We start from the raw sequence: 72089 nt of genomic DNA on the forward strand, positions 1-72089 counted from the left end.
TTTCAGAATAAATAAAAACAAATTAGACTGGAGAAGAAGCCTTTTTTGGTACTATTTTACAAAATATTATTGTGATGAAGTTAAAAGTGATGAGTTATACAAGCCCTTGTTGAGATACCAATGTGAACATGTACCTTGCAGAAACTGCAAAGGTGACACATTCTGGAAATTGTTTTACTTTATTGATTCAGCCTGATCATTCAAAACTTTAAACATTCAAAGGCAGTCAACAGTTTTGGAAGACAGCATTCCTATGGAAGATATTGCCTGCAGATTTGTTGCTGGGTCTGTACACTCTGCAGCAGCCACATCTTGGGGGTAATTGCGCAGAAGGCAGTGATGCAGAGCTCATGTTAGGAAATGGTCAAACTCACCTTGGGCAGAATTTCATCTGGAGCTAGGGGAATTACATCAGAAAGGGATTAGGCACAACTGAGCCCAAATATAGAACCAGGGCAGCTAATTTATTGTACTACTAATTCTTACTGAATAGGATGTATGTAAAAAAGTTTAAACGTATGCTGCATAAATACCGATGGGAAACAAGCACAGAATTGCTCATGCTGTTTTTCTTTTTTCCGTTTTGATGATTTTTCTCCTTAGTATATTCAGAACCACAGTGTTCCTGAAGCTGATTATGATGCCTCCCCTCAGAATGGGGAGTTTTAAGAGCATTTCACTCTATTTTACTTGTTTTGACAAATTGAATCAGTTCTTTAAAGAATGAGGTCCCTTGAAAAAGATGCATAATATTTGGTGTGGTAGTACTTCAAGGCAGGGGGGAAAAGCTACAGGAACACTATTTACCTTCTGATACCTGAAAACAAACACCTCGTCAATTAAAACTGAGGGTATTTGTGTTTCAAGGGTATTCTAAAGAAGTAACGTAACAATAACACAATTTAGGAATGTTCAGAGGGGATAACAGCTTTATGTGTTTCTGGTGTGCTCTATGCTTTGGGTATAAACACTCAAAAAACATCCAAGCTTTCCCAAGGGAGAAAATATTAGAAATTAAAGTTTCAAAAATGCTTTTTCATTGTGCAGATTGCAGTTCTATACACAAAGGTACGATTTTCATAAATAAGGAAAGAATGAATGATCAAGTTGTTAAGTCTGGGAAACATATTTTGTAAACTAGTGAGCACATAAACGGTTGTATTAAAGTCTTTGCCAATCAGATTGTCAAACTGAAATCTCTACAGTCAAAACTTGAGTTCTATATTGACAGCATTTTTACAAGTTGGCAAATATGGGATTCATCCAAAGCCTGCTGAAATCAGTGAGCATTTTCATGGGCTTGAATAAGGACTTTAACACAATATGCTTCATAATGCAAATGACACAGCATTCTCAACACCTATCTCTGCAAAACTGCTTGAAGCTTTATAATCAAAATGGTTTATTTTCAGCTTAGAAAGCATGTTAAAAATTCAAAGTTTCATGGAGACTCCAAATGCATATCTTTCAACACAGTATTCTTCAAAACAGTCTATATTTCATTTATCTACATGAAAAAAACCCAGCTAATAAGTAGACCAGAGAACCAGAAGTCAGGAAATCCAGGCTGGGTTCAATCCTGTATGTCATTTTGTGCAAAATACTCTGTTCTTCTGTGATGAAAATAATTTCAAAATGCCATAGGCATGCTCTCTTCCAACACTTGAAGTGCAAAGGTCTTTCTGCTAACAATATCTGCAAAAAACATACACCAAACTGAACAACTGAGCTTCTTTCTTTAATTATCTGCAATCCAGAACAGAGTTTTGCAGAAGAAATGGCCTAGAAAGAATTCATAAGCATCCATTGGCTGGTACAGTTTCTGCAAACACCCACTAAAAAATGTTTACAGATCTCTCTATATGCTATAGAAGTGGAAATTTTAGGATGCCTTAAATTGGGCTTGTTCACACAGAACTACTATACATTGTGTGGGGTGCGAACTGGAATATTGAAAAGTAGCAATAAGAATTGGTGATAAGGTCTCTCACAAAAGAAAATGTTTTCAAATAAACTGACACCAGGAAATAAAACCTCACTCTTGATGTGAGGGCAGCTGAGTCTGGGACCCAGAGGTCCCCTGCCTGCTCCACTTAGTGGATATCAAGATCAAAGCCTGAATCTGCACCAGTCCTCCCAGAGAAAATAATCCCTTTGATGGTTCAGAGGCCAGGCAAGGCCTTGTTGGAAGGTTTATGATGTTATATATATAACAGCTCAATACAGCCCAAAGAATATAGTGTTGATATTATAATAAACCAGGTCATTTTCTAAGTTCAATAATAAAAAATAAGTTAGTGCTGTGTAATAACTGAACAATTTACCATGATGGTTTTCACAGTATTCTCTGTATTTTCAGCCAGTAAGGTCTTTCTGGCTTGTTATTTTTGCACATTGCTCAGGAAAATTTCATACTGAGAGATGAAGAATGATGGTACTTCAGTTACGAGACTTACCACACTTTGCAGAATGCTTTCCCATTCTCAGCCTCTTCTGTCCTCCTCTTAGGTCATGCCTGCCTTGTAAGCAGGAGAGAGGGTTTCAGGCACGTATCCTGAGCATGATTAATATTTTGGTTTAGCCACCAAACCAAAACATTTTCAGAAAACAAAGATCAAGATCAAATCCAGATAAGAGTGCAGTGAGGGCTATTTTATTTTCCTGAGGTGAGGAAGCAGAGTGCCCTGCTTCACACTGAATCAGAAACAAAACTTGTATTCCACTTGGAGATGTTTAACAAGAGCAACCACAGAAGTTAAAAGCTAGAGCTCTTACAGCATTCACGATGGTGGGAGAACACAGGTCTGTCTGACTGACTCAGTGTGCTCACTTTAAGTAGGAGATGGCCAGGCTCCCTCTGCGTGATGCAAATCACCGATTTAGGAGCTCATGGGGTACAGGTGACCCAAGTTCAAATCCTGCCCCCAGAAGACTTGAATGCCAATTCACCCCATTGCCAGTAAATGCTCTGACTATCTGCCTGTTGAATGGAAAGGATGGAAAGGCATGACACCTCCCTCACTTCGTAAATTGAATAGTTCTCCCTACAAAACTCACAAGCTGAAATTAGCCATTAAATGTTACCAGCAGTTTTGGACCAAACGAAATGTCAGGTAGGTTCTGAAGGCACAAGGGAGGTTTGTGATAGGTTTGAACAGCTGTAAGTACACAAAACCCTGTAGCTGTATTTTATGGACTCTCTATCAAATGTAATTTCTGATGTATACTCATCTTGCTGCAAAAATCAGACACATTTGCTATAAAACTGAGTCATTAGTGAAATAAGCACGTACACTACTGGCTAGATGCAATACTGAAGGTAGGGAGTAGTTACAAACTAGAACATTGCCCTAGAGTTACTCCTTGTTTTTTCATCCCCTTCAGCCAAAGCCATCCTGTGTTCTGCTTGTGGCCAGTCTGGGAACCCCACCAATAAACCCACCAAAACAAATCCCAACCCCCCCACCCTTCAAGACACAAAAATAAACAAACCTGTTTTCATTATATGCAAGTTGCCAATGTGTGGTTCAGAATTTTCTGTGGTTCTCTCTTCACAACCTGCCCGCGCTAAAAAAGTAGTTGAGGGAGACTGGAAAGGCTGTTACTCAGTTTTACAAGATATAATGGACATATAATGCCCAGCATGTTAAGAAATGAGAGATATCTTTATTTAGCTGTTATGTGTCTGTTAAATTCCCCTAAGTTACCCCATGTCTTGAGAAAATAGGAAATAAAACCTGAGGTCTAGCAAAAAAAAAAAAAAAAAAAAAAAAAAAATTGTCACCAATAGCCTAAGGGATGATTTCCTAATCTAGGGAAACTCAAAGTGAAGGCTTCCATTTCTTTATAATTCTACAATTACATATCTGTTTTATTATGAATGACAGCAGATCTTGAACATAGTGAAAGGCTGCATCAATATGCAAAGAATGCAGATTGTTGCTATAAGGAATGACAGGAGAAATTAGCCAGGGATTGGTTGTGCTGCATGAAAGTAGTAATTTCTTCTTCACGGTACACCTACAAGTATGGAAATGCCAGCTGAATGCATGATTAAACACAGCATCCGTGCTGATGTCATATATAATTACCAAGTTCTACTAATAAAGTCAGCAACAAATAAATTCAGAAGAAATTGAAGGACAAGAGATAAACTGAGAATACCCTTGCACCATAAAATATAAAAGCCTTGATACATCAGTTTGTGCCCCAGAGACAAGGAAGGGAAACTCAGGAAATTAATTCTGTCTTTTGAACAGCTAACGATATGAAAAATGACACAAGCAATTACACCTTCAGATTCACAACTGCAGTGTACCCTTTGCGAACAGTTACAAATGAAAAACACACACAACACAGGGACAGGAAATCAAGCAAAGAGCTCAAAAAATTCCAACACTATCACTTTAATATAAAAACTTACTCCTACTGCATCTCTTGCTTTTTTGTTATATGCCTGTAGCAGCTTACACAAAAAAACAGGGAATGAGGAACACAAGAAGCAGCTCTCAGCATAGCTGAATCGATGCTGCCTGAACAGCTTCGATTATAGGATGATGCTTAACTCTTAAAATCAAGCATCGGAAAATAAACCTGGGTCTTCTAAGTAAATTTCATTGAGATGTTAGTTCTGTACCTGTAAGTTCTTGGCCAATATCATAGACTATTGAAGAAACTGAGTTCCCTTTTTGAAAGGAAGAATTAATGGGTATTGAATATTTCAGTGTAAGAAATGTATTTTAAAAACATCTGTAAGCAACTGAAACCCATCACCAGTAGAAACTGGGCAAGCATGGGCTAATGATCATCAATAGGATGAAAGCAAACATCCCCTAGGTAATTCAAACACAGCTTAGTTGTAATACCCCAGGAGATTTCAGCCTCTATCTGGCAACTAACAGAACAAAGTAAGAAATTATTAACTTGGAATCCTTTTCACAGATTTAGAGTAACCTCCAGTAGCACAGCTACTGGAAAGAGAGTTTTCACCTTCCAGAATGTGCCATTTGAGATAATAGCTTAATGTGTTTCATTCCATACACAGAAATACAATACTGAATAGATTCTGAATCCTAAAACAAAATGCAATGAGGTTTTGTATGCAACAGGAACAAACGTATGCTATTACTTCAAAAGCTTCAGTTTGAATGAATACCAAGTGCTTTCGATGCTTGGGAAAGTTTTTCTTTCACTGTAAAAATTGCCACAAAAGTCAGAATTCTGAAAGAAAGGTGATGCAGAGTATTTTTTTTTGACTTCAGTACAATTAGACAATGCAGTAAGTGCTATACAGCAGTGCACATGGGAAAATATTACAGTTTACTCAAGTTTTAGCTTTCTCTAACATGGTGATTGAATTAAAGATAATTTAAGTTCTTAAACTCTCTAAGATATTAATCATCAGAAAAATTAAACCTCATCAGTTAAGGGAATAAAATTAGATTTCTGCAACTCAAAAGCAATTCTATAGAACTACTGTATAAGAAAGTAGATTTTTCTCTTCCACTACTAACGAAATTTTTCCTGTGCTCATCTCTGTTTTACATAGGTCACATTTATCTGCCATGATTAATTAATTTTTCTACTAATCAAGTGAAATGTTTAAGAATGAATATGATGCATTTAGTATCGCAGAACATGTCTTGTCAGGGAATTTTAAAATCTGAGCAGGATACTCCTCCAACTTGGAATCCAGAAAGATGTGGGAAAAGATCCCTCTGGAAAGTAGGTGAGTGCGATGACAAACTGAAGTGCTTTCTCTGCTTGTGGTGGCATATGTTACTGGCCCATCTACCCATTCCTTCCTACTAATCAAGGCCAACTATTAAACCCCCTCTAGCAGTATACATACTGCCACCACAGTCTTTGAAAATAAGGTATGTGAGGTTACATAAAATCACTAGAAGACAACCAAAACCAAGACTCAAATGTTTGAGTTTAAACCACAGTTTTCAAAATGACTGTGCTTTGTCTACTTTATATCCAACTGGATTGATTTTCCAGGAGACAAAACACAGTTCCTGCCCTCCACATTATCGCTACTGACACATAATGAATGGCAAAATAAATTAATATTCTAGCTCTCTGCTACAGCAAAGCAATTGAATGTACATTCAGTAAACTCTCATTGACAAGATGGTTTGAATGACTTACACATAGTTACAAGTAGTTCTGTTCTGATAATGCCTACAGAGACTAGTGGAGGCTGGATTCTTACTATCCATACTGTGGTAGCAGCCAGAGATGCTAGTGTAAAGATACAAAAGGACTGCGAGCACAGTTGCATTTCTCCTGGTTAATATGACAACATGCTGTAGAGTTAAAGCACCATATAAATGAGAAGCCTGTAAATTAATCCTGACCATCATACATCTACATAATCTAGGCCAGCTCTCATGCAAAGAAAATACTGCATCAAAAAATAAAAGTCTTCATCACTCACTACAAATATCAAATCATAAAAATTTACATCAAAAAGAAAAATGGTAAATGAAACCTTGCTGTGGTAGAACATTAAACTCCTGAAACAGGCAATAAACCCACTAACGTCTATATCCTATTCTCACACATGTAGGTATTATTTAACATTAGTACTGCAGAAAGGTCCAGAACTGAACTTATGTTAGGTGCTGTCCAACTTGCATGAACTTCTCCCACATTTGCAGAGTTTAATGAGCAACTACTCTACCAGATCCTCAGAAATAAAAATCTCTCCATCTTCCTTGACCTCAGAGTTCTTTCCTAAACATAGTTTGTAGAATAAGTTATTTTTGAATCAAATAGCCATTCTACAGTTATGTACGCACTAACTATATCAAGCTATAATAACCCTTGCCATACCTGTTCCCCTGTTATATTTTACATAAAGCCATTGGAGTTTAAAGACTTCAATAAGAATTGAATTAACAGTTTGAAAGGTGCAGATCTCTAGGGGCCCATTTTTGATCATTAATTTAACAAAATCCACCTGACTCTGAATTAGAGCATTTCTAACACAAGTGAAACAGCAGTGGCAGTCCAAGCTGTCTTGTTATTATTTCCCTAACACTATGAATCTTTAAAAGTGCAAGAAACTTCCACAACTCATAGAGCAGCACAGATCCTGAAGAAAAAACCATAACCACAAGACAAATGGAATGGAAAATTACTTGACCCAAACAAAAAAGAAATTTTGTTGGAAGAGAACTAGGTGCTCTAGAAGGAAAACCATGTGCTCTTACAGTCTGATAGTCAGGACATGAAAACAGAGGCTTTGAGGGATCTTTAAGATATTTCCTTTTTTTCAGGGAGGAATTCTGAAAGAATATTAAATACCACAGCCATGAAAAATAACAACAGATACAGCATTTGCTTTTGGAGCAAGTCAACCAGTACCACCACCAACTACAACTACAGGGAAGGAACCTCACCACTTTGGGCCAAAAAAAATGAAAGGAAATACTGTATTTGAATTTTAAGCCCCAGCAGCAGCCATCTGATCTCTAGCTGGAACAGGGCAAGGCAAGTTAGGTTTTCTAACCTCTTTCTAAATATCAGTCTTGAGGCTATTGACTGTTCAAAGATCAGTAATAATCAATCAATCTCCTCTCTTTGGCGCTTTGGCCCAATATTGATCCCAATAACACATTAGGGAACTCTTCATGGAAAAAGACGACATTTTCAAAAGCCAATGCTAACAGAAGAAACTGTGCTTCTCACCTCCATATCCATTTGATAGAAGTCAATTTGTATTTGCAGATTTTGTGAATCAGAAATTATTTGGGATACGCATTTATAAGACATGACTTTCTTCTTCATTATTTGTACTTACAATACCTACTGTTAGGAGGAGTCTCTAATTAAGTGGCTTCAATCCTCATCTTTGCTGCCATCTGTAGGTAACTTGAGTAGTACAAAGGAGACAAGAAGCAAGTTTGAATCTGGTGATATTAGTCCTGTGATCAGCACTTGTGTCCGTGAGAAACCATGACGTTCTTATTACCTGCACTTCATGATTTTAACACTAAAATTAGTCAGAAAAAGATAAAACATCAATAGCTTGGCTTTCTCTCTCCTTGTACTTTAAAGTGATCTTGCAACTGAGGAAATAAAAAAATAAGGAAAATTAAGCTCAAATCATAGAATAGTTTGGGTTGGAAGGGACCTTTAAAGGTCATCCAGTCCAACCCCCCTGCAGTGAGCAGGGACATCTTCAGCTACATCAGGCTGCTTAGAGCCCTGTCCAATCTGATCTTGAATGTTTCTAGGGATGGGGCTTCTTTGAACAATTCCAGGGAGGGGGCATCCACAACTTCTTTGGGTAATCTGTTCCAGTGTTTCATCCCTCATTGTAAGAAATTTCTTCCTTACATATAGTCTAAATTCTTCTAGTTTAAAACCATTACCCCTTGTCTCCTATCAGAGACAAAAAAAAACCCCTGTCCCCACCTTTCCTGTAGGCCCCCTTGAAGTCTGGAAGGCAGCGATAAGGTCTCCCCGGAGCCTTCTCTTCTCCAGGTTGAACCACCCCAACTCTCAGCCTGTTCTCACAGGGGAGGTGCTCCAGCCCCTGATCATTTTCGTGACCCTCCTCTGGACCTGCTCAAGCATGTCCATGTCTGTGTTATGCTGGGGGCAGAGTAGAGTAGAGGGGCAGAATCACCTCCCTCGACCTGCTGGCCACATGTCTTCCAATGCAGCCCAGGATACGGTTGGCCTTCTGGGCTGTGAGTGCACATTTCTCCTCATGTCCAGCTTTTCATCCACCATTACCCCCAAGTTCTTCTCGGCAGGGCTGCTCTCAATCCCAGCCTGTATTGGTATCAGGGATTGCCCCCACCCAGGTGCACTTGGCCTTGTTGAATCTCATGAGGTTCACACAGGCTCACCTTTCCAGCTTGTCCAGGTCCCTCTGGATGGCCTCCCTTCCCTCAGGTGTGTCATCTGCCAACTTGCTGAGGGTGCACTTGATCCCACTGTCTACGTCATTGATGAAGATACTAAACAGCACTGGTCCCACTTGTCACCAATCTCCATCTGGACATCAAGCCATTGACCACTACCCCTCTGGATACGACCATCCGACCAACTCCTCATCCACCAAACAGTCCAACCACCAAATCTGTTTCTCTCTAATTAAGAGAGAAAGGCCTTATGTCAAAGGCCTTATGGAAGTCCAGATAGATGACATCTGTAGCTCTTCCCTTGTCCACTGGTGTAGTCACTCCATCATAAAAGGCCATCAGGTTGGTCAGGCAGAACTTGCCCTTGGTGAAGCCATGCCAGCTGTCTCAAATCACCTCTTTGTCCTCCATGTGCTTTAGCATAGCTTCTAGGAGGATCTGTTCCAGGATCTTCCCAGGCACAGAGGTGAGGCTGACAGGTCAGTAGTTCCCAGGGTCCTCCTTTCTTCCCTTTTTAAAAACAGGTGCAGTGTTTCCCTTTTTCCAGTCACCAAGGACTTCACCTGACTGCCATGACTTTTCAAATATCATGGACAGTAGCTTGGCAACGACATCAGCCAAGTTGAGGATCCATGTTATTTTACAGCATTATTACATCATAGTATGCACCGGAACACCTGTAATTTTGACTATAAATATGGAATATACTTCTGGGTGTATGTCTGGTAGCTGAAACTCAGTTTCTTTTTCAGAGCGCCATGCAATGTTTTAGCAAAACTGTTACTGTAAAGAAAATTTTTCAAAAGAAAACCAAAGCAGATAGTGGGTTAATATGATCAACCTATGATCAATTTTGGAAATCTGAGATTAAAAAAGTGAGGCCAGAAACTAAAATATTTGGTTTAATGATTGCACAATTTTAATACATAAAAATAGATACCTAGTAATGAACAAGTTTATACAAACCAGATTTCTTTTGTACGGTACAAAACAACGATGGAGATAAAAAAGATTTGCTGGATTATAGCGCAAGACAAAAGAACAACAAAACATCATTGAGGAAAAGTTTTAAAACAATGAGAGGCTTATCTCATAAATACAGTGCAATGCTTTCATTTAACAAATACAAAATTTACTATTTAATTTATCAACATCAGGAAATATATAAAATGTCATTGAATGACAATCTTATTTAAAAACTGATGCAAATACAATAGCCTTTTTAGAATTCTGAGGTAATATTACACAGTAAATCAAAAAAGCTTCAATAAATAAAACTAAACCCAAGGCAAAGTGCAATTCAGTGAAAATAAGAAGATATAGCTTTTATTTTAACAATAATAGATAAATAGTTATTAAAAATGGGCTTAAGCCATAAAAAAATATTTTGGCTAATTTGCCGTGTTCTCAGATAAACTGTATAGCTATTTGTTCATAAGCCAACCTTCCATGAATCCAATTCTACAGAGAGGGGAAATAGGGGAGGTGTTTGTTTCCAGATTTCTTACCTACATCCACATTCAGCTGTTAAGAAACTTACCATTGCTTGAAGCTATCTAATTCACTCAGTGAAAGGTTTTATTTATTTCTTAACATCTGAAATCCTGTAAATTAAAATTGATTTTAAAATATCCATTTGGGAGAAACAATGTAAAATGCTTAAGTTTGAAGTGCTGCTTTTAACACTCTCCATGCTAACCTAGTTTTGTTCCAGGCTGAAGCCAATGGAAATTTTATTACTGGTTTCAAGGACAGCACAATGAATACAGTGACAAATATTTTTAAATGTCCTACTACTTATGTCTGGTTTAATAAAACAAAGTCACCAGTACCTTCTCGAGGAAATAGAATAAAATAAAATTTACACTTAGCTATTGAAGAAAATCCACAACAGCTTTGAAACTACAGATCAGGCAGATTAATTTGTTCACCATGTGCAAGTCTGTTGTTTGTATGTAAATAATACAGAGAGGGAAACAAGAATAATGTGATATTCTACTCTTATTGCAAATAAGTAATTAAGTACAGACACTACAAGATATTTAAGCATCCATGCCCCAGCAGAAGTCAATGGGGAAAGCTGACAAATTAGATGCCAAAGTGTCTTGAATGATCTGGGCCTCATTCAGCTGAAAGCAAAAAGAACACTCAGTAGCTATTCATATTAAAAAATACTATACTGCATGCTGAAAAATTCTTTCCATTTAATGAGTAAAACCCAGAGTTATAATTACATCTGCATTTTAGAGCCACTTTCCCAGCTCCTAATTTACTAACTCAGAGCAGGCATACCAAGAATTCTTTTAATGTAGTTTGTGCAGTGAAAGCCACAAAACATTGTCTTTAAATGCTGGCCTTCAAGTTAATGAAAGCTTCAACATTCTTCTGAAATGTTATTGTATTCACTTTTGTCACAGCTTACCTAAGACTTTCAACAAAGTTGCTGGAAAAAATGATAGCATGATACACTATATCAGTTTTCTATGTGTTGTGGATTTAATTCTATTCCTGAAACATTTTACCATACATGGAATTTATTTTAAATATGTAGTTTTGTTTGCTATAATGCTACAGTAGATCTGGTTAGTTTGCTGTCAAAGAATGAACATACAAGTTGCTTAATACCTGTAGTTTGAACTTTAATCCCCTCAAGCTAAAAAAGTACCCTTTAACACTCTTGTACAGTCAAGTGTAAAAGCTGAATATAGAACATCTAAAACCTCTTATTCATAAAAAATATTTTTTAGCAGTAAATGGCACTATCAAAACCTATCTGTTCACAGGCAGTTATTTACATGCTTCTTAGCCTGTTTCATTGAGAAGGAAAATCAGAATATTAAAACTGCATACATTTTATAAAGACTAAAATTCCTATCTGCCTTTGCGAAAATATGGCTACATGCTGTACGTTGTACTTTTTTCTACTATTCATATTAATTGAAAACATTCTACCACTGGGATTAGCTAATATAGAAATATTGTGTATATTATCTCCCAGTGGGATACCTGCAATGTAAAGGAATTATGATTAATGATAAAGTGCTATTAATGAAAAACAGAAACAAACTATAACTTAGAAATTGTCTTAGTCAGGTTTCATTTATCAAATAGACTAGCTTTTTGTACGAAGAAAGCTATTTTCTGTGACAAAGCAAGCAGTAAATGTATTGCCATTCAGAAAACAACATATACTTCATATTTAATTTAAAAAAAAAAAATCTAAGTTGGGAAAGACTAGCACAGTATGAAAAGACATAACAACAAAAAGCTTAAAGGCACAATTAGAAGAGAGTGAATGCTACATAAAAATGCTGTTGTTGAAGTACTTAATTTTATTCTAGACCAAAACCCTCTGCATTTGAAATTCCAATGATCAACTTTTGCTTCAGTTCCTTCTTGTTCTTGTAAGGAGGGAGACAAAGCTGGTTGAAGCAGGTATGGGCCACAGGTAACCTAAAATAATTAAAAAAAACCCCCAACAATAACAACAAAACACATTTAATAATAATACAATAGAAGCAGAACCTGCCAGCTACCTACACATTTCCAGTTAAACATTACTTAAAGAAGAAACCCTGCAAAAGGAATATTTATCCTGATGTTGTTGGTTCAAGTTCTGTTGAACACGAATAACACCACTGTTGGTCATAAGCACCTCAGGTGAATTTGTTTGCCTGCAACTCCCTCTCTACCTTTCTTTTTTTAAGTTGGAAACATCTTTCAAGTTTTGGAAACTCCAGGTACCACACGACTGACCTTAGTTTTTCTCTACATACAAAATCTAGGTATAATCAGAATCCACAATAGGAAGGAAGGTGGGTCCTGCAGTAGGCATAGACACACCTAGAGGAACCACAGTTACTGTAAGGACACACAACTCAAAGTTCAGCTGGTAAAATACATCCTTACAGACAGATGCGTCAGTGCAGGGCAGTGAGGAGCCAACTGAAGTCCTGGATAAACAACAGTTCACAAATTTTGGTCTTAGCCATACCAACACTTGCAAGTTTCTTCTAAGAGCTGAGTTTGAATATATATTGCAGATACCTCTTAGGACTGCCTGACTGAAACACTGGAAACTCTGCTCCTCACTAAAACGGATTAGTTTGATGAGGACTGTTCTTCAGTAGCAGAAGCATTTGTTTTGCCATCAGTACGAGATGCTACTAACATAGTGCCTCACAGCCACAGGCAGTAAGAAGCTAGGGGATCTTCTTGCCCTTTATATCCTCAAGCGACATGCAGGACAGCACTGAGGATATAGACTTGCCCTACAACTGACTACCTGGGGGGAGAGAGGAGAAAGACAATAACCTGAAGCTCAACCTGACTTTTGGAATTAACTCCACACTGAAAAATTTCTAAAACTTGGACATTTAAAAGTTAAATTTTAGTATGTGACTCGAAAGCTCTCTAGTTCTGTTTTCATTGAAGCCCTTAGTCTTTTAAACAGCAGTAGCTTGACCTTCACTCATTAGCAAGTATTCTTGAAAGGGGGTGCAATCCCCCCAGATCTGGAAACTCAAGCTAGTTCCCCCTCCCTGCCCTTTAAACAAGCAAGCAAAGATCTGTTAATCAGACTGGAATCATGTGCTTCAGAACTTGGAAAATTAGGAAACTGGATATTCATCTAGCAATTCTTATTGCTATTATATTCTTTGATCCTGTTGCGCGAGCAATGCAATGCCAACATGTCTGCGTTCATTCCTGCAGAGGCAGTCTGACTGCAACAATCATCTTGCAAAACACAGATCTACATAATTTTAAAATGCACGCTATTTCAAAGCACATTTCCCCATTTTTAAGGAAAAGAACAATTTACAGGAAAATGAACTTAAACAGACTCAACATCAACTGATTTTTCTTCATTTTTCATCCTCATGTTCCTTAACACGTTACTGGAACCAGTTATTAGCTCACTGAATAAAGCAACAGAAGTACCACAGTAATAAGACAAACCAAATTTAAAAACAAAACCAAATTTTATTTTCTTCATGCATTTAATTCAAGCTCTCCACAGAAAACTCCACAAAATCTTAACTTCAAAAATCTAGTTCCATTTAAGTATTTTGATTACCCTAAATGTCTGAGAAATCTAGGTCAAGCCAGCAATGATTACTTAGTAGTGAGCTCCAGAGCAGTAAGCTTTTCTATACAGATTTCCAAATTATTTAAACTGACTTTCTCCAATCTTGAGAAGGAAAATACTAGCTGGAAAGTATGTAGAATTTCTCAAGTAAATTCAATACAAAATAAAGCACTACCAGAAACATAAGACCTTGGCATGAACAATTTAACCTTCACAATGAAATTACAAGGCTGCTTTGTTCCTGTTTCACAGAATCATAACACAGTTTCACTTGGAAGAGACCTCCAAGATCATCGAGTCCAACCTTTGTCCTAGCTCTATCAACACCACTAAACCACATCCCTAAGTACAACATCTACCCGTCTCTTAAACACCTCCCGGGGATGGTGACTCCATCACCTCCCTGGGCAGGCTGTTCCAATGCCTGACAACCCTTTCAGTAAAGAAATTCTTCCTAATATCCAGCCTGAACCTCTCCTGCTGCAGCTTAAGGCCATTTCCCCTTGTTCTATCGCTTGTTACTAGGGAGAACAGACCGATCCCCATTTCTTCTGAGCAACCTGTCTCAGCCATACACTTACTCACCAGAGACCCTAAAGGAATGCTGCATCTTCTCAGCCATACATGTTACAATTCTCATTTAGACTATCAAGAAAGAATGCAAGTATTTTCTGCAACTGCAGGGCCTGCTATACGTAATGACAAACACAGACTCAACGAATTCGGAAAAATTCATGGCGATTCACAATATATTTTCACTAGCTCAGCTGTCATGTTAGGAACAATTAAACAAACAATTTATTTGAATTGAAAACACGTAAGGATTTTCTATAAATAAAGAATCCCTGTCCTCAAATGTAAACATTGACTGGAGAATCAATTTTGTATTAGATGGTCACCTGTAAAATTTATGCAATTAACAAACGGGTATAATAAAATTTGAAGACAAACTAAAGGAGTCCATGCAGTTTTTTCCTTATACATTAGTTTGCTCTTCTTTAAAGATTGAAGAGCGATGAGGACTCCTAGGAAATAATTTTAAAGAAATTCTTAAAATCCAGAAAACTACTTACCAATTAGTGGATGTTTCACTCTTTGAAATCTTGAAATTCAAGTCAGCCATTCCTCCCACAGGTACTCTATCACTTCCTGTAGCAAAATGTAGCAGCTTCTTTTGAAGTTCAAGAGAAAATCCAAGTACTACATCCCAAAAGTATCTATGTTCAGGGCAGAGGGAAAATGGTGTAAGATGCAATATCATGACAAAACAATATGAGGATAATAATGGAACTGCCAAGCACTACATGATGAATGCCACTTACTGAGAATTTATTTAATGTAATATATAGCGTATCAGTAGCATCCTAATATGCAAGGTTAAATAAATTCCTAAGGACTTGACAAGTACAATGTTTTATGAATTTTGGAATGACGTTTCGTCAAATGATGCCCAAACCCACTTTTCTATAAAAATATAAATGCGTTCTACTCACCAATATAAACAACTTTAGTATAAAACAAAATTGGAAGAGAAAAAGCATTTTTAGAAAATTGGATAATAAAAACTCAGATTTCACTATGCAGGCTTTGAAGCTACTCTTTTAAAACTATCTCCATTTCAATCCCATCATAACATTTTAAAGGTATTCAGCAACATATTATGCCCTTAAGGATCTAACTCTTTCTAAGTAGAGATAATTTAATAGTGTCTTTGTCTTATTTGGAAACTTCAGTCATTCTCAGATTATCGTTGAAGAGATTATTCCCAACAGTCTACCATTCTATGATGTTTTTAAACTCACTAATTAGAATGAAAAAGATTCAGCCTACCGTATAGTAGGATCAGTTTTTTGGTAGCCCTCATATTGGGTACTTCGCTGTAAAGCGGACATATCCAGTTCAGGACTGCCACAGACAAGAATTTCAACTTCTTCTGGACGAAGCAGCTGCCAGAAATTAAAGATAAAATATTTTTTTTTTTTTTTTTAAAGATGAGAAATGATGCTACTAGATTCAGATTTTTATTTTGATATTATAGAAAAACTAACAGAATATCACTCAATATAAATCTATAACTTAGATATATCCTGTTTTATAGAAAAATTAATTCCTCATTACTTTGAAGAATCTCTTACTACTGTATACAGTAGAAAGCAACTTACTGGATTACAATATTTTAGCGTTTTTCTTTGTTCCTCACTTTCCATTTATTACACTGACTTGCTTGCCATCTGATTAGACTACAAATAGGTCAGGAAGAAAATTAAGTTTGTACGTATGGAATTCAGAGGGAGGGTCTTGATCTCAATTTTGGTTACAACTTCCATTTCATTTACACTGAAAAGTCCCAGTGTAGGTTGATTAATTACAGTGACTGACAGAACTTGACTCTCAGTTGTACACACCACTGTGCAAAGCAAATACACATAACAATAAAGCATGTTTAACAACTGCTAAACTTACACTTGCAGAACCTACTTATTAATTTACTACAACATTGTTAAATTGCATGGAAGTATGTCATGGCATTTCAATGGATTTTCTTTCTCCTTCCAGAACCATCCCTGCAGTTAGTCACATCTCACTTCGCTGCAAGTGTGTCATACTTGGCTAATTTCACAGGAATGCAGAAAATCTCATGCAAATTGTAATTGCCTCTTCTTTCTCCTCTTACTGCACAAGGGATGATGTAAATTACAAAAGGCACTCCAACAGCCAAACAGGACTGAATATGGAAGAATGTTTAATCTCAACCTCATTGAGTGTTGTTCCTGCAAAATGTAGTAGGATTTTTCAGAGGAGTCACTCAAGAGCACACAGACACAGTCGCTCTACTGCTCCTAACTGTAGGGAATACAGAGAATCTTCGTAAACATTCACACAAGAGCACATGAAGTGTTTGTGAATGCATACTGATAAACCTAACTTGTGGAGCTTTATTTCACAGAATGGTAGGGGTTGGAAGGGACTTCTGGAGATCATCTAGTCCAACCCCCCTGCGAAAGTAGGTTCACCTACAGCAGGTTACACAGGACTGCATCCAGGTGAGTTTAGAATATCTCCAGGGAAGGAGACTCCACAACCTCTCTGGGCAGCCTGTTCCAGTGCTCTGTCACCCTTAATGTAAAGAAGTTTTTCCTCATGCTGAGGCAGAACTTCAATGGAACACTAGAGAACAGTTGATTACCTGCTTAATTTCTTCTGCTTATGTTGGATTAATCAACCATATTGATTAATCAAGATTCATCATGAATCCTAAAATCATCCAGCATAATTTGTTTAATTTAGAGAAGTCAAGAAGTCATTGTCACATATATTTGAAACAGAAGTGAAGAGTTAGGTTTCATTTTATTCTTACCAGTAATGCATATGAAGCACAGACACTATGAAATCCGTAATAGAAAGCTGCAAATTGTTTGTAGATTGATTTGTTGAGAAGAAAATCAACATAAAGCTGCACATATTCTAAAAAAGAAAAATGTTTTATTTTGTAACATCATAATAATTTTAAATAATAGTTTGTTGTACTCTCTCAAATTGTACTGAATTAAGAAAAATGAATGCATTTCATTTTAGATACTATTAAATAAGTAGACATACCAGAAAGGACTACAGTAATTTTATTTTCACACTTTGTTAAAGAAAACCTAGATTTATAAGAAGGAAAAAAAGGACAAGCTTAAATCTGCCAAATACGTGTAGTTAATATGTATTAAAAGTACCTTTCCTATTCTGATTTGTGACTGGAATTTTATCTCCATTTGGCTTTAAGTTGTAAGATTTTATAACACCAAATTCTTCCTGAAAAACCTAGGGAAAAAAGAAGTCAAGGTCAGTATTGGAAAATACATTCATATGGTCACAAATTACAAAGCTTGTTTTTATTATTTCATGTATTTCCCCTGTCTCTCTCTTTAGCACATGCTGTAATTCTGAGGGTTGTGGGGTTTTTAAAAGTTAAGTATTACAATTTGCAACAAATTGGTCAAGAAATTGGTATTCAAAGTAGAAAAACTGACCCTGTTACACAGTGGCATACCAAACTTGATCTGCAGGCTCTGGAGCCACAGCGTTTTTCATACAAAAAGAACAATTTAGGACCATCAAATACAATTAAGAGTGTATTTGCTCCACTGTAGCTCACCCAGGAACTCAGAAGTACCTGCTTTACAAAAATTCTCATATGGTCTGATAACAACATAATTTAAAGCTGAGTAAAAAGTCAATACGAGTCCAATACACATCCGTAAACCAGTGTGAAATTTTACCAACTAGTAAGTGTTCTAAACCAACGAATAAATGGAAAAGGCTTTCTTGATGGAAGTAGCAGTTAAACATACAGGTCAGGCAAAACTATTTTAACTTGAGCTATTGTTCAAGTGAGATTTCCTGGACAAAGTGTATAAAATAACCAGAGTAAGCTTTGACTAGCATCAGGGTTAGACAGAAAAGGGATTGTTTTGCAGCCAGATGAATTCCACAAACCAGGTCATCGATTGCAAGGTGATACTGTCAGAGCAAGCAAAGAGCTGGAAATGCAGCAGCAGTTGGCCATGTGACCCTGGCAGTCAGTACTGAGATCCACCTACACTGCCAGGGGACAACAGCTTAAAGCCCTGTAATGGAGCCAGCCTCTGTATGCCCCGAAGACACAGGACTAGACCGGTCTTGAAGCAAGTTTTAATGCCCATGCAGTTATATTGCAAACAACCAGCAATCACACAGTAGCAGGCCACTCCATTGCAGAAACATTTGTAAAAATTACTGAATGAGTTTGAGAATGACTTATAATTGTGTATTTAATGACCTGAAAGGTTGAGTAAAAATCCTCTTCGACATTGCCTTCATGGGATAGAAGTTCACTTAGTCCATGCGCCAGTTCCTACAATACGAATAAAAACTCTTTAGTAAATCTACAATACTCAGTGATGCACTTTGCAAGGACAAGCCAGAACCATTACTTTGTTCAGAAAGGATCTGTACTGAAAAAGCTGTATATTCAAAATGTGTACACAAAGAAAAACTCACTGCTTAATTGTATGTGTGTTTACATATATTTATTTATTTTCCAGTATGAACTGTTACATTTTTCTTTTTACTAAGGAAAACATGTCTAGAATGCTCAGATTATGGTATTCTAACTTCATGTAGATTAACAAAAATTCTGCTATGCTAGAAAATATGGAGAATTTCTGTTTTCACAGGAAAAAATAGACTTTAACAGCCTGTGGTGAAAAAATGCTGTTTTCAAATAGCTTATAATTCAAACATTAAATATAAACAAAACAGGTTTTAAATCAGTAATTTAGCCTCTTAAAAAACCGTAATACTTACAGGCATAATCTGAAACAGGTCATCTAATGTGACATCACAGATGCCTACAAGTGTGTTATGATCGCAGGGAACAATGGGGGGACTCAATAATTTCTTGTAACAGCAAGGTGGGAAACGAATATCCAAGGTGATGCTATTATATACAGCAAGTCCCATAAGCTATACATGTCAAATGTTAAGGGCAAACCCCACACGTCCTTATTATAGTTAGTATTTTAAGTAACTTGGAAAAAATATTTTAAGATTTTACTCAGCATACTCTAATACATGCTAAACAAACAGAAGAAATGGAAATTATGACTGACAATTTTAAATGCAGTTTTATATTACAATTAAGTTGTAGTTAAAATGGTCAAATGATGCACATTGACTGAACATTTGAGAATTTTCATCATAATATTCTATACAAGCATTTCTAGAATAAATTGTTCCAAAGTACTGTTATAAAAAAAGTCTTTAAAGAGAACCGTAGATATAGATCTTTTATCAAAAAATTCTAGAGAGCGCTCAATACAGCAATTTTTCTTTTAAATAAATCTAGAACCATAAAGACAAACCTGCACTGGCACTACAGCCCATCAGCTAGCACATTTAAGTGCATCTTGTGAAACAAATCTGAAATTATACCGAAAATTAGAAGAATTCAGTTCACGATTCAGCTTCTCACTAGAACAGAATTGTTCAGTTGGAAGAGATCTACAATGATCATCTGGTCCAACTGCAAATAATTGCATCTTAGTAGAGTTATAAGCATACGTTATTATTAATCATTTGTCTGAGGACTTCATAAATGAGCCCAACAGAAAATCTGGGAAATAAACTTATTCTCAAAATAGCATATGGCTTCCATTCAGTAAAAAAAACAACCCACAAAACAGTCACATATTGATCAACAGGGACTTAAGCGAAATTTTTGCGCATGCAGGCTCATTTCTGTTTACTGAAGTTCAGAGGTGTAAGTACATAAAAAATAATTACAACTTATACACAAAAAAAGTTGCATGTTTAATCTTAACTCTAGTATTTTTTGACTGTGAAGTGTACCATGCTCCCACATACCACCATTTTCTTCCTATTTTTATTTCAGATGCTTGAATGACATCCTTTTCATACATTTAAAATGGAACATACTTGTATATACATCTGAATGAGCCTTCATCAATCACGCCTGTACCAACTCATTGAACAGCTGATTGTTTAGCACCGTCTAGCAGACATAAAAGGATACAGCTCCAACCAATCGGAACTCTGAATAGTTATCGCACTTAAAGCTGCTGAACCAATGGCAGTGCGAGTCCTTGTGGTAGGTGAACATGCCTGCAGAACAGAGACGGTGGCCTTTACAAAACCTGAGCTTCAATAAAAGTCATACAAAACCTCATCTTTCTCACACACGCACCCTTGAAAATGCTCCTAGGAGTGCCCGTATCCTCATGCTTGTTCTCAGCACCATCTTCCCACCCACAGCAGGAGCCTGCAGGTGCTTGGGCAAGGACCACCAGGGGCAGGGCCAAGCCTGAAGCAGGCCCAAGCCCACCATCCCTGTTGGGTGCCGGTGCAACATGTTCTTCAGTGCCTCCAGTTGTAGATATTCTGCACTGTCTCTGTGCAACACTTCTTCACTGCACTTCATCATCTGTACAGCCAACAATGTTAATTGTCTAACCAAAAATTTTCTTGCTGCGATGTAAACCCATTTCTTCCTCCCCTCCTGGGTCAATAGCAGATGATGATTTTTAAAAATGCTGGCATGAATCCCATGATACAAATATCTTAAGTTTTACTTTCTTACAATATAAAGCTGCAAAAGGTTTATCTTATACATAAACTAGCACCAAAGGGGTATGTTTCATATTCTCTGTCAACAAATTACACCAGAGAAGTTAAAAAAAAACCAACCAAACCATGAATACCCTAAAAAAGGTATGACAATCTAGGTAAAAGGTAAAAAAAGGTAAATGACAACCTAGATCCTACTGCAATCATGACTATAGACTAGCCTGACTGTTATTTGCATCAGATATGGATCATTCTGTTTTAAAGCATGATAGAAAGTAAAAAGCTACATAATGAAACCACGTATCAACTTCACGATGACTAGGAAGCACTGCTCAGAGACAGAAGACACACTGTTGTTCAGTGTGCATTAACAATTAAATTAACTTCAGCAATGTAGAAGTAAATTAGGTAAAATGTGATGACTGGTTTCAATTTGTTGGTGTTGAATGGGCCGACAGTTTATTATTTCCACAGTCAATGTACAAACCAAAGCACTAAAGGTCAACTTGTATGCAGTAGCTCACTGCATCTATGTTTGAAGATGAAGTTGGGGAAAAATAATATTTAAATTAAAAAAATTGAAGACATTTGGACTTAAAAAAAAAGGAATAAAAATCCAACTGTTGTCTCAGGGACATCTAGTTCTTATGAAAAATTCATAGGTAAAACTCTGCCTTCACATTTTTTCTCCCTCTCCTCTCCCGAACAATCTAACTTTATCTTTTGAACTTTAGCTCAAAAACAGGCTCATCAGAGAAGATTTGGACAGTGCCTTTACCAGAAGCAACAGAACTGTTGCAGGTAAGGCAGAGCAAGGTTTACAAACTGAAAGATGGCAGTGATGGATGGTGGGAAAAAAATAGGTCTCAAATCCCATTTATTTATTGTCCACACTGAGATGAAGAAAGCATCATGAAACACATAGGAGGGCAGACAACTGAGTTAATTGGGAGTTCTTTAATTTCAGGGGTTAAATCTGCAGGATCAGCTAACCTGGGAAGGGTAATAACAGTGAACATTTTCTATGTTTTTCCCCCCAACTGTCCGACAGACATTATTTGCAACTTAAATATCAAAGAGTATACAGTCCCTTTCCAAGGGACAAGAACATTTCTGAACTCGTCTTACACAGGCTCCTTTTTACTAGAAAAAGGACTATAGGCAAATAACGATCTCAGCAGATTTGAGGCCAAACTCTGGACGTTTAGAAGGAGTCCGATAAACAACAGAGGACTGTGCATTCAAGGGACATGAATACTTCCAGGCAAAGACAGACAAGCTCTTGCATTCTACAAATGACTATCAGGTGTTATGATGAAGTCCCTGGAAATCAATATTTCTAATTTAAAAGCCAGCCGAACACTTTAACCCATTATATCATCAGTAATCCATGCACAGCTGAGGAAAGCTGAGTCATTTGAGAAATATTAAAGTGGGGAAAAAAACCCCACCCAGATCCATCTACAGCAATATACACCAAGTAGATTGAATGCTCATTCACATCTTCCAATCTCCTATTTACAAAAAAAAAAAAAAAAAAAAATCTTCCTTTTATTTATTTTTTTTTTTGCCCTTGCACCTGCAAACGTTATTATGGGCTCACAGGTCCTGGTAACAGCAGAGGCAGGCTATTTCAGTCAGTCTCACACCTGCCTGTACTGTCTCTGCATCTGACTGAAAGACCTTTCTCTCCTGAGAGCATCTCGGACCACTTTAAAAATACTGTCCACATAGATACCCCAAACAGATTACATGATGACAAAGACTCAGGTAAGAACTAACCTCTACCTATACTAATCACAGAAATAGTGCTGGAACTTGCAGACACTATCAGTGCAAATGGAAACCACTAATACATGGGAGACCAGAGTCAGCAGTTTGCTACAACTGAGCCCAGTAACAGCCTCCAACTATAGCTACTTACAAAAACCAGGAAAACTCCTCAAACTAGCAATATGAAGATAGCTGAGGGCAGTGTAAAACCAGAAGATGCAGCATGACAAGAAAGAGTCAAGGATGGAGGTGACAAACAAATACATTTGGCCTTATTTCCACTTGCATATTTGCTAAACCATGTACTTCAGAGGCAGCTATATGGCTCTTCCTATTCTGGAAGAGGAATATCATATACCAATTGCAACCAAACAACATATTAAGCTAAATGGAAGAAACTTGTTCTTAAATTCACATATATACTTGTGTGAATTCTAGAAAATTTCCAAGAGCAGACAGAAGTCGGTGTTTCCATGGCTTGCATAGCTTTTCCTTATTCTTCTTAGCTTGTTAGTAGGTCTAGCAATTCACTAACACTCACAGATTATGAGTTTTCTACTCAGAAGAGAAATGGAAAAAACCCTTTCAAAGGCCCAATGCCATTTCAGTTATAACAGATTTAAAGTATCCGTGTCCTACTCCATAAAATAGTTGATGGCCTTCTCCCATCTGGCTAGAGGTAAATGATGATCTTGTCTCTGGACAGAGACGGAAACATTATAACAACACAGATAGATCAGAGGAAGAACTTCAAGGAAAATCTACTGCTAGTCTTGAATCCCCCTGTTTCCTTTCCAATATGCTCACTAGCCTAGGGAGACTAACAAACCATAAACATTGAGACTCTGGTTTCTGAAACAAGGTTTAGCGTGACTAAACTCGTAAAAAGCTGAATCCTAATTTTAATTCTAAACCTTTCCACTGATCAGAGATCTGTTCACCCTCTAATTTTGCCATACTACTGAAGCAAAATCTCAGTTTTTCAGCAATGCTTGAACATGTACGTCAAAAGCCAAGATCTTCAGAGCTCTTCAAGCACTTCCTACTCTCTTCCACCTTCCTCTATGCCAAAACTTTTTCGCTTCTATATACAATTCTAACTTGCCCCCTTTCGTTTTTACATCAATTAGTGACTGGTCTGCCTAATAGTGGATTAATGAAGAATTCTTATCCATCACTGTTTTGATAATTTAAAATGAACAAATTTTCATGTTGTACTTAAGAACATGTATGAGGACTCACCATAATCTGGGTGAAAAATTTGGCGAATCAGAAGAAGAAACCATTCTTTTGTCAGGCCACCCATATCAAGACCAGCTTCCCCTACAAACGTGACTTTCAACTTCTTTTTCAGATCTGCCCTCTTCCTTGCTAGCTATTGCAAAATAGGTAGGGAAGAAGAAAAAAGGAGATTTAACATATTATTACCATCTCTAGGCACAGAGAACACATCTCTGTCTCTAGCGCTTTTGCTTTGTTCAAATTAGTAATTGCATCACCTCCTACTAATAGGTCAAAACTATATTAAAACAATGATTGAATTGCAGAAGTGAGACAATCATGACTGCTTGATATCATCAATTACCTTGCACATGGTGCCACTCTCTAGGCTTGAAAAGAAGTTAGGTGGTATGCAAACAGACTTTTAATAAGCTACTAGATACAATGAATTAAGTCTGTCTGGAATATTTTGGACCTATATAATTTTTTAACTACACAGAAGACATTCTGCCATGAAGAAATGATAGATTAATAAAATAATTAGACAACCTTTAGAGATTCTTCGAAATGAGGAGGTAGCTAAAGCTTTTGGTACTTGGACACCATTCTGTTCAGCATAAGATACCTGCCAGCAACTATCAGCCTCTTTGTAAAACTTTAGACAATGGTAAAAAGCTTTTTTCATTCCTTTGTCCTAAGAGAGAGCATTTGATCCAGGTATGCAAAAGACCTGCAAAGAATTATGATTACGACCTTTCACAATTAGCAGTGATCTTTCAGATCAAGTCCCTACACAATTGTTCCTTAAATCATCAATTACTGGTTGGCTCCAGAGAAAGTGTTTAAAGCAGTCAGGAAGACGTGCGTGCTAAAGTAATTTCTACGTTGTTAGCTGCTCAAGTAAATTCCTGTTGCACAAGTTTTACATTTATAGATACTTACATTATTTGACATAAACTCTTTATTAGCTATTTTCCTTTGCAAATTATTTGTATTTCAAATTAAAAAAAAAAAAAAGAAAAAAAAAAGACATCTTTCTCCCATCTTCCATGCCCTGCACTTTTGAGAATATGGGTAATACATTCTTACTCATCCCTGAGATGGGCAGAAGAAAACATCGGAATTAAATAGGAGGATATTTTGGCTATCAGAACTCTTGAAGTTGCTCTTAGTTATCTCACTATGTTAAAAAAACCCTACAATGCCTGACAGAAAGCAGTACTACTCGCATTTCTTCTATCTTAGGAGAGAAGGCCAAAACAGACAGGCTTTAATCTAGGAAAAAAAAAAAGAGTTTAAACTTATGTTTTCTGAACATGAGTAATCTCAATTTCTTTGGGCTTGTTTTCACCACTTGGACTTATTTTTCAATACCATCAGGATGATTTTAGTGTTGACAAAGGGTAGGGAACTAGATTTAATTAAATAATGTTAATGAGCAAGTTTCAGTGGATACTGAAGAATTGCCTACTTTAATGGACATCTGTCATCTGTTTCACTTCTAAAAAAGCAAAAGTTACATTCAAGAATACGAGTAGTTAAAAGAGAGATAAAAACTTAAGAAAGCCTAAAATAATTTGTATAGGATAGAGGAGTTGGTGAAGAAAAATATTCCAAGAATTTGAACAGAACAAACTCATTAGTGATTAGTCACTTACTATTCATGCTGCTATCATGGAACCAAGTCCTATATAATCTGATAATTACACACTGTGTTCTTAAAATAAAAATTGCAAACACAAATACATATCACGTGACATACAAACACATATGTTTATTATGGGCTTAGCTATGGAGCAGCATGAGGATGGAAAATAAAGTTCAGAATGTCTAACCCAATCTGTTCTGCAGCACTGCTACTGTGACAGTAATTCAGTTATTTTTATTTAGTATTATACAGTTATATTCCCAGTCTCTTAGTGCAGAAAGATTTAAATATGACTTATCAAACTGAAATCTAGGTGCAGTAGCTATTCTGCAGCAACACACCATTAAATTACATTTTTTGTTACCTCATCAAGTGAGTCACTAACAAGGTGCATCCTCCTCACTTTCACATTCAGGAACAACATATTCATGTCTGGTTTCTGTCTGCGAGAGACTTTATCAACAAGGCTTTGCTATTTGAATAAAAAAGAAACATCGTACATACAGTATCTTCGTTTAAAAAAAACAAAGCGCCACACTTGTTAAATGTAAAAAGTCCTTAGTATCTTGAATTAAAGACATTACCCTAATATGACAGATGCTTCAATAACTTCTAAGAGATGGAGAGCAATTTCTTTTCTACTGCAGATAGCATTTACACCGTACTTGAACTAACTTACCAGGAAGTTTAACAAGGTGGCGGCAATTGTGCAGCAACCTTTTAAACTCCCCAAATAGTTAAAAACATACCCATAGGATTCTGGAGACTGGTTTGTGCTTTACTCAGCTATTCTACAAGACATCCAGCAAGCCAGGAACGGACAGGTGCTGCCACATTGAGCGCCAAGGAAATCAGTATCACCTAGCACCTGAAGAAAATTACCGCTGAAGGAGGCAGTCCATGCCTCTTTCAAAACAGAAGAGGTCACCCAGAAGCAGTACCTCTTCTGTTACTTATGAGCATACAGTTGCATCTTGGTCTTCCATGCCAGTATGTCTTCACAGAATAAAATAGGAAACAGTCCAAAATTCTCATGGAATTTTGCTTCCTTAATTATCTTTTTAATTTAACATACTAGCACATTATGCTGGTTTCTCAAAAAAGAGAAAAAAAATTTACAGTAATGCTTGCTCCACAGCACTGATATTTATAAGCACATTAAAATAAAAAATATTGAGAGAATCCAGCATGGACCTTTGTAGACTAGGAATAGTAAAATGGCTCAAGTTCTTTTTCAGGGTAGTCCAAAATACTAGAAGTTGTGATGAAAGGCTGTATGCAATATCAGTCTAACAAAACCTTATAAAATACCATTGGAGACACGAACATTTATTACTAAATGACTTACCCGTGCAATACTTATCATCTGTTGTTCCGAGTCCCTTTGAATAATAACTTTTTTTGCCACTATAGAAATAATAAATGGGTATTGACAGAAAGAAAACCTAACAAGAGAAAATAAGATTAAAATATTTCCTTTTTAGCATCTAGCATATTATTTTCTTTTTAAGAATACAGGAGTGAATCATTGCATTATCATTCACTGATAGTAATTTGCAAATAGCTGCTGTTTTTTTGTTATAGATACTCAATTCAGTAGAACAAACTTATTTGCAAATACTACTAGAAATTGTAATTAGTAATAATACTTATCTTCAATAAAGCTCTTTTTTAATGTTTAACATTATCAATAGGCCTAATAAAGTCATCTTCTGCTTTAAATACTAAATTTTAATTGCTACAATGAATTAAAGAAAACTATAATATCTTCTTATTAAATACAAGAAAACCAGCTGTCTCAGTGCAGCCTTCTTAGGTATTCTGGTTTGGCTTATTTGCTGCAGAACTGATTTTCAAAGCAACTGATTTTCTGGAGGTCCTTCAGATTTAACCTGGGGTTACAAGTGTTTAAGACTTATAAAATATCAGATCACAGCCACATTCCACTGCAATCAAATAATAAAAATAATTTTGAAAAACTTCAGAAATCATCAGGGTAAAAGATTTTTTTTTTTTTTTAACTGGTTATTTGGTAAGGTTTTTTGTTGATTTAGTTCATGCATCACCTAGCAGAAGTTCATACTGAAATACCCAGAGCTCCAGACTATGTGTGCACATGTGTGTCCTGAATCTTGCCTGTGAGAAGCTCTGGAATCTAGTATCTTTAGGAGAGAAAGGAAAATGAGGAAAAATATTCTCACTCAGTCTCCTGGAAATCCTAATCCAAAATGTTTTACCAAAGAGTGTTGACTTAAGGGAATTATGTATTTCAAAATATTTCATATGGAATGTGAACCAGGACTTGCTCCTACTTGGCCTTCTTAGCTCTAAGCATAGAGTCTTGATTGCAATTCTTTGTTGTTGGTTTGGGGTTTTTGGTTTTGTGTTGGTTGGTTTGTTTGTTTGAAGTAGAACAACACAGAGTCAAAAAATGTAAAATTGGAAAAAAGTGTGGTTGTAACAAAGTAAAAGAATTACATTTACTTCAGCTACTCCAGAAGTTATGTATCAAGCAAACTTTGTTTTGATATAGATTGAATTCCCAGTGTCTCAGCTAACTGAAAACTGGAGCAGGTGGAAATCTCAAGCCCTTTTATAAGTTTGGATGCGAGTGCCAAAACAGCCAGATGGTGCCAATGGAAAAAAAAAATAATTTTGAAGCTCAGCAGTATTCAGATTCCAATGCTTTGACTGAGACTATGCAAAGCCTACTGCACATTGATCGCTATCAAGTGTCATGGGTTTTGGTGTTTGTTTTTTGTTTGTTTGTTCATTTGTTAACTTCCCAAGCAGAATATCAGACAGAAACCTAGCCTAAAATGCCTGCTTTGGTGGAGCAAATTATGCCCTCCAAGTTTTCCTTAACTGCTGCTTAAAGGCAAGGAAAATTGCACATGCAATAAACAAAAAGCTACATTTGGATGGCTGATGTCTTAAGTTAGCTTACTGAAAAGTCTTGAAATATGGGAAAAATTTAATTGATTTTGTGATTCAAATTGTAAAGACTGAGTGAAAAATACAGCTGTACAAAATAACATTTTTATTAAGAAAATATTACTAAGATTTTAAACTTTAGCAGAAAGACAAAATGCCTGTTTCTGTAGATGTTTCTAAATCATACTGGTATCCACCCCACACAAGAAGAGAAATACCCTTGCAAGCTTTGAGTCTGTAAAGATTTAACTTGTGTGTTTATTTTCACGTAACAGAAATAGAAGAATTGATTTCTCTGAAACAAATATAAATGGAGACACATATCTACAGGTAATAAGGTACATTTTCATCGTTCATGTGTTGTATACACACAACACCACTTTCTATGAAAGTACTGGAAGTTAAAATATGTTTGTAGTAAGACACAATTAGAAGTCTATGCCAATAAATAATAAACTCTTATTATCATCTGTATTTTACATCTTTTACCCAGTTTCCAAAGACAGAACGAGATATATTACAGTCAATCTCGCATCCAGGCAGTAGCAAGTATAGCAAGTAGTAGCTATACTATATGTTTTCAATAAAATACAATATTTAATATGCTATATATACACAAAAAGGGTACATATACCATACACATACACAGGGTAGATATGGTGCTTTGAAATAATACTTAACAAGAAACAATGAGTTATTTCTCTTACCTGTGAGAATTTCCATAACATTGCCAGTTATGATATTCTTCCATAAGATCAATGTGATCAAGTGTAGAATTATAGAAATCCATATATGAAATAATAGGAGGACTGATCAGACTATTTGCAGCATCTACAAAGACAACCCAAAAGTCTTAAAATACTGCCTAATACTGCCTGGATTTGGCACATCTGTTTTCTAGGCATCCTGAGCACCAGTGACCTCAAACTTTAAGCCAAATCAGCTGCTAATAGCTTTGTCTCAGTCTTAGCTAGAGAATTACAACTATAACATAACACCACATGATACCATATTAATTGCTGTAGAAAACAGTAAGTCCCTAGTTCAGTCCATTTATGATAAAAGAACCCCTAGTTCAGCACATTTGCCCATGTATAAGAGAACCTCCATTTGACTCTAGCCCACTTAATAACATACACTAAGTTAAGGTTTCACAGATAAAGAATCCTATGTTCTGCTGAAATCAATGAAAAAGCAGTTTGATAGATGGATTTCTTAAACACCTTCATTTCATTTCAAACACAGCTATGGATACAACATCTACACACTTTTCAGTTACAATTATCTGTTTGAGTTTGATTCCTGTTTGCAAAAGGGATGGAAAGGGAGGGGCGCAAAACATATTATGCAAAGATACGCCTGTTTCTTTAGGTAAGTGCTATACCATCTAGACTCATCAGTACAAAAATTAAGTACTTGACCAAATGAAGAAAACCAATTCATATTTAAGCTGCCCATCTCATTATGTAACACTCATATGATGTCAAACAGCTAAGTAGTTTTCTCTATTTGCACTTAAATATAATTTAATTTTGATCAGCCAGACAGAAGGTAGTGTATATTGAATTTCTAAATATCCCTTTTCTCAGAATTAAGGAATTAGCAACTCTTTCATAGATGACTAGACAACACACGTCTTGGTTTTAGGTAAGTTGAGCCTATGTGTCTAAACTGTTGCTTTGGACAAGCAGGACTGTGCAGAATGCTTTTAAGGAAAAGTTTTAAGTTGACAGCAAAATGAAAACATCCTCATACTAATCTTAATTTTCACTTGGCAATTTCATTTTCTCCTAGAAAGGAGAAAGGGCTTTTACCCAAAAAACCAAGACTGACCTTAAGCCTCCCATTTCCACAGTAAATGCTCTAACAAGCAATAGAACAAGGGGAAATGGCCTTAAGCTGCACCAAGGGAGGTTCAAGGTGGATATCAGGAAGAATTTCTTTACTGAAAGGGTTGTCAGGCATTGGAACAGCCTGCTCAGGGAGGTGGTGAAGTCACCATCCCTGGAGGTGTTTAAGAGACGGGTTGATGTCGTACTTAGGGATGTGGTTTAGTGGTGTTGACAGAGCTAGGACAAAGGTTGGACTCTATGACCTTGGAGGTCTCTTCCAGCTGAAACTGTTCTATGATTCTATGACTGGAAGAAAAGGTTTGTATTTGCAATGGTCAAATTTGCTATGCTCTATGCTGAACTGGACAGGGATTTACTTCTTTTAAACTGTTGTTTTAGACTTAAGAGGCATAAGCATTGCCTAACTTCTTTTATATGCTAAATACTTCTGTAGAGGTAAGCCAGTTACAGCAGAAATTCCGGAAATTACATATTTAAAACAGTTTCTTTTATAAATCTAAGGGAAACCTTAACCATTGGTTACTTCTATGGATTTTTGTTTGAATGGTCTTCTGTTACTGTTACAGGAAAATGATGCATAGCAATTATCCTCTACTGGAAAGCAAGTACAAAGACTTGCCAATAGAAGGTGGTTTTTGTTGTTTACTACTTTTTGGCATTTTATTGTAGTTCGTACTGTGCCACCATCATTGCCAGTCTACCCCAGAAGAGGGCAGATATAAACTACCCCTCCTATATGTGTGTGTGTATATATATATATATAAAAAAATATATATACACACACACAAATGCACATATACATACGCATGCATATACAGTTCAAGAAAAATACCTACTAAATAAAGCCAGGACTTTGGTTGCTGATGGAATCCACCACGTACACTTCACCATAGGTGGAAACTCTTCGGGTTTTGCAGGAAATAGGCGTAAAGAAATAAATTGCAGTAACCTGTCCACCAGCTGCTTGAACCTCCTCTGTGAAATCCTAAACCGAACACGCTGCAGTTACTATCATGCGATCACTGTCCACACTAGAGTTTATATTATATTATTATAATATAGAGAGAGTTTATTACCAGATTTCAATACTATTTTTTAAAAAACATGCATTTGTCCTATACATACAAATTCCAAATACAGTTTGAAGAAGCATGCTTTTAAATATTGGCACACAGCAATGCTCTTCAGTGCATCCTTAACCATGTTTTCAATGTCTGTGTTTAAAAAAAAAAAAACAAACCAAAAAACCAACCATTACTTGTTCTTGACTTTTAGTAAACAAAAAAACCAAAAATCCTTAGCTATTTCACTCCTGATGAATCCTGAAATTTTTGCGATACTCAGTGCTATTGAATAAAGAGCGGAAAGCACTTCATATGCTTGTGACAAGTGCACATTTTCAGTTATGTGCTACACCACTTCTTTAGTATCGCAACACACAGATAAGTGTAGATAAAGCATCCTTTCTAAATAGGAGCTCTTCTATTTCATTGATTTAGATTTCTAATACACATTTTAAGAATAAAAATATCAATATGCCTATTGCATTCTTAACCAAGAGAGTAAATCTTATTTGTAAACATCAATTCAAATGAAATCACATATTACCACAATTGTAAGCAGATCTAGACATATTACAGGGTAGAGGGAAGGGAAATATAATTTCAGTCCTTGCAGAGAGGAAAATTCTTTATTAATAGATTCCCTGGGAGATAAGGGAATTCTGAATATGGAGAAACTTTTTTTTAGCCCAGACCGAACTTTTTGCACAGTCATTATAAGGAGAGCAACCTACATACCAACTTAAAAGCCACACTTTGGGCAGCTACCCCCATATGACTTTTAGTGAGGTGTTATTAGAGTTATTCAATTATTTAAAAGCCTAACACCCAAACTACACTCTCTCACCACCTCTTTTACACTATGAAGCAGGGACCCTATTTCATTTGTGGTTTTCATACAATACAGTAAATTTACAGTATCTTTTCAAAATGATGCAAGATAAACCTTTATTTAAACCAAGACCATAAAGATGTTTCTATTAAAGATATCGTTCAAACATGTATCTAAAAATTTACATAAGTAAGTTATTTTGCATGTGGTATGGAAAAATAACTTACATAAGTTATTTCACAATTAAGGCTTTTTTGCATAAAGATATTAATTTTCATATATTATATAGAGTTTGCATCTAAAAATCAATATTACTCAGGGGACTATGTCCAAATGTACTTTGAAAACAACAAAACCAATCTCTTTAGTCAATTAACTTTCATATAATTTATAAAACAGTCAACATCAATGGAGACACAGTAACAGTTGCAATCCTAAAAATAGAATTTTTAATTTTTAAATTTTATTATTTTTTTTTTTACTTTTTAGACCAGTGCACTAGGAAATGATGGTCAGCTTCTGTTAAGGCTGCTATCTGTCTTAGCAAGTGAGCATAGATGACATAAGTAGAAGTGTTACTAAATTGAGGATTCTGAAAAAGATTAAGAAAATGTGTTAGGTTAATAAACTGCACAAAGGGAAAAAAGTAGTTAGGATTTTTTCTTATGTTTGTTGTTGCCAATACAATTAACACAGGAAAGGAATTCACAAAATTGCTGTGACAGTGGTAAAACTATGAAAAAAAATTATTTGCAACTTCCAGTCAAATAAAAAAATACGTAACAAAAGTACGGGTTTTTTTTCTTTGTTTCAAAAGCCAGCCCACAGTAACAAAGACAGTACTCAATATATTTTTCTGGATTATCATTTACTGTGTAGCACATAAATTACATTCTTCCGAGCGATGTGCTTTCCATCTTAGTCGTAAGGATTCTCCCGGCTCCTGTCTTCCCGCACATCAATCTGAACTTATTTTACCTCTTACTTATGAGCAAACACATCTCTACGTTTCAGCAGGTTAGATTCCTTATAATTCACAGCTAGCATACCACCCCAGAGAAGAAAACTATTGTCTCAAAAAATTAAATTACCATCTGATCTTATCAAATAACAGCAGAAACCTCTCCTTGTGTGGAGAGATGTTATCTACACTGGCAAAAATTAACGGGGAAATTTGCTACAAATGCAAAGCAACCACAGTGGCAAAGGTGATAGGTTAAGACAGGCAAAAATCAGACAATATAGCCAGTCAGATAGACTGGAAAGAGTTTGCTAGATAAAACGCAGTTACAGCAATACCAAAGAGTGCATATACTGAAACTTTCTGGAAATACCAGTTATAGCATACCAATAAAGCAAATCCAGGAATAGGGAAGAAATAAGAACAAATAACCTGCTAAAACATCATTCTTTCAGCCTACGTAATGATAGGAAACAATTACATGTCTCTTAGTTCATAGATTTAATCTATGCAACCTGTCCCTATCAACTACATGCCATTAAAGCTCCCAGCCCATCATGCATACCCTACACTTCTTCCATATTTTAATACATTCTTACAATAGGAAATCAAATGTGAAGTATCTCACTATATAAAATATCTTGTTTGCATAGTATACTGGTTTATAGATTATAAATTAAGCAGACATTACTTAGAAATACTGTATTTTTCTTACCTGTAGAAGTATACAGTATGCTCTAAGATCATCTTTTGTTCGTGGCCTATGAATGAACAAAATAACAAGCAGAACCATATGTACACATCACATATGCACATTAAGAGTAATGAAATCATGCACTCTACGGTTTAACTTTGCTTTGCCAATGCGTGTAGAATACGGTATTTAAGGATCTTCACTGCTCTCAAACACTGAAAAGGACACTTAAAGACTCTGACTCCTTTCTAAAAGCGGTAGGCTATTTTAACATCTGTCTTTTGTGGCACAACGTAAGAGAGAAGGCAAAAAAAAAAAAAAACCAAACCCAAAGTCAGAAGTGAACAGTAAGAGGTGTTCCAAAGAGGGAAGTCCGTGCCGTTGTCTATCTCAGGTGACACCACAGAAGAGTTTATTTGCCACATCTTTGATATTTCCTGACAGAATTCTCCACACACTTCTACCATTGCAGCCTCTGTACTTGCCCTTTATCTGCTTCAAGGCTTTTACATAACCACGAACACACATGCAGCAACAGCACAGAAAAGGAGCATAAGGTGGAGAAAGGAATAGCCAAGGTGAGTCACAACAAGGTGCTGACTCCTGCTATATATTTTGTCAATTAAACTATGCATTCTCAATTCTACTACTTCTTGCTTAATGTTGTCATCTCCAAACCTCCTGCCTTTGGGCTATCCCTTTCTGCATCCTGCACTGTCTTTTCTACGCTGTTGCCACACGTGAATGGTATTGTGAAGTAAACTTCAGATCAAGGGATTATCTGGGTTAAAACATCCTAGTTGCTTTTGCGGGGGGAGGGTGTGTGGGGAGAATATGTTTTACTCTAGACAAATTTTTTAATGCATCTCACAGTTCAGATGCCCAAAAGATTACCCTAGCAACACGCAGCTGACATTTTGTGGGGGAACGTATGGCTGAGTCTGCCTCTCAGAGGTTCAATGTCAGCTTACAGAGTTCAAGATACACTTCATCAGACTTGTCTGCCAAAAGGAGACAAGTTCTTATGAGTCAAGTAAGTTGTTTCAGAACATTTTCTTTCTTTGGCTAAAACAATAAAGACAAAACGTGTATCAGGTGTAAGTGCTGGCACAGCACTAATGCAAACATTTGTTATAATTACCCTTTCCATTCTTGTAGCAGACCATTAATTATTCCTTTTAGGACTGACTTCTGAACATCTTGAGGCTATCAAAAAAGGAGAGGAAAAAGCATATCTAATAAAATTATACATATTCTATACAAGATATTGTATAGACAAGCAACTTTGTTTCCGTTGTGATTCAAGCCAGTTAGGAAATCTTTGTGTTACGATGTTGAGCTCCTAAGCATCTTTCCTCGCAGACTATTAGCTGAGGCCTGGAGTTGTGCCAATGGTGGCTTTCAGCGCTTTAAACAACTTAAAAACTGGATCTACAATTTCTCAATTACTCCTTTGTTTACTAGGCACAGTACCTACTTTTTGCTACCCCCATCCTCACATTTTCCTTATTTCCCACCATGCAGTATCCCATCACAGTCATGTCACATCTTGCAAGTGGTCTTTGAGATCTATCACAGTATAAACTGTGCATTATCAGCAGCAAAAATTTCCTCCTCTTTTACTAAAGCAGCTTTCATGATTCTATGGCAATTCTCATGGGACCATTTTAAGTATGTTTTGAGAGATTCTTCAGAAATTGTGCCTATCTGAGAAAAACTTTTGGTATAAATTGCTTCTTAGCGTATTTCTTTGCTGAAATTGTTACAATGTTTTAAAACATGAATTCTTTTCTTCTACTTACAGTATTTAATAAGGCATCATAGACAACATTCACAAATTTTGCATTGATTCCAGAGTCCTCAATGGTATTAAATGGAGAATTGGTATCTTTCTGTAAGTTAGATAATACACGAAGCATTTTGTTTTTGAAATGGTTTGATTATTTTAGCTATCTTTGAAAAATAAAAGTTTAACAGCAAGTTTAAACAAAATACTTACAGATATAACTATTGTCCTTATCAAAACATAAGAATCTAAGTTGCTTTTACTAATATGTGAAAGATGAAGCTAAACAATAGTAATCTTACACATTGGCAATATTCATGTAATTCCATTACCCTGCCATTCTATTTTAAAAATGTAAGAGGTTTTCAAATTAATCAACTTTGCTGTCAATCCATCATCAGACAAGAGCAACAAAACCATAAGCATTCAGTATTTGTTAAGTAACTAAAAGGCAGAGGTTGTTTTGTCTAGGCTTAGGCCCTACTGTCCATATTAAATATCGTAAGTACAATTTGCTCTGTAATAGGCAGGAAATACTAATTTAGCATGAATTCAGAAAGTTTTCACACATGATCTTTCACAAGGAAAACGGAGTATGCCATCACAACACAAGAACAGCTATACTACTTCAGCCCATATCACAAGTTTTTTTAGGGACAGGGAATTTCTGTTCCCAGATTTGCTTGGGCCTCTGTACTAGCTGCATTAGCTTGTATGTTCTTAAGTTGTAGTTTGTAGAAAGTGTCTAGACAGTCATAGTGTCACAAAACAAACTACACACTGGAATTTAAGCTCCACATACATTTGAAATATAGTTGCTTAAACTGGAATCAATAAATCAATGCAATAACAGATTGTCTACCAACAGCAGGTGAGATCATGACAAAATGATCCTAGTGGCCTTGAGTAACTAGCTGCAAGCCTTTAACTGATGTTTCTGTAAACATTTTGAAGAATCAAGGCGCTGTAAGTACTAAATAGTAGTATGAATTATCTTCTACCTTAAATGCAGCATTTATCTCCAGGAAAGAATCAAATGTTGTAGAATAAAAATCATGTACAGCTTTCCAATCTCCTGATGACTTTGCCTTTTCCACATCATCCCTAGAAAGAAAATATTAAAATATTGGTAAAATAAGGGTTCAATCTTCCCAGCCATTTAGGCTGCACTGTAGCTCTAAGGTTTCCTCACTAAGCACACTTAGAAGACTGACAAGTATATCAGTATCTTTCTAACATCTTTGTCATTTTAAGATCATGGTATTAGAAGAGAACAAAAGCATAGTTTGTCTTTGATACATCTGAGCAGTGTCTCTTCTTCAAAATGTTAATTCATGGTGTCACAGTTCAGCACGTTAAGACAAATATTAGCAGAACAGAATTACACTGAAGATACACTGACATGATAAAATTTCTGAGACTAGTTTATTTAAGTAGGCAGACTCCTAAACTAGTCAAATTCATTATAATTTGTACAAAATTCTATTTCTCTTCAAATTTTTCAAATAAAACTTAAACTTCGTATGCTACTACATGTTCTGTAACGGGACAACAAAATCTATGGATTTCATCTTAAATATTTTTTAAGTATTGGACCTTAAAGCAAGTATCTGCATATGAAATTTTGTATACTATCATACATTACCAAAAAAACCCCAAACCAACAAAAAAAAACCCCTCCCCAACCAACCTTTGAAGCAGGATTTTATTTTAGCTATCTACAGTGCTGGTGATACAAACCCCATTTTGCTCCCCCCAACATAACTTCTTTGTACTAGATCTTTTTAAAAGGTTATCAGTGGGACATACCAAAAATGCTAAAGACTCTCTAATACTTTACTCGAAAGAGTAAAATCCTTGATAATTACATAATTAAGTAGCAGTCAATAGATACAAAAATCTGAATATGGAAAACCTTTCAGCTCTTCAGATCACCTGAATACCAAGAGAGGATCACCTCTTGTCAAATTCTCTTTTACACCTGTTTCCTTTTCCACCAAATATACACACTGACTAACTAAAAAACCATTCCTTTTCCTCACTTGGATGAAGAGAATTTCAGACATGGACAATAGCAAAGAAGAGTATATGCTCATACGTCTCTTGGAGCAGCTGTGATTTCTTTTTTTTCCCCATCTGTTTGAAAAACACAAGAATCGGGTTTCTTCCTAGGAATACTCCTCCCCATTTCCTGACCAAGATTATCCTACTGTAAAACATTCAAGGGTATTACAGCAGCATAATGCTGCTCTGTGGGTGCTAGGGATAAAAAAAATAAAAAGCCACATTTTCAATGAATTAGTAAATAAGAACACATCAACACTAAAGAAACACTCTGCCAATATATCTTCACATATTGCAGGCAGAATCCCCTACTGTAGATACACTTTATGCCCTTAGTTTTTCAACAAAGCTATGCCATTTCCTCAAGTGACAGCATCAATGCCACAGTTTTTGGGAACACAACTATGTAAGTAGAAAAAAACATGTTCCCTATTGCCTTGCGTCCACAGCAAACCAAGCAAGGCCAGCAAAACTGTGGTGTAGACCTGACATCAGGGAAATGGGCTATACCAGTTAAAAACAATTCAGGTGGTTTCCCTGGGGACTTCTGCTAGCCTAGCTAGGCCTATCAAGCATCATGTGCCAAATACTATAACAGTGCTAGAAAAAAATCTAATGCAGATACAGTTTTGATTAAGGGTCTGTACTGATCTGGAAAAACAGAAGTGAACCACAAGACACTATTTCACATCAATTCTACTTCTAGCTAAATCAGTGTTACGGGGCAGCAGCCTAAATATCGTCTGCACAGACTCTAACCTTAAAACTCTTTTTACTTTGACAAATTTAAAGCACGGTGCCTCTCAGAAAAGTGCTAGAATAGCTTACACTTACACTGCTTAAAATTGTGACTACATAAGTAGGAAGGATACATGAAAAAAGAAATAAGATTTTGCCATAAAACTAACATTGAAAATTAACAGTCTTTAACATAATGAAGAAAGATCATCTGCACTTTTAGAGAAAATTAGAAATAGTGCAGTCCACATAGTCACCACTCCAGGCCCTCAAATATGATGTTATGCATTTAAGTGTCTGACATACAGTGTTTCACACAAGACTGAGAATGCGCAGTACCTCAACGGACAGGGCACACAAACATTGGCAGCACAAACAAAATACCTAAAACTGAAAGGGATTTTCCAGCCTACCATAAGCCATACTTTTTTTTTTTTTTCCAAAAATAAACATCCACTGAATGTCAGGAACTGAATTGCTAACTCTGAAGAACAAACTTTTCCCTTTCTTGAACAGAACACTTCAAGCTAGAGAAAGTATTTTGATAATTTTCACAGTAACAGAGTTATCAATTCCACCATCACAACCAGACTAACTACTTGTCAGTCTTACTGAACTGTTTCCTCATTTGAGATTAACAACAGCAAATGTATGAATTAGGACAAAATGAAGTGCAAAGAAAGAAAGTACACTTTTAGAAATACCAGTGTAACTTACTGAAAATCTTTCACAGTTTTGGTTTGGATGGGAAGGGAAGGTTCAGGAGGAACTGGTGCTTTCAGTTCTTGGGGTAGTGTATCTATAGAGACGCGCTGCTTTTGTCGTACATCGAGGCAAATAGGTGGTAGGTCTCTCACTTATAAAAAAAAAGTAAAAACCAATAAATACAAAGCAATTGTATACATAAACATTTACCCAGTAAAATACAGATATATGGGAACTAGGGGGGGAAAAAAAAGCCTCACATTGGTTGATTCTACATCTTTAAACCCCTACTCATCCAAATACTTTTCTTACCCCATGCTTATCCCAGACATGATGGAAACTTCGACTAATTGAAGGGAAATAGAACCCTAGAAACAAAAACCATGTCCTGAGTTTATAACTACGTCTTTGTGAAAAAAGTGCTCCTTCCTGCCAATGGAGGGAGAAAATTGGCCAGACTGCCTCCTAAGGCCTAAAAAAGAAAAAAGCAAGCTGGTGATATATGTTCCAACTCATTATTGAGGAAAATAGCCCTGTAAACCCACTAAAACCATGAAAAAAAAATATTCCAATGCAGTATACACAAAACCCCATTTTACTGACACTGTCTTCTCAAATATCCTTAAAATGCTAGTTTAGTCTGATTTATACTACACGTTTTTAAAAGCATTTATATGAATTATGATGTATGTTTGAGATAAAGGACATTATAGAAAATAAGTGTCCTCAAAAGTCAAACATATTAAACCAAAATCCTCTCGAATTGTCTAAGAACCCTCTAAGCCTTTTCCGAAAGTTGTTGTTGCTTAAAATCAACTAAACATCAAAGTAGTATCACTACTCAGCTGCCTACTCCGTTTATCACAGCAGGGAAATAGATGCTAACAAAATCCCCAAAACCCAAAGGCAGATTCCTTTCAGTCATGCTAATGACAGAGACACTAATTGTGACAACTCACCCACCATTCATCAGACAATAATAGATCAGAGCTGCCCTCAATCCCCTGAGTATGGCATCGATTATAGATATGGAACCTTGCCCAGCCTCACAGCTGGAATTTAAAGCTATTTAAAGAGAAGAGTAGTAATTTAAAAAACAAAGTGGACACAGAGACTCAGTTCAAGCCAAGGTGCCAAACAATCCCGCCATGCAAGTGCTCTGCTATTGCACATCATTCTTTGAAAGCAGGATGGACTGATGTAAAAGAAACTAAGACTATGTCTTATTTTTATACTCTTGAGAAAGACAAGTCATTTTCATTTAGCTCTCATTCTGTCTTCTCAATTTAAAATGGATTAAACATTGAATTATAATTAGCTGAATACACTGAAATGAGGAAAATATTTTCTCCACATTTGTAGACGAGACAGCTGCTGACAGAAGCTGTTTCTTATTTCAGTAAATTGAGGCTGCAGGTACTAAGCTGGTAACTTGCACCCTGTCAGTGATGCAATTTTCTTTTAAATACATGCAGCCTAAATTAGATACACAAAACCTGAGTTCTAATAATATGTTTAATAAAGACCATCAACTTCAGTATGTTTTGACATAACTCAAGTGTATTTGTAAATAGATTTATTTGCTCATCTGACATTCAAAAATATTAATTAAGATCTGTCACTTGACTTCCATTAAGGAGAAACTTGAAACTTTATGTACTGAGTTAATAAGCAGCAATAACACAATATTACAAGAAAAAGCAGTCATTGCTGGCTGTTTGCCCAGTCACATCAAGTGAAAAGACTCAGCAATGCATGACTGCTTAGGGAACGATCAAAAACTTTGAGGATGAAAATCTCATCGATATAAAGCAGAATCGATTAGTACAAAGAAATTTAGGGTGAATGAATTTAGAACAGCAGGTATTTTCACAGTGACCAACAGCTACTGGCAGATGAAAATTTTCAAAGTAGGTAAAGCACATAAATCTTATTTGTATTTGTTACATTATAAAAGAGCAATCTAGTTTGTATATAGATTTCACACCAGATCATTGTTGCACTAGAAGACTTGTTATATAAAATCAATCTCTGTGGCAGCTACATGGCAAACAAACATCACCCTAGCTTTCATGCCATATTTACCAGCATTACCTTTTCCACGCTTTTGTTTTTCACGTGTCTAGATAAACTGAAAACCCCACCAACCAAGCATCATTCCTGATTTCCAGAACATCAAAAGAAGCATTTCTAACAGAGAAGTTTGTTTCAACAATTATTTTTTTCCATAGAATACACACACACCCTCTCAAAGCCTTTGAGTGCACCTTGTACTGTTGGAAAAAATAATCTGTTTTTACATAGGCAGGTCACCCTGATCCTGAAACTACCAGAATATCTGCTCAATTTTACACATTGAGCTCTATTTCAAGAATATATCCTTGACTACAATAAATATTGCCATGCATTAGTGGGGTGAAAATTAACAACTAAGTACTTACAAAGCAGTAATTACAAGCAGGACAGTATCATGTGGAGCAAGAACTGAGGGCACTTCAGGAAAGAGAGGTGTTTAAAGTTCACCTTTGTTGCCAGGTACAAAAAAAAAGGGGGAGCAAGGCAGATCTGTTCTGTTTAATTAAATCAATTCTGCAAAAGGGTACTGTATTTTTCACATTGCTTGGCCCAGCTAGACTTAATTTTACTTTGTCCTAACTTTTATTAAGCAGCAGGCTTTCATATCATAACGTAAGACTGTATTAAGCAACTATTCAGACAGAAGCTGGACAGAACAATAAAGCTGAGAGGGACCTGCTCAGAGGCAAGATCAATACAAATCTGAGAAATGTTTGTACAGCCTTTTATCAGAAGTCCCAAATTACTGAAATTCCATATTCTGGTCCAAAAATCTAATAAAAATCTCATGTCTAACCACAATGTCATTTCATCAGGCTTCATGATTCTAGCCTATCACACTGAATACACAGCTTCACTTTCTATATTTTCATCAACTATTGTTACCTCATCATACCACAACAACCTTCCTTCTCACCTTTAAAGCTCTTCAGAACTTACCAATTCTTGCCTGGGAAATTTATTTTGTGCCATCACTGGCCTTCATCTTCACTGAAAAACAGCAGCTCTCAGTAACTGTCTCCCTTAAAAGCCCTATGCTTGCCTCATCCCTGCTATCCTTCAGATGGCAACAGAAAAATCTCCACTGAGTTCTGACACCATTTCTAGACAAACTGCCATCTGACTGCAGTTAGGCAAGCAGTATCTGCAGATGAACTACCAAATCTGTAACTTTTTTTAAAACTTCAGATAACTATTTCATCCTCCGGGACTATTTGTTTTTCTTATCCAACTTGTCTCTATGACATAATCTCTACAGAGGATGGACTAACATACACATCACTGCCTGTACAATGTATGGCATAGTATAATTTGATGAAATCTAGATCTTCAGATTTTTCTGGCACTACCACAATACAAATTCTGGCAGAACACCGAGCACCTTCTTAAATTGGTAACTAAGTAACACAGGGCTTTTATTCTCTTACCATTTTTGATGTTGGGTATAACAAGTTGCGTAGGCGAATTTCTGTTTCCGATGCCTTCTTTCTTTTGGTTGATAGTTGTGATGAAATTGCTGAAAGCGGAAAACTGATTTTTGGCTCCTCTCTCCAATCCCTGTAATTAAGATGACAGCATGCTATAAAAGGCTAATACATTACTGCAAGAGTAATCTTACTCATGAGGTGCAACACAGAAGACTTAAATACCTTTTATCTTTAAATCAGAGTGGTAATACCTAAACAAGACATAAATAATGATTCTGCAAGTTTGTTTCAAATTGAATCAGGAGACATACCATAAAATTCCTTTTCATTACATCCAAAAACTCAAGTATTAATTTTCAGGATATGAAGACCTCCCTGGATGACTGTGAGGTACATCCAGCTCAGTTTAAACAGATGAAAGTGTCACATATTGCTTTTTCCAAATAACCCTAATATACTGAAGTAGTTTAGATAAATTTCCCAAGACTTTGGGACCCAAAATTCTGTTTGAGCTAATAAAATTTAAATACTGGCTACATGGATAAAACCCCCTAATGATTCAAAACCATCAGCATCAGCTGCCACTGAAGAATGGCTAGCCAACAAACATTCATAACACAGCATTAAAAAACCTGCTTGAGTACCTGTACATGCTGCCACCAAGGAGCCTGTACAAGCCTTTACTAAGAAGCGTTGAGTGCTAATGTGTTTTAAAGGTGAACAGAAGTGAAATCACACAACAGACTTCTAAAGGATTGTGCCAATCTGCCTGTTTGACACCGAGTGCTATTAGATGTAATTACTTTGGAGAATTTGCAAAGCATAGGTGGGGTAAGGGGCCTGCCCAAGATGACCAAAGTTGCATGATGGAGATTTTAATTTCCACCTCAGCTCCACGTCATCCGTTGATATCAGGTAAAGGTAAATCAACTCAAAAATACATACACACTCTCCCTGCACATCACAATTTTCACAGCCTCGCATTAACCTAAAATTCATTTGCTTGATACCTGCTACCTGCGCTCTCAGTAAAAAAAAAAAAAAAAAAAAAAGTGCATTTTCATGCAAATCAAAACTGTAATTCCCCAAATAAGAATAAAAATCCTAGAATAATTAACATCATATCCTATCAAATTTTTTTAAACCCATACATTTCCCTTTCCCCTTCAGAGCAGTAAATTTGGTCTAAGACATGCAGCCAGAGTTCCAAGGAAAGCACTTCACTTCCACAACATCCTGAAATACTGCCAGGAGGGTAATAACACAGCCCATAAACCTGCCATGCCATAGTGTATGCAAGCTGGTTCACTGCCAGGAATTTTAAATAACTGTGGCACATACAGCCATCTTTCCACGGCTTATAACTCAGCAAATTATAAATTTGAACAGTCAGCAGGACTTCTGGCTTTAAAAACACCAAGTTTCAATTTCTAGCTCCAAATTCCTTGTATGCAACAAACATTCAAAAATAAAATGTAATTACCACTACAATTTTCACATTAAGTATTTCTTTTATTGTACAACCTTTGAAATATCATTAAGGTGCTTCTTAAAAATCACCTGGCACATGACTGGAGAAAAACAGATCCTGAACAAAAATGCCAAGACATGACTGACTGGAGGAGGACTTTTAAACAAATCAAGATCTGAGGCTAATCTGCTGTGTCACAAAAAGTATGCTGTAGGTAGAAAGCCTCTGGAGCTTGGACTAATCTAATTATGACTAACAGGGAATAGATATCATAGGTAATTGAGAAGAGGAAACAGACTATTGTGACAGCTTTTTGACTGACTGAGCTTTCTAGGTTTTACTCCAGCCATGCCACTGACATAGTATAGTTGAACAGTTACTTAAAAAGTTCTCCTTAACACCACCTCCCTCAGCAGTGATCAGAAAGAACAAAAATTGCACATGCTGTTTAACTCCATCATCCTGTTCCAAGTGCAGTTCCAACAACATTAAACAAACATATGGACAAAGGCTTTATGGGAAGCCCAGGAGGAATACTGCGAAATGACATGCTCATTAATGAGGATCTCTGACATCTTCTGGGAGAGTAATCTAGGACAATTATACAGCACCATGTCATAGTTACAAAATCTTGTAGAAGGTCAGTGAGCCTCTAGAGTCTAAGACTCCACACACACTGTCATCAGAAAACTGAACCCCCACATAAAGAAATAGTATGTTCAGAGGGAATAAGTGGACCAAAGTAATCTTTAATCCTCTTTTTAAAGAGCACATTAATAACTCACAACTCTGCTGACTTCTTCATGGAAGTTTTCCAAAGCATTAAGCCCTCCATAAGACTGGAGAGGTAGGCACTAGCATTACAGTTTATAAATCTACATTTTTCATTATTGAAGTTAAATTAGATGGTCGAAGTAAGTCAAACTGTTTGCAAAGAGCACATACAGAGTGCTTTCTGGGAAGAGGCAAAAGACCATCTAGAAGGCTTTCTTGAAAATCCTACTCTTTAGCCCTAACATAACTCACTCAAGACCCATACGTACACAGCAAGCAAAGGCCAGCAAGGAGAAAACTATTTTCTTCCCTGTGCAAGAAGACATAGAGGACACTCAGATAACCTAAAGGCAGCTGTCAATGCCTATGCAAGAAGTAGAATTTTCCCTTCTATTCATATCTTGGAAGGTGTAACATAGGACTGGTTTTGCTTTACAGAAGCCTCTACTTGTTCCTGCTTGCTAGAGGGCAAGTTATTTTGCTTCCTACGAATTTCTCTTCAGAATCTGAATGCTGACCTCAAAACCATCACCCCTTATACATTATTTCTAATCACTGTTTGGCCCATAAGAAAAGCCTGAACTCCTTGCAGGATCATGTTCATTTATTCATGAACTAATTTAATTTCCACAACTTTCCTTAGGAATAAAAGCCAAAAAACCCAAAAGTAACCATTCTTCCACAATTCCACATGGCCCTTGGCTAGGAAAAACCACAATATGAATGACAACAGCAAGTGTCACATAATCCCTTTATTCCAATATGCAACCATCTTAAACTCCAGATGAGACATCTTTCATGCACATGCTCTTAGGAGAAAAAGGATACCACGGTTATCTATTGACTTATTAAAATTCTGACCTTTTCCACAGCTATTGCAGAAAATGGAAACTGTTTAAAGCATGTGTCACACTTTCATATTGCCTTTGAGGAAGCTCTAGTCATGCCACATCAGTTGCACAAATCTATGGTGGGTCTTCAGCGCACTGAAGAAAACATCAGTTATACAAAATCTGGGGAGATGTTCTGAGACAAGGATATCTGAGGCTCACTTCATATAGAAACAAGGTATAGTATCTATATCACCATAGTCATCATATGATGTCTATAAATTCAGAAATAACAGGCAGAGAGAGTATGAAAACTGAGGTCATTTGGAGTATCACTGTATTGGGCATATATTTTCAAAGGAAGGAAATTTTAATGGGAATAAGCAAACTTTTTTTAGAAGACAATATACTCCATCTTTTGTCATCGTATCACACACCCTTCACCAGTTCAATGAGGAAGAAACTGAGAGCATATTTTGCTCTTTAAAAGTGTTTGAGAGGATTTGATTAAGTAACACGCATTTTTTGATGTTCAATCAGAACTTTTAATACAAGGACTTGTATTAAAATCATGCTATATACGGTGAACCTCACAACATACTTCAAAGCCCTGGAATTAGCTGTGTAGGCTGGTCACAACTAGGGCTTAGCAGACCAACAGTCCAATACCTTTTGTACAGCAACTCATAAAGGTCTTGCAAAAGCATACCTGCATTCTCAATTGGGTATATTTGAATCAAAAAACTGCATTCTGTTATGAACAGAAATCCAGGGCTATGGAAACGTCTATTACATCTGTCCACAAAACTCCCTCTCTGTAACATACTATTAAAACCCATACACAGCTCTTAGTAAACTCAAAATCCCGCACATATTTGACAAGCAATCACACCTTGGCAGATCAGAGCTCCTCTGTAGCAGGTCAACTTAGACAAGTTCTGCTTGTGAGCAACAGTTCAGAGGTACATGAACGATGTCCAGCTACCAACAAGTTCCCCTGATTCTTTAAGGCAGTGGGAATTCTACACGGGTGCCTAGCTGCACAAGTTTTTCATTAGCTGAGCTAAGCCTGACACATTTTAGACCAGCACTTGTACCTTTATTCTGACTGGCATTTGCAATTCAAAGTCTGAAGTGGAGATTTTCAGAGGTAAAAATAACTCCTGGGCACTTGTCCATTACAGACTTCTCCCATCAAATCTGTATTTGAATCACAGGAACAAACACATTCTTCCACATTCAGACAGATTTGCAAAGCTGAAAGACTTTCAGAAGATTGGAACGTTGTAGGCAAAACACAAAACTGGCAGATCTGCTCAAAGGAGTTTGCAGTTTGCCTACAATTACTTTAACATTACAATTACTTCATGGCAGTCATAAACATTACATACTCAATCTTTTAAATTCAAATTATGTGAAATGATAATTTCTAGTAAGTTAGATACTTACCAGAATTGTGGAATTAAAATCTCCTAACTGTATTACTTACTCCAGGATTGGTGAAATTTTTGCTCTGTTGTTGGACCAAAGTAACTTACAGCAAGCTTTAACATTGAGCTAAGCTAGATATTCAAGACATGCCAGGAAAATTTTATGTTTCACAATATTGTATGGTCAGCAGAAAGAAAATCATAACTCCAGTAAAATTAAAAAACTCAAACGAGGTTTCTGAAATGAAATTTTTTCTGGCAAATATCCTTCTCACATGTTTTTACCCATATTAGCTCATCATCAATTATCAAAATGTTTTGTTATCTTTGCTTTAACACAAAGTAAAAACCGGAAAAGCCCTTTGAAGAACAAGTTAAAGATACAGAAGTATTTTCCAGCTAGTTCTTTTGCTATGAAGTGTATTAAGAGCTGAAACCCTCCACCCCCGAAAACCCTTAATGAACATTCACATGCTGCAAACCCTCAGTCATGACTAACCCAAAGGAGCAGACCGTTGTAAAATGTTAAAGAACTATAAGTAGATGGTGAATTTATAGCTTCATTATGTCACTGCTTGCAGATGCACTTGTTATTTTTAAGAAACTTGAATGAAAGCCTCTCAAACGGAAAAGAACATGAAAGAAAATGAACATGACGCTCCCCCACAACCACGAACAAAGCGGCAAACATCGCAAATGACAGCGTGGACAGCAAAGACGGTCCCCCTCCGCGGGGCCGGGGCCCGGCGGGCGGCAGCCCGGGCGCTGACGGGTCGCCCGGCCCCGCCGGCGGCCGCAGACCTACCCCGGCAGTCGCGCTAGATGCCGACGGGATGGGCGGCAGTTTCTCTCGCTCCTTTTCTTTCTCCCCTTCTTCCTCCTCTTCCTCATCCTCGCCGCCTTCCTCGGCCGACGGGGGCTCCGCGCTGCCCTGCTTCAGCTCCGCGCCCGGCGGGAGCCCCGCGCCGGGGCCAGGGGGGAGGTCGGCGGCAGCTGTGGCCGCCGGCGGGCTCTGCACCGACATGGCCCCGCTCCCGGCCGCCCCGCGCCTCGCCCCTCACGGCAGCCCCTCAGCTCCCGCCGGCACCCGAGCCCCCGCGCCCGCTCCTTGTCCTCCCTCCCGCCGTCCCCGAGCTCCTCCGAGCAGCCCCCGCGGGCACCCCCAGCGCCGCCGCTCCGCGCCGCGCCGCTCCGCGCGGGGCCGCCGCGGCAATGCAGCAGCCAGGCTGCTCCCGGGCGCTCAGACACCCCCGCACGGCGGGGCGGAGCGCAGGCCCGCCGCCCCCGCCGCGGCCCCGGCCAGGAGGGGGAGCGCGGGACGCAGCGGAGCGGAGGCGGCCCGGCGCCGCCGGACCCCGCGGCCCTTGCGCCCCCTCAGCCACCGCGCCACCTACAGACTGCGGGCAGGAAGCGGAGCTCCCGCCGCCGCCGCCGCCATGTTGTTTATAGGCGGCTCATAGAAACGCGCTTGGCGACCGGGGGCGCCGGGCGGGGGCAGCGGAGGACACGGCTACGGAAACTCCGTAGCGCAGGAAAAGCCGCGGTGCCGGCCAGGCGTACGGGAATCGGGGCTGAGCCCCGCGCTCTGCGCAGCCGCGCCGGCGACGGGCGAGCGCTGCTGCGGCGGCCGAGTCCCGGCGGGGTCTTCGCTGGCCGGGCGAGGATGCGGGGCACCGCCGGGCCCCCGGGGTGGCGAGGACCCCCGCCTGCATCCACCTCCCGCGCCCCGTGAAGCGATGCTTCCGCCGGTCGCGGTCTCCCCCCTCCCAGCGAAGTGGTGCGCCCCGCGAGTGGGGAGCGGCGTCGTGCCTGGCCGTGGGGGGCAGGACAGCGAGTACATAAATACACGAGTAATTAATACAAAACTGCGGTGAAGGGACCGCGGGGTGGGTACCGGCACGGCGCTGCCGCTCCGCCTTCACAGCGGGCCAGAGCCGCAGCGCTGGCAGTGGCTGCGCCGTGAGCGGCACCTTTCACGCCGCCCTGTTACCTCACGGTCCCTTCTTCACGGCGTGAAGTCGCACTCTGAATGAAACGCAGAAACGAAGTGTAAAAGCTCAGTCCTGTCTCTCTTCCACGGGCAAAGCCAGAGCGGTGGCAGGGCCCGTGCGATGGCAGGTCTCGGCGCTTTGTTTGGGCAGGCCTCGGGAAGCCCCAGGCAATAACCTCCATCAGAGCCTCTGTGCAGCAGCCTGGGCCTGCTGTAATAATATTTTAAAAATCATCTTCAGAAGAACTGCTAGGTTGAACTGTTTGCAATACAACATCTAGACTAGAAGTAATACAGCATTTGTCGCTGGGCTATGGACCTACCACTCAGCTTGGTATGCAAAAGCATGGGATTCCTTCCGTGTGTGAGGGGTACCATGCTTGTGTACGCTAAGCTACCTAAAATGTAAGTCCTTCATTAGCTGCCAGACAAAACAAATTGCTTTCAGACCACTTTAATTTTGTACCTGGAGAAGAGTTCCCCTCCCAGTTTCAGGATCAAATGAGTGTGAATAGTGTTACAGACCACTTGAAAGAACTCTTCAAAATTGTTTTCCAGATGGAGGTAGGCCATGTGATAGTTTTTCTCAGCATTGGCATTACACAAATAGCTCCTGCAGGTTGGAGCTGTGGTAAAGATCTCTGTAAGCTGCATAAAAGCAAGGGCATAATAGGTACCGCAGTGTTAATCTAACACATTCAAAAATGCCTTTCCTTTTTTGAAGGAACTGGCAGACCTGGAGTTTATTAGGTTTCATTTAGAAATCACTTTGTCTCCTTACCAAGTTAAATGTGAGAGCTGGTTTTCCAAAAAGTTCACTCCTCACTGTGCTTACTTCCCAGTTGCTCTCAGTGGTTTGCATGAATAAGTGGCCTGCTGCACTTAAACAAAGCCCCCCAAACACTCACTCATCTTTTTCCTTTCTGTGCCAAGAAATAACATAATGACAGTAATTGCAACAACTTCAGTACAAGCGGCTATACACCCAGTGGCAGTCCCCAACTGGAAGTAATTGGCACAGCTGTTCTGTGGAGCTGTGCCAACTTGAAACATGGAAGGACCTGCTTCCTTGTGCCTGTGGAGGGAGAAGCAGCAAAGGGAAACAGAAATGTAGGGAGGCAAGTATACAAATTAATTCATAATGCCTTTTTTTTTTTTTTTTTCCAGTTCCATTGAGCTATAAAGGCCTGAGTTCTGATAGCTTAAAAAACACTGAAACAGCCTTCTACCAGGATTATTTCACAAAAAGCTAATGCAACATCAAAGACACCAATTTCACTGTTCATAATGTCCTGTGCTATTTGAAGCTGAAGTGTTCTGTTGAACTAAACTAATTCAGGTGAATATTTTGACCCACGGCAATTATGAAAATAGGCACAAAAGTACCATTAGAAAAGCTTCTTCCTGTTTTTATAAGAGAGTAAAAGGACTGCATAGTGAATGAGAAGCAAATGCATTTTCTTACTTCTAACAAAGGTAGCATAAGTCTGGTGCCTAGGATTTGTAGCTAGAAGTATTTAAATATAATTCATAGATCCACAAGGCAGTCAAAGATGTAACCACATCTGGGAAAGGCCTGTCTAAACTGGCTTTCAGTTTGCTAACACGGATGGATGCTAGCTGGGTGCAGCAGTGCTGCATGTAATGAGGCAATGCACATAAACCCTGGCAAAGTTGTGGCCAAAGCGATAAACCAAGGTGGTGGGCAATGGAGCAGCCGGAAAACAGGATAAAGACAGCCAGTCTTCAAACAGACGAGATTTGTGAGTTATGCAATGTACAGAATTTTGCAAAACTAAACAGAGGTGTGCGACTGCCATTTTACAAGACTTCACGAATTTGTTGGCCAGATGGCTTGGGAGCCTTGACAAAGGGCCGTACACACTCAATGCCTTTATTTTAAAGTGTTCACAGGCTTTTTGTTTGCATCACCTTTCATAACACAGTTCTTTCTTGGAGGCTGATAATGGTTTTGCTTACCTCAGTGGTTGCTTTTCCACCCTCAACTGTTACTCTGTTCCCTCCTTTATCCTTCCAAGGACCCTTTTCTTGGGTTTTTTAATCTCTTCTGAGCTGCTTAAAAATCTTAAATCACATGATGCCAGCTACTTCACAGTATTTTTTGGCGAGTGAGGGAAAGGTAAAGTTCAATCAAAAACTCTTGCTCATGCCAAGTACATGCTGCCTGGGCCTACACATCCACCCTGGTTCCTGGATGAGTTTGCAGCCTGCTCTGGACCCCATGCTGGCATGCCACGCTGCTGGCTCAGATAAGCATACGTACACTGCAGTAACAACCCTGAATGACTACAAGGGGGACACAGGCAGTACGTGACCCTGAACATATTTTCTTGCACTTATGGGAGAACAGTCCTGTCTTAGCGGGGTATTGATCCTTTCAACCAGAAGATTACCTTATTTTAAAATTGTTCGCAAATATATTTCTTCTATCCGAACAGTTTGAGTTGTCAGGAAGGGGAAAAAGTCAATGGCACATCTCTGTGCAATGACGTGGCCAGGCACAGACCGCCGCTAGGAACGACAGATGGAAACAAACCAAATGCTAACATTTGCTCACAAATAATTAGTAAATGCTTACAAGTAATAGATACACTCACAGAGACTGGCATTTGGGAGTGATGCACAAATGGAAAAAAAAAAAGGGCTGAATTCCCTGGCTAGTATTTTCATGACAAATAATTGAGTGTACCCCACATGTTCCTCTGCAGTCAGAAGTCAAAATGCAGCCATAGCCAAAATCAGCCCCGATTTAATTTGGTAACATTAGGGGTGGTTTTGGCCCATTGTGGGTTTTTCCCTGGCCCTCAACTGCTTTATTAGTGTTCGCAGTTGAAGGGTATTAAAGATCCCCGGTGCAAACTGGCATTTCAGGAATTGAAGTGACCTGTCTGCTTTAGAAAAGGTAGGCTGAATTTCCTGTTCTGTTGGTGATTACCTCTCGTCACACAGCTGTACTGTGTCTCTCCCTTTTATTCATTAGTACTGTTTCTTTCTCTTTGTGCTGTTTGAAGATCTCATATACTTCCCAATACAAAATATTTGGGCCATTTAACAGACATGTGCTTTGTGAGATGGAGCCTGAGTGGGCACAATGGGAAGCACAGGATAGCTGAAACATTGAAAGGGAGGCAAAGGCTGGAGACAACCCATTTCCTCTCTATGGGAGTAGGAGAGAGATAAACAGTTGGGAGTTTTCCAACACAACAGGTTTTCGGCAAAACATTTCGGTTTCAACAGAAAGACCTGATTCATTGAAATGGAAATGTTTTACAAAGCAGCATCTTTTCCAGTGACCTTTTAGCAGAACGCAGGCAAGATGCCACTGAAATCCACCTGTTACTCTGCTGACTCAGTTGGAGAGCTCGCCCCACTTGCCATGTGAATCATCAAAACTAGAGACTACATGACTTCTGGACTCCCTGGCCAGCTAACTCCTGAGCTGCTCTACCTTCTTGTGCCACCTGCCCACATCACCCACTAGGGAAGATGGAATTTCATGGCTGCCCATAAGTCATGACTGTTCTGAGGCTGCATAGCCTCAGAGCTTGTAAGGGATGACCCCAGTGTCATTCGACCTCCCCTATTGGCATCCATCATTTTCCCTTGAAGCTGGACTGAAGTATACATTTGGGGAATTTTGTCCTGAAGAATCCAAATGATTGTGAATCCATCTGCCATTGCTGACAAGCTAGTCCAATTATGTTTATTATTCTTGCTGGGAATAGGAATGTTGAACTTGAGGTTGCCTTACTTTATCTTTCAAGTCCCTGGATCATATGCCTTCATCTGCAAGAGAGAAAAGCTCCCTTCTCAAGGTGCACTCAAAGTCTCCTGAGCTATGTCCACATTACTTCATATAATGCTAGTCATAAGGGAAATAATCTATATCCCTCACTTACCCTTTGGCTCCAGTTCTTGAAAAGCCATATTTTTAAAAAGAGTTTATAAACATTAGAAAGAACTCCTCAGCTAGTTTATCTGAGGCAGTTACATGCAAGTTACCCAGCTGTTGTTTTGCCTTGGCAGGTACTCAATTATATTGTTCTCGTTGGCAAATGGTAAACTTTTGATTGAAGGTACACCATCAGATGGGATGCATCCTGCTTGGGCATTCCTAGCACAGAGAATGAAGAGGTAATCAGCAGATCTGTCTTATCTGCATCATTACATTTGCATTTTGGGTTCTTCGTCTTCACTGAGTGGTGTCATACAACATCTGTATGAGCTGACTGTAAAAGGCTCATAGGCACCAGTGCCTAGGCAAGAGATGAGTTTTTAGGGTAGTAGACAACTCTCTTTTTGTCTGTCTGAATAAGATGAATATTATATTACCCCTTGCCATGAAACAGACCTTTGGGATGAAAGAAATCATTAGCTTCTATTTTAGAAACACTATGGCTATTTTAGTGATGTCCAGAGTGAGGTTATCTGTGATAATGCTGTGCATGCAAACACTCGGAGAGAGACATGGCAAGAGGAAAATTTGCAAAGTGAAGAGAATGAACTTAATGACCACACAACTTTTACTAAGGTTTCTGTTTCTTCTCTCCAGAAAGTTGGTGTTGGTTATTCAGTCTTTAAATTTCAGTTAACTTCACTTAAACTCTTACAAGATATAACAGTAGCATGATCTTCCCCAAGGTATAGCAGGGGACAAAAGTTAAGGCTAGGAGTTAACCCTCTATCTTTGTCTGATCTGGAAATCATTTTTAAGTAAAATAGAGGCAGATATTAGACAAGGAATTTTATCCAATTTCTATTCAAACTGGAAAAAAGAAACAAGTATGCCGTGCTAAAGGAAGTTCAAATGAGGAGGTAGTATATAATGTTAAATTCAGAAAGTTGCTTCTGTACTTTTATTATCATATGACCTATAAAATTGTAAAATAGTGTTAGAATTAAGATTTCTGTTTAGCATGGCTTTGCAAATCTTTGCTTACTTACAAGTTAACAAACTAGTCTGATTTCTTTAAAAAGAGAACATTAATGAACTGAAGCGACGGCGACAGACAAAATTTAAATAATGCCCATATGCTGACCCTCTGCTGCAGAGGACTCAGCCAAAAGGAGCGGTGCCGGCGAGGGCGGCGGTAACCGGGGCTGCAGCTCCCTCCAGCGCCGGCGCGGCGGCGTTTCCAGCCGCGGAGTCGCGCCGGGAAGGGAGCCGGCCTCGGCTGAGCCAGCATCGCACACGGCTGCGCTCCTGGTTTCTAGCGTTTGGAAATTACTGATTAGCTCACAGACATGTTTGACATCGTAGGAAGTCCTAGATTTTGAGCTTTAAAGATAATAAACGTGGGATCAGACCATATCCATAATAATTTGCATGAGTATCCTGGAAAACAGTAGGGCAAAGGGCATGGACAAATCTCGTATGTTAGTTTGGGCAGGATTAAGAGCTGGATGCTTGAAAACTATCGAGAATTTCACACCTTTAATGCAGTCTGTGGTATTCCCTTTGTAATGTCTAAATGGGACAGGTATAGAGCGTGCTCCTTCCAATGTTTTGGTTAGTTAACTCTCATCGTGTTTCCTATTTATGTCTAACTTTTATAAGTAGGAAAGATGTCTGAACAACTTACAGAGGTCTTGAATTGCCCAAGGAGGAAGGGCCTCTGGCAGACATGACAGTAACTAAAATCAGAGGACTGGGGCAGTTGCTGCCCCCACCCCCTGAATGGTGCTCTTCTAGCAAAGAATCTGCTCCTTTCCTGCCATGCTTTTCAGGCTGGTCTGTAAGATAAACCAGCTGTGCTTTTAATCTGCTGCTACAAGCCTATGGGAACCCAAAGTGGAGGGGGAGCCTCTCCCACAGTGCTAGTGGGGCTGTTCCTGCAGCAGAGCAAGCCCTGAGGACAATTCTCTCCAAATCATTTTCCTCATGTGCAGCTGAAGCTGGGTGTGGATCCACCTGAGGATCCAATGTGCCCCAGCTCAGCACCTGGCTAAGCAGTAGCTGTTGGCTGCTGTTACAAACAGGCAGGTACCTGGCTTCCCAGGCTCAGTTCCCTCTTCCAGTGCTGCTTTACTTTCCCTTCTTCCCTGCTCAGGGTAAGTTCCCTGAGAAAGTCAGTCATTTCAAAACATGTCCCAGGGCTTTCTCCCCTGCCTCCTATACACACCATCAGTTCCAACCCTGACTCTTTACCTTTCACAAGAGCTTCTTAACTTTCCCACACTGCTATCAGTTGCAAATTTCCCTTTGGACACTGCTGTAGACCCACTGGCTGCCTTTCAACAGCTTCCCTGGAGTACGTGTGAGAGAGAGTAGAGATAAGGAACACTGTGCTACAGCAACCACAGACCAAAATCACAGAAGGGAGAGAAAAATTCCCATTAAGAGTCCAAACTGTGCTGTAGTGTCAGCATAGGACCTTCACAGGTACATACTGAAATGTTCACCATACCTCTGAGGAGTACACATGAGGTTTCACAGCAGCTTTGGGGGAAGACAGCAGCTTCAGGACATATCCTCAGTCAGCATGGACTCTGACACCAGAAGCCCCCTGCATGCCAGCGAGAGGCAGCAAGGGACACGACTCTTAATTTTCCATAAGCACCAGAAGCGCTTATGGAATCAGATGGGTGCCAAGGGCATCCCTGTGCTGTGCAGTGTGGGTGCCATTCAAATGTCTTGAAGGACTGGGCGCTCCAGTGCAGGTTGTGCTAGCATACTCCCCAAGGGCCTTTAAAAAAAAAAATGCACAAATGTAAGTAAATAAGATCTAGATGTGTTTCATGGATAGTGGCTAGCTTCTTTTACATAACTACTCATGCTCACTCAAAACTTGTTCCTTCCTAAACAGTATCTATTCTAATAAAACCTTCTTGTACAACACAAAGCACAATAACTTCCCCTTGGTGTGTGTGGAACAAAGGGAGTGATGCAAACACAACTAATGTAACGGTCACTGAATTTACTTAATAAATGAAAAAATAATGCCGGTTTGCTTCTGTCGTCTTCAGAGGAAGTGTTCACCAAGTAGTTAATAATCACATTTTCTGCCCTTGCCCCACACAGAGTCACTGTACAAAAAAAAAAAAAAAAAACCCACAACCCAGCACAGAGTTTGATTTTAGTGGTAGAAACTTTACAGAAGCAAAGCATTGGTCTAGAGAAGAGGATTGATATGTCTGACTTCTTCTTGAATAATTCTCTGTTAAGAAATGTTTTCCCTTTGTACTTTTCCTGCACTTATTCTCCTTAAAAAAAAAAAATCTGACAGTTTTCACAAAGATCTTCACCTACACATAGTCTCTAATAGGGTCACACTCACTGGACACATAGTAAGGCAGTAGAAAATCCTGTAGTTACAAAACACTTTTCATATATAAATAAGAGATATTAAAACATATAAATTAATATTAAGATATATGATTGATTATATATATATAATTAATATATATTAAAACATACAAACATATAAAGCTGTGCCAAGGCCCTGTATAAATTATTACAGTTCTCTAAACTGAAAACTCCATCTACTGAAAATAAATTTGGAAGTGTTTTTCTTGAGACTGGCTTCAGCCTCTGGCTTTGTTGGCCAGTGCTGGAAGCATGAGCAGGACATCACTTTCCTTTTCAATCCAAGTGACAAAATAGGCTTATCCCGGACTTCCACCCTGCATTGCTCCACTGACCTCTCTGGAAAAAGAAAAGGGGCAGAAGGAAGTTCTTGCAGAGCTTCCTGTGAACTCTCTGTCCAGCAGAAGAGGCAATAAGGAGATCTATGTAGATCCTCCCTGTGCCACAAAGCCTGGATGGAGGCAAGCAGGGATGAGTGCTCCAGCAGGGTACAGAGGGGAAGCTGGTTGAGGATGGACCAGCTCCCTTGTCTACAGTTAGCCTGTACCCAGGGCTAAACTGTAACAGTTGCTCTATCAAACGATGACCCCTCAACCAGCCAGGGAGGGGAATCGGGGAAAAGGAAAGCAGACTTGTGGCTAGAAGTGCAACAGATTTAATGAAACACCACCACTACCAACAGAGTTATACTTAGCCAAATTAATATGCAATTATCACAATTGACCAGCAAGCAGGCCTCAGGAGAAACCACAGGAAGAGCAGGAGGAACCCCACAGGAACCCCCCTTCCTCAACAACCCTTTACAATGACCATGACATGATGGTGTGGGCTACACCAGGTCAGCTGCCCTGGCTGACTTAAAACTGCTAATGGCCTGCCTGGCATGGCTGGGCTGGGATTCTGTCCCAGCTGAACCAGGGCATCTCTCTGAGGGGCTGAGCTGGCAGTGGGGGAACAAGGGAATCGGCTGTGCTTATAGCACAGTCTCCCACATTTTCAGCTGATATTGCACAAATTACTGTTACTGAGTATAGAGGTGTCTGATTTGCTGGAGAGCATTGTAGGACTTCAGGCTCCTTCCCAAAACAGTGGTGCCAAGTTCTAATGTCATTTGCATTCAGCCAAGTAGTTCTATTTATAATAACCTTTCAGGTGACCCAATCATATACTTGGTAAAACACTTCTAAAGGAGGAGATTACTTTCTATCTTTCCAGGGTATGAAGTAGAGCACAATATAAATACTGCAGCTTAACTACTGTCTATTTTGAATGTCAGTTAGGATCAGGTAGTGTTTATACACTCCATTTTTTAGCAGCTTTTATTCAGGACTTTTCAAATTTGCATCAAGCTGAGGCTTGGCATGTAAGCTGTCAGCACAGATGCTAGTTTTATTCCAAAAATAGAGTATGTTAAAGCTTTTAAAGGTGTCAAATGGCTTATTTATGCAGTGGTTGCAGATGCTTTAGTTTTCTGGCTCTTTCAACTATACAAAAGCTTACTGTATCACCTCCCTGCCTCCTCCATTCTCCAACATTACAGTCCTGAGCAGCGAGGAACAAGAAGACAAGTAATTGCACTAGAGAAATAATCCAAGGACAGTGTGCCCTGGAAACAGGCATAAGTAAGTCATTTTTGGTGGAATAGAACTATCCTTCCAGAGTCATCATAAAGAAAAGAAGTTGAGAGAGTAGCTGAAGTGAACATGTTACCCAAAATGATGACAGTGAAGGGGACGACAAAATCCTCAGCACTGTGGAGGGTCCCTAATGCTCCCATTTAGACAAGGAAGAACCTTCTCCCAGTGATTACTGCAACTTCATCCTCCTCTACAGTAATCACTGCAGAGGATAGCTCTGCATCCACCATGATATTTACTAAGTATGTGTATTAAAGTCTAAGGCATCACAATTTAGAAAACTTATAATAGTATAGATCACTTATGTTCAACGATCTACAACACTGTTTGAACTGCAAAAAACTGCACCTCACATAATAAACCAAACCACACCCACAGGTGAGCCCATTTGCTCAATTTTGCACAGGCAAAGAAATATCCTCTGACATTAACAAATCTGAGTTCTGGTGGCCTAGCAAATAAAATCAGGAGATTCTAAACCAGAACTTCTCTTGCAGAATGTCTTGCCAACAGCTGCAGGAGAGGACAGATCAGCGAAAACATGACATAACACCCTGTTCTCTTTCTTTTGTAAGTGCTCTGGAAGATGGGATGGGAAAGATAACAAACCTAGGGAGGTCTTGCCTAGTCAGACATCTGTCTCCAGTACAAGTTTCTGTTTGTAACAAATGGAGGCAAAATACACATAATTATTTGCAAACATGTTTAAAGGTAAATCAAACGTGTCCCATATGATACGTATTAATTTGCTAAGTTTTAAGAATACTTACAGATGCAAAGGTTGTGATGAGATTTCAATTGAACTTACTCATTTAACATGATCTTCAAATTCATAGCTATATTTTTCCCAGTGAGCAGTTTACTCTTGGTAGAAGCACTTGTACCAATACAAGTTAATGTGCACAACTTCTTCATTCTATCCCTCTTGGGGAGCATGCTCCATCTGTTTATAAAATGAAGAGAATTTGCCGCAATGGTTACAAATAATAAGTTCAGATACTTTCATTCCACTAAATCCACCTAGACCCAAATATGAATAAAGACCAGTCACAAGATCATAAGCTCAAAGCATTTGCTCGTACATGATACATATTCAACAGTCAATCATTTTTCCCTCTCTGAGGAATAGTAGGATTTCAACACACATTGGCTATACCTCTTTTTAGAGGTTTTCATCAGTAATTTCTCCTCCAAAATTTACTCTGTATAATGTTCAGCTGTATCAAAATAATAGATAATGATACCATATCAAGCTCTGTTTAGTAGCCAAGATTTAACAACACATGCCTACAGTACTTGTGACATGCAAACATTTTAGTTCTTCCTGTCAGAATGAAGCAATGTGAAGAACCTGAGCTAATCTCTTTGGGTTTCAGGCAGCTGTGGATGAGAACTAATTTATGGTCAGGTTTTGAAATCATGCCAGCAGGAGCTTGGTTTTCAAACAGATGCTCCAGTATACTATTAGGAAGGTCACATATCTCACATCATCATTTGATGGGAACCTGGTCAGAAGTCTTCCCCTCCTGCTACAGCAGTCTTTGCGAAATACCAAACAAGTTTTCTGGTCACTGTGTGCTCTGTGAATTATTTCTCTAAAAGCTTATTTATAGAAAACTCAGGGATCCATTTTCTTAACTCTACAAACCTGGAGGTTAAACTAAATCATGTTTGTTAAAAAAATCCAGCCCTCAGTGTGGTAAAAATCTGAATCCTTTTAAATCATTTCAAAATGTTAAATTCATTTTACAAATAGAAAAAATTAAAACCCAAACCCACAAGGGATTCTTTTTTATCAATTCTTTGCTGAAAAGGTATTTGAATATTTATAGATTGCATTTATTCCTAATGTGCATAAAAATGAGGCAGCCCAGAAAGATATAGACAGAAGAATCCATGTTTGTGTCAGTGTCTGCCTAGACCACTTCTTGTGGCTGTGTGAATGTGGGGATCTTCACATCATCTGCTGCTGCTGTGTGGGCATAAACTGGTGTTTCTTTGGCATTGTACTGTCCTTTGAAAGAGGTTTCAGGAAGCCTAGACACAGATTAAGGAGGAGCATGGAATGGCCATGGTGCCCAGCACTCACACTCTCAGAGGCTGGCATGGCTCCCCAGGACTCTCAGTTCAGTCTGGAGCTCTGAGTGTGTCATCTGTGCTCGCTGCGTGTGCTCCAGGTGGTGTGCAGGGGCAGCAGCCTCACACCTCTCCTGGAGCCAAGCTGTTGGAGGGAATGGGCTGGAGAAGCACACCTTGGCCAGATGCTTTTTGTGTCTCCTCAGCCTCCATTAACTACAGGTTGCATTGTAACATTTCCCCTCAGGAAATGTCATTGTTGATGCCAGAGCTTTCTAGCTCCCAAGAGTTTCTTCTGTACCTGTCTCCAAGTAAGACAAACAGAGCCTGGATTTTTTTTGGTAGGTTACTCGTGCTGTTGATCATCAGCAGTGCCTGTGGTTTCATGAACGCTTTCAGGTAGCATAAACCAGTTCTGGTGAAGCTGTCCACCCTTCCCCACCCTCCAGCTACTTGCTGTCATCCCCCCACTCTCCTGCCCTGGTGTTTGCAGGAGTGTTTTGTGTGGTCACATGGAGAGCTAAAACTGTGCTTAAACCAGGGAAAAAACCAAGAAAGGCTCATAAATCATTCATGAAAAGATGGTGAGGGCCAGCAGCAGGGCCTCAGCAATAGCTCAGTGCAGTGCCTGAAAGTCAGGCACCAGCTGCAAGGCTGGAACTCACCACACTGATGTAGGTGCCGTGCAGGAAAGGGCAACAGCTCCTGGGGGAGACTCAAACAGGACACCCCTGGGATTCAGAGCCCAAGTTCACTTCTGGTGCCTGGCTGCCTACACCACAGAAGGAAAATGTGCACGTAGGTTATATTTTGCAAGAACTGCCTGGAAAAGGTACAGTGAATATTTTTTGCTTGGGGTGTGATTTGACACATGACGTACCACAGCAACCTTCCAGGGCAAAGAATGCGATCCAAGTATGTATCTGATATAATGAAGGATGTATGACTTAAGCACCAGCTCATGGCAGCAGTCTGAAGTGATACCATTGGACTGAGATACAACATTGTGGTTTTGCTTCCCATCTAGGGAATTGCAATATGTGCTAAAAATACTGTTGGGCACATGGAAATGCAGAGTGTTATCACATGCAGAACGGGAGATGGAATGTCAGTCTCAGTAGAAGTCACCATGGAAGAGGGAAAATGGAGCATTGAACGTTTTAAGCTAAGCCTTTGTGTGCTGCCAGCAAGATAAGCTGGGACTGGGTTGACATTCTTTGTCCCTCTCCCCACTCTGTCCCTTGCAGGATGAGAAATGATCTGTTTAGGAGTCATAGGTAAATAAAACATAGATAGTTAAGCATTTGCACCATATTAAGTATGAGTTTTCTGCCACACATCATATGTACGTAGCTACTGAAGATGATGTTTTCCTCCCTGTGTTTTCTCATGAGAAGACACATTTGTATTTTAGCTGTATTTAAAGTCACTGATCTCTAGGGAAACGTGGGAGGGGATGTTTGACAGGCAAGGACCGTGGTGACTCATCCTCCCCTCAAACCCACTCTGTGCCCTGGCTCTTCTATCCCAACTCTGGGTGGCACACAATGACTGTGATTTAAGAGAGCAGCCAGAAGAGAAGGGTTGTTCTGACCACTTTTTTAGAAGTACCTATGACCCTGTTTGAAATTGTGGTTACAGATAGCGGCATCTGCTGAATTATTTAAATTGATACATTCAGGTTCCACAGTCATATATTCAGAAGAGAGGGAGCAGAGAATTTTATACACAGAGTTACTTGTGAAGGACAATAAGATAACACACAAAATGTTCTGGATAAATAACAAATTAACCAAAGTGATTAAATTTTAGCCTTAGAAATCTTTAGAGCCAACTCCTCCCATTTTACCCATATGAGTGATTTCATTAACAACAATCTGCTTCTTAGTAAATTGCCAGTTATAATAAAACCAATTAAACTTAGTCTTTTGCTTCTCTGTTGTTATGCATTTTAATAATTCTAGTCATAACCATTAAAACTTGTGCTTTTATACTCCCATGTTGCAAAATGCTCTTACTTTACCATTAAACCACTCAATCTCCCTTTTCTGAGTGTCAATATAGCATCCACAGAAGAGATAGAGGAAAAGTAAATACATTCAGCACAGGTGCGTGAGCAGGATGATGGAAATGTCTGCTCGCTCTGCCCACAGGAGCAACACAGCACCTCGGGGCCATGAGCGTGGATCCAGAAAGCAGGGCTGAGTGAATTCCATGCCGACACGTTGACAACATCTGATATGCACAAGAGGGTTGCTGAATGCACAGAACTATGTGCTTTGCTGAACATAATGTCATGCAAACACCAGTGGGGTGAAATTTGCACACAGTAATCATTTATTTGCTATAAAAACAGATGGGACTTATAATTGCACCCAAAATTAACAATCCAAAACCTGTACAAAGATAAAGGTTTTGTAACTTTAATAATTAATTTGAAAAGTTACTCTCCATTTTCTTATACTGTAAGTGTCAATTTCAGTAAAGTACCGAGTGACATCTAGGAAGTTTTTTGACATATATTTTATTTTGTCACATTTTTAGGTTTATAATGACTCTGTGCTACAAGGATAAAGGGGTTGCTATGCATGTATTGGCTTAGAGCAGTGAGTTTTCTTTAAAAGAGTTTGTGTATTTTCTTTTATACTATTCATGAAGTACTTTAGCCTATTCATGAGAATAGCTAGCTCAAAAATCATGATCTTTAATATGCATGTGTACAATACTTTGCGAAAATGAGCTGGCAGAATTTTTTATGAAGTTGTGGGTAATATCTCTTTCCTGAACAATGGTGCATTTAGGAAGTGGCTGGCAGTTTTTTACTCTGCCCATGAGCAGTGACACTCCAGAAGACTCCCTTTGTGCCCATTCTTCTCAGGAGTATTACTGAGAGGGTGACTGGCTCAGAGGTGCAACAGCTCTGGAGGGAGAGGGTTCACTTTACTGCCCCTATGAAAGGGGAAAAGTGAGGTAAAATGATATTAATTTGGATTTTTATCCACACTTCCAGGAGTCACACTTAAGAAGCTAGCACAGTTGTGTACAGGCGTTATTCATGCCTAAATCTGTTGTGCTCAATGTTTTACAGAATTGGAATAAAAAGGCAGGCCCAAAGAAAGCTGGCAATCTGTGTATGATACAACAGACGATAAATGAGTGCTAATGGATGGAATAAGGAAATAATTCTGTTATAGGCTGCTCAGCGATCTGAAGAATTGGTATGCAGGGAAGGTGAGAGGGGATAAAAACTTCCTGTTTTCTAGCAAAAAGACTGTTTCCAGATAAAAGTACTTTGTTCAGTATCTTTTTACAGTCTAGTTGGAAATTTCTTTTGACACTGATGGATATTTAGTGAGTTTGAAGTATGTCATCTTATACTTCATGCATGTTTGATGAACTGTTGTGGAACCCTCTTTGATGGCCACAAAGTTGTGATCTCTGGATTAAGGAGGGACCCTTAAACCTTAGGGATCTGTCCTAAGGCCAAATATGCTCCCACCAGAGGTCATCACTGTACACTGTGGTGGTGCTCTGCAGCTCTAGCTCTGGTGTAGATTTATCAAGAGAATAAGCCAGAGACCAGGGTGCTGCCAGTGTCCATGGGTCATGGCAAATGCATCCCAAGTAGAAAAAAATATCTCAAGTCTTTGTATTGCACCAAGGATAATGGTCCCAATCCAAACTGGAGCTCCACAATACAAGTAAGAATTATTAATGGTAACAGACTGCTGTACAACTGAAAACACAGGTCAAGGACACAAGACGTTCTTGCCTCAGTAGTTTCCCATTTGCTCATGGTGCAAATGTCTGCAGTGACTATCTGACTGTTCTCTTGGCTTGTTCTAGTCTTGCAGGCAAAGCATTAATTGTGATGAACTTGGGGTTTATGTGACCTTAGTTCATGTGGTAAGTCAGACTCCAGACTCCCAGACTGTGGGAGTAACCCCACTGATGGCACTTCCTTAAGTAGAGCTGTAGTGCTGTGCCCTTTATTCTTTGCTGTATAAGCTTGGGCCCATTTAATCTAAGGATTTCTGCTTCAAATTTGTTGGCATAGTGGAGTTTCTGCTGAAAGGTGGTTGAAAAAGGAGAGAAGTGAGTGATAGGAACCGAAGCCAAACTATAAGTGGTGTGAACCTTGTTTTCCTTTTCAAAGTAAAACTAAATGTATGTGATCTAATGTAAAATGACAGGAAGCTTTTGAAATATAAATAAAATGTTTCATTTTAGTTAGAAGATATGCTGAAGATCTTTTTTGCTACCAAGTAGACATGTGGATGACATTGGCTGGCAGCCTGTTATAACACAGTAGTACAAAGGGAATTTTTTCAAACATTGCCAGAGTACACGTTTTTTTTTCAGTTGAGATCTTACTACTATAAAGTCAGTCAACTGAGAATTATTTCTTATGTTTTGGGTGGTAATAAATCTTCCAGAACAGTTTTAACCAATACCTCAGGCAGTTTTGCTGGTTCATATTACTCTATATCCCACGATACAAATTGCTGAAATGGGAGAAGGGGCTTAGGTAGACATTTCAAACATTTCCTTCCTAGTTTTGGTCAGCATCATATGACTACATGAGATAAATAGCAAGGGATTCATCAATATTATAAGTGGTAAGATACATCTCACATTGTATGTTAAAAAAGAAAACAAAAACAAAATAACTCTTCCCTCCCTGCTCCTGCTCCTTATTCCCATCTAACTGTTCAACAGACTTTGTGAGAAGTCTTGGAACAATTTCCCTTTTCAACACTTCTAATTTAAATGACTGACTAGAAATGAATATTTCATGGCATATCAGGACTCTGTTCTTCAAAGCTTCATCTCTTTAGTGCTAATTATTTCAACAAGACCTATACTAAAGGCAAATCCTGTCGCTTCTCTATATTGTCTGCATTAACACTGTAAAACTTGCTTCATGTGACAGTTAAAGATCTCATTTCTGGTACTTCCTCATTTCCACTTTTTAGTGTCTTCCCTATAAAGAAGTGACAGAGTTTGAAGAGGTGCAGGGTTTGGAAACCCTGCAGTTAACCAGCTATGGCCTCATCAGTAAAAAAACCTGACTGCTAAAATTTGAAAACTTACTTTCTTTTATCTTCAAGCCAAAGCCACCTTCAATTTCTATACTGGAATAGCAGTATCCATAAATAAAGTAATGTTTAACCCTCCAGGTCAGTTTGAAATAGTATGTATTGTCTGAGCATGGAAGCAGGGTCTGCTTAGACACCTACATGTTTGGCATTAAGAAACTTAGAGAGTTGCCACTAGACCTCACTTCTCTTGTTGTAGAAAGAAAACCCCAAAACAATCAACCCTCCACCTGTATTCCTTTCACAGTCTGATGGGCCCAGAAGTAATAAAGTAACCCACCAAACCAAACACTTATGTCTTTTGATCAAATGGAAAGATGTGTCCAAACCAAACACTTATGTCTTTTGATCAAATGGAAAGACATGCAGTACAAATCACTAAGTTTTCTGATGGAGAACATGCCCTTACCTGTTCCCACAGCCAGTCTCCCAGATGCCTAGCATTCTTATCCACAGTAATCAGGCATATGAAAATAACAATTCAATTCCAGTTTTATGAAGTGCAGATTTCTGTAAGGATGGAGTTATCATAACAAAATGACCTGCTATTTATTATCAGGCCCTGTAAGTTTTGACAAGTTTATTAGTTTTAGATGTGGATCTTGACTAACTCCCATTCCTTGACTATTACAAGAGTGACTTTGGCCTCTTAAACACTCGACAAACATGATGAAACAATAAACTAGCTGAAATGAAAAGAAATATTGTGGGATTAGCTCTGCATTTGAACTAAGCTCTTATTGTATTATTTAGTAAACACAAGGATAAATGCTTTAGGTGGTTCCTTTGAAACAGCAAAACAAGTAGGATGATTTGGGGAGACATGGTGTGATTAGGATTATAAACAGTCTTATAAAGACATTATAAAGTCTTATAAAGAAAAATCCCTCATGACATTGCAGCTGAAAAAACCAAGGCATAATATTTTCCATTGGTCCATACAAGCTATTGCAACAATTTCTGCAACAAAGTTGAAACAGTATCTGCAGATAGCCATTGGGGTGCAAACTTAACATTTGTATGTATGAAGCATCCTGGCATGCACAGATGATCTTCAAATGCAAAAGATTGCTTCTCTATTTTGTATCACAAAACCTTTGCAGTAGTCCTACAGCATTCAACAGCACTGTTTATGATCAAGGGACAGACTGTAATATCTGTGTTCATAGCTATTTAGCTTTTACCCTAGCCCCAAATTTCCCTCTGTTTTATCCCACTTCTGTTGGGCTTGTGACCATATAAACTATATGAACAATTCTACTTCTGTCAGGCTAGTTGCCCTGTTGGTACTGCCAGAATCTCACTGGGATGATAAATCACAGTTCGATAGCTGCTGCCAGACATAGCAAGGACATCCACTGATGTCAGTGAAGCTATTTGTGAAGCAAGGCATCGCTCAAAGAGAATAAGGGTATCTCACAGTTGATCTGCTTGCTAGGAATGTGGAAGTTAGGGGAGAAACAACAGGCAGAAATATTAAAAAGTCTTTTTGTGTGGTTAAATACTTGTTTGGGGATTGCAAAATACAGGAAAATAGGGAGTGTAACTATATTAATTCAATAAAAACTAGATTAATGAAAATTATTCTTCACATGAAAGCTGAAGCACAATGAAAAAGTATATATTCCAGCAGAAAATCCATCACTATTTACCACCTTCTGTTAATACAATCATGGTTTAGGCTAAGCCTATCATAAAACTTAAATGAACTGGAAAAGAGAACATTCTGTTTTGCAACTGTTAAAAACAATTGAATATGATAAGTTCACCATTGGTTTTGGCAGCAAGTCCTTGCTCCTTTAAAGTGCTATGTACACACTTTCTACTCTTTTGTAATAGGGACTTTAAAAAGTCATTAATTTGGCTTAGTTTTCATGGGAGTGATGTAATCTGGACAATGTGGAGAGCAGCATTTGAAAGACATTGTTTGCAAGGTTGTGCTGGGTGACAAGCACTTTGATCTGTCAAACACCTGAAAATTGCACTCGCTCTGGGAAAGACTGGAATAAACAAGGAAAATAAGGCAATATCGGTCACTCAGCTGCAGCTACAAAGTCTTACCTGGCATGTGGCTGAGCTTTTGGGCCAGCAAAGAGTATACCAGTGCCGTACATCAACAGAAACCCAGGACAGATCTGGTACCAGACAGAAATAATTCTCACTTCATCTGCAGTGCTTAGCAAACAATTTGTGTCACTAATTTTTCTTTAATCAGATTCTGAACTAAAATGATTCTTGCTTCAGTGAAACTGGAACAGGGAATATTCTAAAAGCATGAACAACTGATAAGACATGAATAAAATTACTTCCATGTGTATGCGACTGTTATAAATGTGACTTCTCTTTTAAACAAAGAGTACTATAAACAAATATATGATCCAGTTTATTATCTGAAATTGGCTGGATTACAGTTTGAAAATAAGATACACATGTTGGCAATTACTGTATTTCATTATAGTTAGGCCTTTAAAAGGCATACTTCATGTGTTTCTTCCTGTAGAAATTGTAGCCTTTTTAGCTTGCCTTACTAGAATATTTTGAGAAGTATCTTTTCAAAATGTACATACAAGCCTGACTTCTGAATCCATATTCAGATATTAGAGGGCAGAATGAGACTCCATCATTTACACGGGCTGGGGTAGAAGTTAGAAAGGTCTTCCAGACAGACAGGGGTACTAGGTGTAAATGTTTCAGTGGTTGGCATGCTTGCCTATTGCTCAGGATATGAGGCCAAGAGATGCATGACCTGGTTTGACTAGGAGAAGCACTGCCTCGGTGCTCTGTTTCATTAGGGTTATTTTATCTTGCAGGATGGTTGTTCTCATCTCCTGGTCTGTAAAATGGTGACAAAAAAAGACCTTCCCTACTTCCCATAGATGTTATTAGAGGAACTTAAACTGCCAGGCTCTTAGGTACTAGTTGCCAAAGAAAGGTAGATTGTTTTGTTGTTGTTTTTTAGAGTAGCTTTGAGAGAAAAAGCTACTCTGCTCAGTATAAATAAAGAAAGATACCTTCTGAACAACAGCAGCCTGGCATTCAAGGCACTCATGGGATGTCCAGCCCAAATTCTTGTTCCCTGTCAGGCAGAACACTTGCTTTGCCCTGGGTCTGCTGCCTTGTTGGCGCATAAGCCTTAAGCACTAGGCTGCTGGCCACTCTGGAGCAAGTCTCTCTCAGGGTGAGAGCCTTCTCTTTCTGACACATGGTAAAAACATGATTTAAGCACTTCACACATCTCAAGAGAGCTCTGTGCTGGGATACACTGGTTAGAGTGGAGGGGGCAAGTTAGATCCCATGGAAAGGAACAGCCATACAGATCTGAACAAGAGCACCGCATTCAGCCTAAAGAAATGATTGTTGTTGCATGGTTTGGACAGATGGATGGCAAAAAACCAGCCAGAGGCAATTCAAAGATAATATGTATGTGATGTCCCACTTCCCCATGGTAAGGAAGTGCATGTTAATCCTGGCACTAATCCAATACTGGGCTATGACATTAGATGGACATAGGCAGTAAGTAGGAACATGTCTGCAGAGATCATTAGGTATGATTATTCACTCTAACAATACAAGGAATTTGTGTAGCAGATGCAGATAAAAAAGAAGAGGAAACCCAGGCCCCGAATCCCTGCTTCAGTCCCATGATAATTTCCAATATATGCAAGCAATGATGATAAAGTGATTTGCAGATATTATTGGAGCAATAATTTTGGGTGCTGTTAGTCTGATCCTGGAATAGCTAACATGCAGGCAGGAGAAAAACAGACCTTACCTCTCCCTGTCATGCAGCCTAGAAAACTGATGACGTATTACAATGTATATGAATAACTACACAAATGAACACCCTTATCTAATTGACTCCAGTTCTGGAGGCTTACAGTCGAATGAGTTAGAAAGACATGATGCTAAAATGTAAGGTTTAAAAGCTAAAGGAAATAACTCTGGCCCTAGCTAGGATTCTCATGCAGCAGCTCCACATGTAGAGGAGTGCCACAGTTCAGGCATTACTTACCAAAATTTAGCACATTTACAGTAGGAAGGATTCCCCCAGTGACGGAGCTATGTCAGTCCTGTCCCTCCTTCCAGCACAGCAGAGGCAAAGGTGGCTGCGTGATGGCTTATCTTGGTGTACTGCACTTCACGCTTCATCAGAGGTGTAGCAAGACATCACTTTCCAAGCAAAGCCTGAGATAAAATTACATCAGATGCCAGACCAGTCTTCAGCTGCCCTGAGCAGGCCAGTAACACAGGAAAACTTTTTTCCCTGTCTTATGTTACAGCTTTGCCCTAGAAAACCTCGGATTATTTTGGGGTTTGGTGCTGATTCTAATGTCACTCTTTAACAACATGAAATAATTTGTCATTTGCAAAAGGAATAGAATTAAAATTGAGAACATCAGAAATCTTACTAGAAAAAATCTGTTCAAATTACATAAGATGGAAGTATGTACTGAAAACTCTGTAAAGGGGCTTAAAAATGCAGGAGGGGGAGAGAGATGCTGTCCACTTAGTCCTGTACTCCTACCCACTGTCATGACTACACTAAATAGCAAAATAATCAGTTTAGGAGGGGTCAGAAAACATGGGGGAAAAATTGAGCAAAGGACCCAGAAAGCCACTATTCCCACCTCTCTCTGTGTTTCGTTTTATTCTACAAAGCCAAAGATTGTTTTCTTGTCTTTATAAAATGAAAGCAAGCCCTGCCCTGTTTTGTTAGAAAGTGTTGATCTTTTTATACCAGCTATCTAGTCAGACAAGCAAAAAATTTCAGATAAATGCTTGTAGCAGGCTCTTTTTTTACTGTAAGGCCAAATAAATGGTTGAGGTATTTATTTCTTGGAAGAAAACCAGATGAGTTTCTGCTCTGCCTTTGCATTTGTGGCTGTTAATTGGTGACAGCAAATAAAAATTATTGCCTTGTAAATGTTTCCATTACCAGCCTAGTTCATGTGTTGGAGGGAAGCAAAGGTGAGCAGGGCCATGGCGGTCAGTGGATTTCTCAGGTCAGCAGCCAACACTAGCACTATTGCTGTTATGTCTTTCTTCCTGTGATGGACGTGAACTGGAGCAGAGCTTTTGCAGCATGAGTGGTGGCATGCATCTTGTATCACAGCAGCTCCAAAGGGCTGACATGATTGTCTCTACTTTCATATGTTCCCACCTTTGCTGCATGTTAGGCTAAGCCACAAGCCAGCTAATAGATTTATCAGCCACCTGCAGAGGATTAGATGGACATCACTTGACTAAAGTTTCACAGCAAGCCTGAGCAGCTTGTGGTGGTGGTGACTCTGGCATGTTGGGAGCCAAACTGCAGGGTCACGTGTCCTCAGCAAAGATCAGATTGCATTTATGCACCCAGGCTTTACAAAACAGCCATCAGTCACTGTTCAGACACAGGGAACTTAGATGGGTTTTGGCAGCTGGATCCAGTCCCCATATGCATTACAGTCTGGATGGGATCAGACTGTAACCAAGTCAGTGATGGCGACAGAGACCTTCCATCACAGCAAACCACATGTCAAGAACTGCAGCAGTGCAAGGAGAGAAACATTCACCTTACTACCTATAAGGTATTAGTTCTGTTGTTCATACAGTTGGAAAGGTATTATTAACATCAAATTTAGTCCTTGCTCTCAGGCATAAAATTTGCAAATCTGAGAAGCCAGGTGTCTGATACTGTAGAAATCACATCAGAGATGAATACCACCAAAACTGTTTTTAACTGGCCATTCTGGAGGTGTTTCCAAATTTGAAGACCTTTGTTTAGGGAAATCTGCTACATTGCCAGGTGACAATAAGGTTATTTAAACAGAATTTATAGAATTTGGATGCTTAGTATAAAAATGAACAGATAGGATCACAAATCTATCTTATGCTAAATACATCTCTTCGTTATTCAGGGATCCCTAGATTTTAATTTTTATGTTTTCTAATGCTTGACTGTCATTTGATCAACTCTAGCAGCCATTACTTTCATTAAAACTAATGGAAGAAAGATTAGATGCAAACTTACTTACAGCAAAGCCAACTAATCAACCGAAAACCCCCAACAAACCCCAAACCCTGTAATTTATAAAAGACTTTCTGATGCAGCTTGTGCACAGCTCCATGAGAGCCATGAGGGAGTATATAAGATCCTTTACAAGGCTGAAGGTTGCAAGTACCAGATGGAAGACTCTTTATAGTGGATATACTCTGACTCTAAGTCATTCAAACTTCAGCAACTGTTTGAGATGCCTTCAGGTGCTCTGACTATAATTTGTTCCTTTCAGACCAAACATGGACATTCTCAAACTGAAACAGTTTTCCAAATAACATTGCAGAGGATTAAAAAAAAAAAAAGTCCTTTCTCCCTTGCACAGTTAAGGGAAAAACCCACAATGAGGAACTGAAAACCAATACTCTGCTTTTATACAGAAATTCCAAGAGGAGCAGGGGAACAAGTGTAATGAACAGTCAAGGAAAGGTCTTTAAAAAGGATGAAATGTTAGACAGTTTTCAAGCTTATCTTAAGCAGATATCATTATAAAAACAGCTGTAAGGAACTTTTGTTAGTGTTACAAATTTAACCGGAAGCAGAATTCCATCAGAGTAATGA

At 38.6% G+C, this 72089-nt stretch overlaps 1 protein-coding gene across 1 annotated transcript; it reads right to left on the reverse strand.

Annotated features, from left to right (window-relative positions):
* Positions 1-12214: 12214 nt before the first annotated feature.
* On the reverse strand, positions 12215-48587 carry HECTD2 (HECT domain E3 ubiquitin protein ligase 2). The gene is made up of 21 exons (XM_086466625.1): positions 48168-48587; positions 42858-42987; positions 39367-39505; positions 36849-36951; positions 35864-35953; positions 35203-35267; positions 34083-34128; positions 32889-32998; positions 31350-31498; positions 29368-29491; positions 27075-27171; positions 26091-26198; positions 24100-24232; positions 20534-20622; positions 19306-19464; positions 18779-18853; positions 17694-17781; positions 17330-17436; positions 15802-15917; positions 15045-15188; positions 12215-12335 (listed from the first exon to the last, which is right to left on the reverse strand). The coding sequence occupies exons 1-21, from the start codon at positions 48384-48386 to the stop codon at positions 12215-12217; spliced, it is 2412 nt and encodes an 803-aa protein (XP_086322751.1). The 5' UTR covers positions 48387-48587.
* Between the last annotated feature and the right edge of the window lie 23502 nt (positions 48588-72089).

Source organism: Leptosomus discolor, chromosome 6, assembly GCF_034619465.1.
Source record: "Leptosomus discolor isolate bLepDis1 chromosome 6, bLepDis1.hap2, whole genome shotgun sequence".
Lineage (NCBI taxonomy): Eukaryota > Metazoa > Chordata > Aves > Leptosomiformes > Leptosomidae > Leptosomus > Leptosomus discolor.

Excerpts from the sequence above, each read along its gene's own strand:
- HECTD2 (XM_086466625.1), bottom strand. The coding sequence starts at position 48,386 with ATGTCGGTGCAGAGCCCGCCGGCGGCCACAGCTGCCGCCGACCTCCCC. Across the intron at positions 24,233-26,090 it reads TTAGTGACTCACTTGATGAG|CTAGCAAGGAAGAGGGCAGA; the intron begins GTAACAAAAAAT and ends ATTTTGCAATAG. Across the intron at positions 17,782-18,778 it reads ATTTTTACTCAACCTTTCAG|GTTTTTCAGGAAGAATTTGG; the intron begins GTCATTAAATAC and ends TTTTTTCCCTAG.